The sequence below is a fragment of the Salvelinus fontinalis genome, chromosome 24 (genome assembly GCF_029448725.1).
Source record: "Salvelinus fontinalis isolate EN_2023a chromosome 24, ASM2944872v1, whole genome shotgun sequence".
Taxonomy (NCBI): domain Eukaryota; kingdom Metazoa; phylum Chordata; class Actinopteri; order Salmoniformes; family Salmonidae; genus Salvelinus; species Salvelinus fontinalis.
This window is the reverse complement of record NC_074688.1, coordinates 34,937,975-34,998,922: the sequence shown is the minus strand read 5'-3', so window position 1 is coordinate 34,998,922 and position 60,948 is coordinate 34,937,975. Positions and strand designations below refer to the sequence as shown.

Genomic DNA, 60,948 nt, shown 5'->3' with positions numbered 1-60,948 from the left:
TGATCCTCAACACGGGGCCCCTCAGGGTTGCGTGCTCAGTCCCCTTCTGTGCTCCCTGTTCACTCATGACTGCATGGCCAGGCATGACCCAAATCAAATCAAATATTTTTAGTCACATTCGCCGAATACAACAGGTGTAGACCTTACAGTGAAATGCTTACTTACAGTACTCCAACACCATCATCAAGTTTGCCAACAACAATGAGACAGCCTATAGGGAGGAGATCAGAGACCTGGCCGGGTGGTGCCAGGACAACAACCTTTCCCTCAACATGATAAAGACAAAGGAGATGATTGTGGACTACAAGAAAAGGACCGAGCATGCCCCCATTCTCATCGATGGGGCTTTAGTGGAACAGGTTGAGAGCTTCAAGTTCCTTGGTGTCCACATCAATAAACTATCATGGTCCAAACACACTAAGACAGTCGTGGAGAGGGCACGACAAAGCCTATTCCCCCTCTAGAGACTGAAAAGATTTGGCATGGGTCCTCAGATCCTCAAAAGGTTCTGCAGCTGCACCATCGAGAGCATCCTGACTGGTTGCATCACTGCATAGTATGGCAACTACTCGGCCTCCGACCGCAAGGCACTACAGAGGGTAGTGCGTACGGCCCAGTACATCAAAGGGGCCAAGCTTCCTGCCATCCAGGACCTCTATACCAGGCGGTGTCAGAGAAAGGCACTAAAAATTGTCAAAGACTCCAGCCACCCTAGTCATAGACTGTTCTCTCTGCTACAGCACGGCAAGCGGTACCGGAGTGCCAAGTCTAGGTCCAAAAGGCTTCTTAACAGCTTCTTCCCCCAAGCCTTAAGACTCCTGAACAGCTAATCAAAGGGCTACCCAGACCCCTCTTTTGTGCTGCTGCTACTCTCTGTTTATAATTGATGCATCGTCACTTTAACTCTACCTGCATGTACATATTACCTCCATTACCTCGACTAACCGGTGCCCCCGCACATTGACTCTGTAACGGTACCCCCCTGTATATAGCCTCGCTTGTTATTTTACTGCTGCTGTTTAGTTATTTGTTACTTTTATTTTCTATTTTAAATGTTTTACTTATCTATTTTTTACTTAACACTTTTTTTTTCTTTTTTTCTCCTTATCTTCTTAAAGCATTGTTGGTTAAGGGCTTGTAAGTAAGCATTTCACTCTAAGGTCTACACCTATTTGGCGCATGTGACAGATAAAATTTGATTTGATCATGACCTGGTGCTGTGGTTAGAGTGTTGGGCCAGTAACCGAAAGGTTGCTGGATCGAATTCCCGAGCTGACAAGGTAAAAATCTGTCGCTCTGCCCCTGAGCAAGGCAGTTAACCCACTTAACTGCCCTGGAGTAACCCTGTTATCTCCATCATTCTGCCTAATACTTCCACCAATCTGTCTTGCAGCCTCTGCTTAAGAGACATTATGTGGGATTTTATATCTTTGGGCCTCTCCAGCCTCTTTCTTCACCTGGCATCCACCAAATGCTGCGTTGTGTCCCCTCACACAATTACATTTAACCTTGATATCGTTCCCACATTCACCATAATCATGTTCCCCTCCAAAATATGGCACATATTTTCTTTCCTTTCCACAGAGCCTCATTCTTTGGCATTTAAATCACCTTAATGGGGGTGGGACAAACTCTAACAGTGAAAGCCAGGAAGCTCACCTGTTCTTAGGTACAACCTTCTCAAACAATAATACTGACAGGCTTTCACTTCTCTGCCCCTCTTTCTTACTTAACATCCTTTTGGCTTTCACCACTATAACCCCCTCTACATTTTATATCATATATGGACATAGATAGTGGAACCCCAGAAATGACCCTCAGCCTAGCCGAAGCTCCAGGGACATGACTTTTCATTTTCAGAATCTCCCTTGCTGCACATGGTCAGCACAGAATACAGTCTACCATTACCAATGAACCTGGCTAATGTTACTCCCCCTATCTCTTTCTTAACGACATTGGTTAATCAAATAGGGTCTAAATGAGACCTTGTGGTCACATCAAACATAATTACAATTTTCCATTACTTTTGTTTTCCACTACATTGACCCTCTTCATGGTCTCAACACTAGAAGTGCCACTGCTGTCAGCAACACTTATACCAGGGACATTCTTTTTCACCATAGACCATCCAGATCCATGACTTTCATCCCCACCTGTACCGTCAGAACTATTATTCATGTCGACCACAGTCCAGCACAGCTGTTGCTAAAACTGCCTACCACAATATAGAACGATAGATTCCATTTCACTTCCTTGTTTGAAATCGAACCTTGTGCGTCCAAATTCAAGTAGCTTCTGTTCCCAATCCCCTCAAGCACCGTTGTCTCAACGTATCATTAACACGTGTTTTATTTTACTCTTCCAGACATTCAGCACAAAGACAGATACAGGAAAGGACAATGAGAGACTAACACTGACCACAGGTTCAATTTATTCCAAATGTTTTTCCTTTATTTCTGTTTAGATTGTAGAGCCTTTGACACTTCTGAAAGCACCCATACACAATGTGCTGGGACTGGAGTCAAAGGTTAGGAGGTCAGACATAGCATGAGATTATTTGGCTATTCTCAAATGTAAATAATTTTTTTGGAAGAAAATTCCAGCACAACATTGTATGTAGAGTACCATGCAGCCAGTAGAGAAACATGCAATTTAAATATGCATTGAGGAATACTGGTCTTTAGCGTACTGTTCTCTGTTGGTTTGCACAATGAAATGGCTGATCAGTCGTCTATTGGGATATATGGATGAGCGTTCAGTCAAAAGCACTCGGCTCAACATCACTCTCTGACCATTTCCTTCACTGCAATTAAACATGTCTGTTGAGTGATATATATGCAAGATATTCATATAATCCAATCAACTCCATCCCTCAAATAAATACTGTGCTTCGAAATGGCAGATTTGCTCAGTCAGTGTAAAGTAAACAATCTCCAAATAACATACACAATGCTCTGTGATTGTACTGGAATTTTAACCCCAATGAAATGGGGGGGTAAAATCAGAATGTTGCAACACCACCAGAAAGCGGTGAAGTTAGAATATAATAATAAACCCGAGTGGATGAGTGGGGGTGAGAATGTTGCGATACCCTGAAATCCACACAAACACCCAGATCAGATTCCAGTTGGGAGATGAAGGGTGTGTTCCTCTGCCCAAGCGTTGCTGAAGCCTGCCAGATCTTAAACGCCTGGATAGATATTTTACATATCAGCTAACCCCATCATGTTATAGCAATCTGTCAGCCAATGACAGTTGATGACATAGCACGCAACCATTGGTTGATGTGACCATTGCCTGGCTGCTCAGCACAAATGTCATGTTTCCGTTAGAACTCTTCCCCTCCCGGCCGGCCTCCCCTCCACCCCACTGTCCTGGCACCCAGCACATTTGAACTGAGTTACTTAAATACAGACGGAAAAAGAGGATTAAGAAGAGATCCAGGCTAATACCATGACATTCCTCAGCTGTACTAATTATTATTAATGGTTAACAATGTAAGAGCTGGCCCTGGCTGGAAGTTATGTACAAATAAAAACCATTTAAATTCAGAAGTAAAATGAAACACATAATGTCTGATTTTTACCCCTGTCACCGTTTTAAAAATGTACTTGATTAGAATTAAACAAAAAAAAAAAACTGTTGATTTAAAGTCAAATATATATACACAGCACCAGTCAAAAATTGACACCTACTAATTCAAGGGGTTTTCTTTAGTTTTACTATTTTCTACATTGTAGAATAATAGTGAAGACATCAAAACTATGAAATAACACATGGAATCATGTAGTAACCAAAAGTGTTACACAAATTAATATTTTAGAGATTCTTCAAAGTAGCCACCATTGGCCTTCACAGCTTTGCACTCTCTCAACCAGCTTCATGAGGTAGTCACCTGGAATGCACTTCAATTAACAGGTGTTCCTTTAAAAAAAAAGTTATTTTGTGGAATTTCCTTCTTAATGCATTTTAGCCAATCAGTTCTATTGTGACAAGGTAGGGATGGTATACAGAAGATACAGACCCCTAACCCTATTTGGTAAAAGACTATGTACATATTATGGCAAGAACAGCTCAAATAAGCAGAGAGAAACAGTCCATCATTACTTTTAAAGACATTTAGGTCAGACAATACGGAGAATTTAAAAAAAAATAGAACGTTTCTTCAAGTGCAGTAGCACTTGTAGCTAATGATGAAACTGGCTCTCACGAGGACCACCACAGGAAAGGGAGACCCAGTTACCTCTGCAGCAGAGGATAAGATCATTAGAGTTACCAGACTCAGAAATTGCAGCCCAAATAAATGTGTCAGAGTTCAAGTAACACTGACACATCAACAACTGTTCAGAGGAGATGCGTGAATCAGGCCTTCATGGATGAATTGCTGCAAAGAAACCACTAAAGGTCACCAATAAGAAAGAGACTTGCTTGGGCCAAGAAACACAAGCAATGGACATTAAACCGGTGGAAATCTGTCCTTTGGTCTGAGGAGTACATATTAAAGATGTTTGGTTCCAACCGCCATGTCTTTGTGAGACGCAGAGTAGGTGAACGGATGATCTCCACATGTGTGGTTCCCACCGTGAAGCATGGAGGTTGTGTGATGAGTTGGGGGTGCTTTGCTGGTGACAGTGATTTATTTAGAATTCAAGGCACACTTAATCAGCATGGCTACCACAGCATTCTGCAGCGATACGCCATCCCATCTGGTTCGCGCTTAGTGGGACTATCATTTGTTTTTCAACAGGACAATGACCCAACACACCTCCAGGCTGTGTAAGGGCTATTTGACCAAGGAGAGTGATGGAGTGCTGCATCAGTTGACCTGGCCTCCACAATCACCCAACCTTAACCCAATTGAGATGGGTAGGAAGAGTTGGACCACAGAATGAAGGAAAAGCAGCCAACAAGTGCTCAGCATGTGAGAACTCCTTCAAGACCATTGGAAAAGCAATCCAGGTGAAGCTGGTTGAGAGAATGCCAAGAGTGTGTAAAGCTGTCAAGGCAAAGGGTGGCTACTTTGAAGAATCTAAAATTAAGACTTTTGGTTACTGCATGATTCCATATGTTATTTCATAATTTGTCTTCACTATTATTCTACAATGTAGAAAATAGCACAAATAAAGAAAAACCCTTGAATGAGTAGGTGTCCATTTTTAACTAGTACTGTATAGCCATGTGTCAATGTTTCAACAAAATCTACAAAGCAAAAAAACACTAATGGCATATGTACACATTCACCCTTTCCCAGAACAAAAAAAGAAACCCAATTCAGGCATGTACCGAAATAATATCTAGCATTTTATCCATACCATCTGCTTTGTGCTGTTTCACAACACCAATAGCTGCATGGTTCGGTGAGGCCATTTGAGAGCCCATTTTAAAATGCATCACTGTTGGGCACGATGAAGGCATAGATAAAGAGTTGTAGCTGGTATGTGCTTTTTGCCGTCTGTGGCAATAAGTAGACAGGGCAAGACTGGAGATGTAATCTCTCAGCCAGCGTTTAGCCCCAAGCACAGCCATGGAGCTGTCACATTTGAACAAGGCATGCAACCAACACCCCAATGTTCACTCTGCTAGTACCTTGCCATCTCAAGTTTTATGCTGATATTATAGCATTATGTGTGTGTGCGTCAGACGTCTGCATAGCGCTCAGATGTAGTAGATTTCATTGTTACTATTTGCTTGAATGACCTTTGTTGTGTTGTTGATGTTACTCTTCCACATGTCTTAATGTGCAGCATCTATTATGTTCAGCTCTTCTTTTTAAAGGAGAAAAATAAAATCAGAAGAAAAATCTAATGTCCGTTGTGTTGAACAGCAGAATGAGCTGGAGAATTCCTGATGACTTGATGTGGGTGCATTTTTTTTTGTTTCGTTTCCTCAAATGGTGGAAAAACTAGAACAGCAGCAGCTGCTGACATGTCTGTTATCCAGATGTTGTCTGGACACCTTAAGCCCCTCCCTCAGGCCTCCTGGGGGGCTGGCCTCTTCAGATCTTTGATCTGTTTGACCAGATACGTCTTTTCATCGTTGAACTGTTCGTCCTCCGTCCTGTCGTTCTGGAACTTGGAGAGGAACTCGATGAGTTTGGTCTGGTTCTTCAGAAGAATGTCCAAGATGGGCTGTGTCTTGTTGGGGTTGGCCACAAACACCTACAGGAGAAGGACAAATGATTCTTACAATCCAACTCAACTCAGTCAATTGCACCGCCTACTATAGCCTTGTGCTAGTCTGTTTTTTATTTATTTTACCTTGAAGACGTGGAAGGCCTCAAACTGGATGTTGCGGCTTTTGTCCCGAAGAAGGTTCATCATTAGCTTGAGGTTCTCTGGCTTGCTGATGTATTTCGTCATGATGGTGAAATTGTGTCGATCGAGAAGAAGCTCTCCCAGCAACTAAATTGTTTCAGAGTGACAAAAAACATTAAGTATTAATTGCAATTACAGTCTGGGGTAGGTGAAAAAGTAATTATTTATTTAATGCCATGTTTGAACCATAAGATTCCACTAAAACTATATAAAATAGATTTAATCATTATAGTTGGGTTTACACAAGGCAAAGTGAAGATACTGCTATGCATTGGCAAAAATAGGCGAGGACGTTACCAGGGCGATGAAATCTAAAACCTACTCCATCCACAGGGTGGTGCTACATCGGTCAGCTTGCTGCTATTTCAGTAACCAAACACCATGTAAGAGACCACCTCTATATTTAGCCATTAAAAACATATGCATAGAAATAATACATGAGAGGTGCTTACAACAGGAACAGAACCCACGTTCTTACCTTGAGGGACTGCCTTTTAGTCACGTAGTTCTCTGAGTGGAGTAACTTCTCATATTCACTGAAGAACTGGAGGGGAGAAAGACAATAATCGGAGTGAATGTCAAGCCGCTATTTCAGAGTGCATCTGCTTGTTTGAAAACTCAGTGACAAGCCAACTAGTGATCTTCCAGCACTGATAGACAGGGAGCTGCCTTGTATTCAGAACAGCCACATTGTGTCAAATGCCTGGCTTATATGTTAGGAGAAAAACAGTTCCTGAGTACTGTGCTGCCACTTGCAAGTTAATTTCCATATTCCCTGGTATACTTTCATGGATCTCAGAGATGTCTCTGAAATAGTCAGACTGGGGTTTAGCACAAATAAACTCAGCTTGTCCTGGCGTGACCTCAGACTGTCTTAAAAAGCTCTGTTAACCGTGACAGGTTGCTATTCAGCGAAAGGAACATTTGAAGAAACGCGTCATGGAGATGTGTTCTTACCGGGTTACATTTCAATACAATGTGGAGGACTTACCCTGTCGTAATGCTGCTCCAGGAACTCTGCACTCAGAATCTTGTGTCTCGTTAGCAAGTCCTGGAAGAACAACACAGGTATTTTAACCAATGAGCTCAAAAATACAGGCCCTCTATTTAAGTCCCAAGAAACTCACAGTCCTAGAGGGTCTGAGATACAGTTCTAAGAAAAAAAAAATATATTTTTCTTCTTCAAAAACTCACTTTAAAAGTGGCGAATGCGTCTGAAGCGATGTCGAACGTGGACATCTCCACGTATCTGAAGAAGTCGTAGAACTGCTCGGCCCCCAGGGTGATCTTGGCCAGTGGCTCGTGCCTGATACACTCCCTCAGCATGATGCCACAGTTCAGAGCGATCTCTGGAGACTCGTACCTGCCAGGAGGACATTGGAATAGGAAGGAGGTATCCAGTCAATACGATGCAAATAGGGTTTCGGCGACTTCAACCTGTTGTATCGTGATTACCTACCCATAAAACATTGTGATATGATGATATCACCCTCCCCTATTGGCCAAACCCATACACACATTTATTTATATATTTTTTTACTCTATATATATTTTTTAAAAACTGCTAAAAACGACAGTTGGGCTACAACATGAAATGGAATGCAACTGGATGATTTATGATGACAGATAATGTTGAAAGCCTGGTTAGAGGCCAAGAGCAGGCACATCTTTTATACAACTCCTTTCTGGTGGAGGAGCTTTAGCATGGAGCAGGTGTGTGTGTGTGTGTGTGTGTGTGTGTGTGTGTGTGTGTGTGGCGCGCTGTGATGGAGCAGTGACTGATGAAGAACTGTAGTGAGTGGTTTTAGGACTACATCATGAGCTGGATAGCAGTCTACAGTCTTCACAACTGAATAATAATTGCCTCAAAGTAATATAAAAATGCATAATATTTTTTGTCCTAACATAAAGCTGTGATTGACAATACCCAATGCCTAGTCTTAGGCTATAGAGACTTTCATTCATTTTTGAAAGCCACAACTTTAGTACAACACCATCGTAGGCTAGAATATTTGGGAAATAAGCGAACGTTCATAACTAACTTGTCGTAAAGCTTTTATAATATACCTCCTACTAGCCTAAGAATAGGTTATTGGCCATTTGGTTTTCAACCTCGCTTGGAAGGATTTTCATGGTCCGCATTGATCATTTATTTCTTAATAAGCTTAAACTTGATTAAAACTGGTCATTAGGTGTTCTATAGGCTATTGATATGGTTTATTCTCCCTCATTATTAGTCCTCTGGCTACGTTGTTTAGGCGATAAAAATAACAGATTGAACTCCTTTACATTGATTGATTATGAGAAAGCCATGCACAACACAATGAAGCATAGCCTTCAGTCATATTCATATAGCCTATCGAATGGAGAGAAAGAAGGAAATACAAGCCAAGTTTTAAAATAGCTAAACACAAAATGGTTAAGGAGTGTCCGGTATTTAAAAAAATAATGATCTATGTCTGGCCTTACATTCCTCTCTTGCTTTCCGTACCACACATTTATTGAAATAGGTTATAGCAAACAGGAATAGGACAATTACTCAGAATGTCACTTGTGTGCTGCTCTGCGAGAGTTTGTTCTTTACGGCAGGTACCAGTCAAGTTCAAATAGGCTAAACCATTGTTTGTCACATCACGATGCTATGGTAATAATCGGGCCAACCCTAGACAAAAGACTGCACACTACAATCCATGACACTGTAAATGACAGGACATTGAAATAGGACATGGATCCCCTACTGGAAGCCCGCAGGGGATTTTATTTGGCCCCCCAGGTTTCTTATGGGGGGGGGGCATAAAACACTACAAACACTGGAAATCAGCTCCAAGAAATTATTTCCACGCATAATACAGAAACACGTGATCGTATACAAATGTACACAAAGGTTTGAAATGTTTATGTTTCAGTCAAACATATCTATTTGCAGTCTTCAAAGTATTTGTAATTATGTTCCGACCATCCGCTCCAGAACAAAATTATCCCTGATATAGGACACTGTCAATGTTTTCAGGTATTACTATCAATATCTGCTGTTTGTCCATTTCTGCAATATTTATCTTTCCATTTCGATTGATTTAATCCTTCTGTAAAGTGTATTGAGACAATGTGGTAATTCCCTTCAAATAAAACTTAACTTGATTGACTTAAAAGGTATCCACTTTTTACCTAACATAAAAGCACCACACCCCAACATTGTAAATAACAGGTTATAGTGTAGGTTTAGGCGCCACAGACCTCACCCTTTGAGCAGCATGAAGAGGATGTTCTGCTGAGTGCAGAGGTACTCCACTGTGGGCGTCCGCGTCCCGATCTGACGTCTCAGAATGTTGTTGAAGATCTGAGCCACATCCTTCTTACCCTGATGGTGAACAGAAATGACAGAATGTTGGAAAGGTGTGAAAAATCACAAGGGGTCAGATTTCAAACAGATATGGTTTCCAGCAGTAGTTACTAAACAAAGTTCTCGTATTTTGAACTTCTAGTGAAGTTTTTCTGAATGCAATGTTCTTATACATGTTATGGTGACAAAACATATTCACCTATTAGCACCATTAGTGAATCGTCACATTTCAAAATAGTATCATTGAGTGGTTTTGCACCTATTATCAAATTCAGCCTCCCCATAGCAGGAATAGCCAAGACAGATGTCTCTTCTGATGGGTGAGAATGACACAGACCAACTGAATGATGGAGGTTGAGCTTGTCAAAGAGGAGTCACACCACACTGACTCAGGCTGATAAGGTGACTCAGTGAAACACACACATAAGCAAAGAAAAAAAAAGTGAAAGCCTGTCCATGTGCCAGTAAAAGAGAACAGTCAGTCTTTTCTTTTTCTGTACATTGACATAAAATGTCTCTCCGTCCCAAAGATACCCACAAATCTAGTCAGCATCTCAAAAGAAATCTCTCATATCCCTGCATCTGTCTCAAAGACAGACAAGCAGAAAGAAACAGTGTCTGACCTCAAAGTCGATGAGCTGCAGGTCAGCTACGAGGGTGCTGAGCAGGCCGCTGTTGTAGAGCTCCTGGGCCAGCTGGGCCACCGCCTCTGTCTGGGGCTCCTTCTCATTGGTGCCATACAGAATCTCCTTCATCGCCACCAAGCTCTTAGACACCTCCTCTGTGGCCTGGACACACAAAAAAGACAGAGACAGGAGAAATTAGCTCTCTACATTACATTAGCTAGCTCTCCATCAGTCACCATAGTGTTTTCTATGATCTAGCAAACACCCACCATCCTACGTTGTCCTGAAATGATCCCATCATACACTATTTTCAGTCTAGAGATGGCTTGTTATGAAAGGAAGGAAAGGAAACTAAACCCTAAACAGGTTTTTGAGACCGACGTCTCTAGTCGTTCTCACGCCAACCCTAATCTAGGGCACCTAACTCTAATAATTGGCTGGTTGATAAACTGAATCAGGTTAGTTACAGCTGGAGTTGGCGCGGAAACATACAGGAGGGTATGTCTCCAGGAACAGGGTTTTAGAGCCCTGCTTTACACTGTAGTCAGTTCAAACTCAGAGGGACAGGTTTGAAATTCCCCACCCCATGGCTTCCATAGAATCTCTGAAGTCACTAGTCATGTTAGAGTAGTGGGAGAGAGGTTTACCTAGGAGGCACTCGTCTGTACCAGTGTGTGTGTGTGTGTGTGTGTGTATTGGTTGTTTACCTTCTCAGCCTTCTTGTCAGAGATGTCATGTTTCTCCAACACCGTCATGCTGTCCTTCAGGTTCTTGACGATGTCTGCCGGCGACTTGTGGGACTTGCCAAAGGGGAACGGCATGGTGGTGAGTTACCGTGGTCGACCAAGCAGCGAGTGCACAGTCCTACCTATCCACAGGGGAGAAAGAAACGATATCAACAACTGAAGGGGATAATGAAGGCAAGGGATCCGCAGAGAAAGACTAAACCAAACTGTGTGACAGAAGTTGTTCAAACTGCATCGGTACTGAGCTCTCTGAGTCAGTGAGGAGGAGCCAATCAGTACAAAGGTACTAATCAGACCTCTCCCATGAACCAACCCAGGGCCAGGAGTTTAACTGGGGACTATAATACTGGGCAGAGTACAACACACAAGGCAGGCAGCACTTATTACATGACTCACTATTCATCATACCGATACCAAGATACAACATAGCCTACTGATTCACAATTCATAAGTCATACTGACACTAAGATTCATAATGCTAAGAAACAACAGGTTGTAGAGGGGCAGGCTAAACAGATTGATCTGAAGACAGAAACAGCTGAAAGCAAAATGATTCTCATCTTCATACTGATTTGATATCAAGCATTGAAATCATTACTTTAATTGTGTGTGAGGTTGTTGAAAGGGCAGGCTAACTGCAGGAATTCTGTTTACTTTGTAACTATGGATTTTATTGATTGGTTTACTGACCAGTTGCATCATAAGGGGAGGTGACGTTGCTTGAGACATGACTGATTGTAATCATTGACCAGAGGTAGAATGTCCTCTGCCCTACCCTACTCCAAAGGGGCCTCTACATGACCCCTCATGTTGTTACCGGTACTTCTCAAGCCTCTCCCCAATAGTGTAGTTAACTCACAAACACACCACTGTTCAGCCACATATCCTTTCTCTCAACTCACACCCTTACCCAAACAAACTAATGTGCTTATAACCATATCTAGTCAGGGCGTAGAGCAGTGAGAGCCAGGGGAATGCATGAGCCCCTCAGTGGGACGTGTCAGAACTTCTCTCACTGAGCATTTATCTAGGACAGGGATGGGAAACTTGCATCCCTGGGATGAATTTCCCCCCAAAAAAAATATAATAAATAAATAGGGAACTCAGGGTCTCATCTTACTGTTCTGAGTTAGAATAGTAGAATACACAGGGTGCAATTTCTACATTTGGTTGTGCATCAGCAGTTTCTCTTGCTGTGTCAGTCATTGATAGTCAGTCAATTTTTAGATTGACAAGTTAGTTTAGTGGCCAGCTATCTAAACTTGTTATCATGCTCAAATTACCGGCTTGGGGGCCCCATTTGATTTTGTTAGTTAGTCTCACTCATGTATGCCGTTAATGATATCTTTCTATCCACCCTATGTCAAAATGTTTAGAATTGCCGGAAATTGGATGTAAAACCGCCAATTTTCCTCTCAGACCCATGGCAAAATGTAGTAGAATTGCATGAAATTAGTTCTAAAATCACTAAATCTTCTCTCCACCCAGTGGCAAAATGTGTAGAATTGCACAGGGGGAGCAGACCCCCGAGCAACTGCGGCCCCTCATGGTTAGTTCCGTTTTTTTATGGCCTCCACCCCCATCAATTTCCACATTCCATGACCTACCCATTCACTTTTTATAATACAGGCCGTAGCTGGATCTACCTACTGATATTAGGTAACTGGGACATGGGTGGGGTTATATATGCTGTATCACAGCTGTTCAAGGTGTCAATGACATCCCTGGTGTTAAATTTGGCTTCCTTGGTCTGGCAGAAGATCAGATAAGGAAGGGTTGAACTCACACCATGAAGGGATGGGTGTGCTGTTTGTATGGAAAGGGTGCAGAAAGGTGACCAAATTAAAATGTCCCCCATTTATAAAACAGACATGACAATACAGGTAGTCCAAAGACAGCTGAGGAAGTCTCAACTCTGTTCTCATATCGAGGCAGAGTTGAGTATTGATGACTGGTCGTGTGATTTTCTAGCAACAACATCGAGTCACCATCAGTCAATACTTGTAAAAATTGTCATTCTTAAAAACGCCTACCTGTACCTAAGTTGGTATCTAACTGCGGTCCTTCCGCAGGGTACTAAAATTCATACTTTTAATAAAAACTTGAATACAACCAACTTTCGTCAATTGTGTTGCTTAACTGGAGAAGCAGTGCCCTTGAAATACTACCTAAACTGAGATCAAATTGGCATAAGCACATTTGCACTGAGCAACACAAATTAGGAAAGTAGGTAGTTGTATTCTATAAAAGTATTGATTGATGGGCACTTAATATTGTTGCTAGCAAATCATGTGACCCGTTATCAATGCTCAACTCTGCCTCGATATAAGAGAGTGGGGTTGAGTTGTCCTCAGCTATCAAAAGACAGCAAGGATTCCAATAGCAATGTAATGTGTACAGTCAAGACCAGTGAAGTTACTCCCAGAATGCAGCGGTGAAAAAAGTACCTAATTGTCATACCTGAGTATTTGGCTTTAAAGATACTTAAGTATGAAAAGTAAATGTAATTGCTAAAATATACTTAAGTATTAAAAGTAAAAAATAATTTCAAATTCCTTATATTAAGCAAACCAGATGGCACCATTTTCTTGCAAAAAAATTAAATATTTATGGATAGCCAGGGGCACACTCCAACACTCAGGCATAATTTACAAACGAAGCATGTGTGTTTAGTGAGTCTGCCTGATCAGAGGCAGTAGGGATAATCAGGGAAATTCTCTTGATAAGTGTGTGAATTAGACCATTTTCCTGTCCTGCTAAGCATTCAAAATGTAACAAGTACTTTTGGGTGTCAGGGAAAATGTACGGAGTAAAAAGCAGATATATTCTTCAGAATTGTAGTGAAGTAAAAGTTAGCAAACATATAAATAGTAAAGTACAGATACCCCCCAAAACTACTTAAGTACTACTTTCAAGTATTTTTACTCAAGTACTTTACACCACTGCCAAAATGCATGGGACACTAAATGAGACCCAGGGTGATGTACCAGCTCGGTCTGTCGGTCATCTACTTTGGCAACCTGTTTCCAGGTGGGATCATCACCTGACCTGTGAACCCAAAGTCTGGCACAGTCTGGCTCAGACTCTGACCTATGTCTTGGCATGGTATCTACATTTAGAATTAGAACCCAGCACTGGAGCCAAGGATATAACCAACCAGCACTAAAGCAAGACCTAGCCTGGTCACATATGTGATGTGTCACATGTTAACAGATTGAAATTGAAAACACTGACATCTACCCCCGCCCCCAATTTGAACTCTGGCTAATTCGATATTAATCTCAGCACACTTTTCAACTTCACCAGGTGGTCAATCCACCTTTCACTCACAGGCTAAAGTTTGTTAATGTAGGCACCACTTCTCTACTCCAGGGTTTCCACAACCCACCCCAATGGGTACACGTTTTGTTCCACCCCCACTAACACTACACAGCTGATTCAAATAGTCAAAGCTTGGCGAGTTAGCTATTTGAATCAACTGTGTAGTGCTAGGACAAAAAAACAAAACGTGCACCCAGGGGAGGCCCCAAGATCAAGTTTGGGCAACTCTGCTCTACTCCAATGTGACCGCCTTTAGCATGACGTACACCAGCAGATAACACATAAGGCTGTTAAGTATTAACTAACTAGATAGGGAATAACTCATTCACAATTGTAGCTCTGCAGATTGCATGGTGCTTTTCCATTATGATTTTGGTACTAGTACATGCAACTCGTGTGAGACCGGTAGCCTGCTAGACTAGTATTGGTCCCTAATTTAACTAACACGGGCTAGCATTGGAGAGCTAAATTGGAAAATATCGTGTAGCTAACTAGTTAGTTAGCAACTGCATAGGTAGTTAGGTAACTAACTATTCACTACCACAATAAAACATTGCATCAACCGCTCATTGCCATATTAGTTTAGCTATCATCAGCAAGCGCACAGTGAACAGCACAATACAAATGTGTCTGGTGAAGATGTCAGCCAGCGTCTGCGCACAATATTTCGTGATGGCTAGCTAACAAACTACTAGTTCTAAAATGTTTGATAACTCGGTAGTTACCTTGCTAGCCAGTCAATTAGTTGGTTAACGTACTATTTTAGTTTCATTATCAGATGATTTCAATCCGTGTCCATCAATTATCGTGCAACCCCTCCAGCCTGCCTGCCAACCAACGTTAGCTCATATTGTGGTCTATACGGGAGGCCTAAATACACAACAGGCCTTTAAATATGACTAGCTTGCTAACTTAGCTAAGACAACGGCAACGCTTTCTGGGTAGTTAACTAGTTAGCCAACTAACGTTAACTAGACAACCGTGCCAGCTAGCTACTGTACTAACTACTTTTGGCGATCCTGCTAGTTTTTTTGTGTTCAAGGTCTTGCTAACTTATCGTGTGTAGCAGCTAGCTAGATAATATCTAGCTAGCTAACTTCATACTGATAAGTTACTGTAGCCAGGCTAACGTTAGCTAACAAATAACGTTGTATGCTTGAAAGCTTTTGACAGACCTCTGCTAGCTCGCTAACTTCGTTAGCTAGACAGCTATTTGAACTGCCTGGCGTTAGCGAACATTGTCCAATGTAGGCAAACCAGCTAATTGTCATTTAAACGACACATAATATCAAACCTTACAAACTCGATCTTTTCACTCTCCACCGATGTGCTTGAACAGCTAACGGAAATGTAGCTATGTCCCGTTGGATTATAAACTCCTTTGTTTTCCTTATTTGTCGCCTCCCCCTGTTTTAAATGTTTTATAGCTAGCTAGCTAGGTTTCCTAATCCTTTTATGTGTACGAGTGGACTGGTTAGCAATGTGGTTGGGCATCGAGGTCTACCGCCCCTCGCTGGTCGTATAACGCTATAGCATCGGCACATGGGGCTCGCGAGTGTCCACAGGGAGGCACTCGTACACCAGGAAAAGAGTGCATGAATGATTCCACCAATGATGTATATAAATATGTGTATATCACAGGAGGGAGGACGGCTCATAATAATGTCGTGAAAGGCGCTAATGGAATGGCATCAAGCACATGGAAACCACATATTTGATACCATTCTACTCCAGCCATTACCACAAGCCTGTCTACAATTAAGGTGCCACCAACCTCCTGTGGTGTATACAGTACATACATCATTGGAATCCACACACACCTAAAGAGGGCTAAGGTGAATCCACACACCCTAGACAAAAAGTACGTTTGGGGAGCAATTCTGCGTGCATGCTTTTTCTCTTTATTCTTGACTTCCCTGTGAGGCACAACCTTATTAAGGCACTCCGGGAGACCAATGTGTACAGTTCTCCCAGAGTAAAGAGGCTACGCCTTATAAAGTTGTAATTAATGAAACAAGACCACTCTATTCTATTAGCTTTGGAGCCTTCCCAAAACCAAGACCGGCTAATCTGAGCAAAACAAACATCAGGATGGGATTTTATGTTTATTGAAAAATAGGATGAAAGAAAATGTAAATCCCTGACGTGTATGTCTGTGGCGCACATCTGTGTATGTGTGTGTGTGTGTTTTGGGATCTCTGGCTGGGGTGTGATGAAGATTTCAGTTCAGCATTTCTGAAGGCAGTCTCCACAGCAGAGCATCTTCCTCAGACATCTGATAAACCTGTGAGGGAGACAGTAACCACTGACATGAATGGAACAATATGGACACTACTGCAACACTTCAAAACTGTGAGTCACACAGTCCTTTACTATCTCCTTTTATGTGTCCATCTGTCTGTTAGCTTTTCCCTCTCTCCACTATTCATGTTCTCCTGTCTACTTTAAACTCACCTCTTCTTGATGGTCTTGTGACATTTCTTGCCCTCCTCTGTCTCATTCTCCTGTTCATTCTTCTCTTTCACTTCTTCCTTCTCTTGCTTTACTTGGAAGCTTTCCTCATCAGGCAGTATGCGAATCTCCTCTACCTCATCATAATCAATCTCATCAGGCAGGATGATAATCTCCTCTACCTCATCATAATCAATCTCATCAGGCAGAATGATAATCTCCTCTACCTCATCATAATCAATCTCATCAGGTAGGATGATAATCTCCTCTACCTCATAATCAATCTCATCAGGCAGGATGATAATCTCCTCTACCTCATCATAATCAATCTCATCAGGCAGAATGATAATCTCCTCTACCTCATAATCAATCTCATCAGGCAGTATGCGAATCTCCTCTACCTCATCATAATCAATCTCATCAGGCAGAATGATAATCTCCTCTACCTCATAATCAATCTCATCAGGCAGGATGATAATCTCCTCTACCTCATAATCAATCTCATCAGGCAGGATGACAATATCCTCTACCTCATCATAATCAATCTCATCAGGCAGTATGACAATCTCCTCTGCCTCCTCAAAATCAATCTCATCAGGCAGTATGACAATCTCCTCTACCTCATCATAATCCACCTCATTGGTTTCTCCTGTATGATCTCCATTAGTGTCCAGAGTGAGAAACATAATACATTTCAACATCTATCCAGCGCAGCTATAATCTGACAGATCTACACTAGCTTTCCTCTATGTGACACCATGTGTGTGGATCTGACTGACAGAGAGAGAGGGAGCCTGGTTCTTATCAGTCTTCTTACCAGTACAGGGGTTCCAGCCCTGTCAGAGTTGCCTGTCTGTCCTCCCTCAGTCTGGGTGGAGATGGGTGGTCTATGGCCATGCCAGGGTCGGCAGTGGAACCTTCAGTGGAGGCAGGCGGCGGGGAAGAGGGAGGGGTGGAGCGGCGGTAGTTTGGAGGTTAGAAGGAGGGATGCGAATGGGGAGGAAGAGGGGAGAGTGGTCTGGAGGGTAGCGTTCAGTGGAGAAGTGGTCAGTGGTCATAGAGACAGAGGTCAAGGAGGTCATAGTCACTGGAGCAGGTGACCTGTAGTTCTGACTCTTGATGGGAAGATTAGCGGTACAAGATTAGTTAACATGATTAATCACAAGATCACAGTGACAAGATACAGACCACTGGGCACAGACATCAATTCAACATCTATTCCACGTTGGTTTAACGTCATTTCATTGAAATTACATGGAAACAATGTTGATTCAACCCGTATTTGCCCAGTAGGAATATGTGTATCATAACCTTACAAGTCTCACATACTGGGAGAATATTGTAGCTGCAGTAATAAATCAGTAATTCATATATAGTATGTCTGTTCTGTATAAATACTGTATGAATCCAGTAAACAATCTACCACTGATTCAAGAGTAGTGAAGTCATTCTGCATGAGAGAGGAGACAGAGGTGCAGGGCTATGGCTAAACCTACCAGCTCTCACAGTCTCACATCAGAATTACGTTCATCCATTTTTCTCAAACTTCAAATTTCTAACTTGTTCCAAACGTCAAATTTCTAAGTGTTTAAGGTTAAGTTTAGGCATTAAGTCTGAATTTTGAAGGTTAGATATTAACTCAGAATGGTTGAGGTAAGGGTTAAGGTTTGGGATAGCCTTAAAACAAAATATCAAAATCAGCTTTCTATCGCTGGATTTGAACTTGCAACCTTTGGAATCAGATGCTTACACCTATCTGCCATGCCGTCCACAATGCTGTAGCAAAATCGAAACCTACTTGACAGTAACAGTGCTCACTGTTGCCCCCTAGTGGCTGGTTTTCACCATCTCCTGATGTCCTTAGACATGGATGACGTCAAATACTGACTTGTACAATGGGTGACCCGGCTGGGCTAAACATAACATGCACAATGCATTTATATAAAAACCCAATCCAAAATACCAGGGCAATACTGATGGCTATTATAGTGCACAATGTGAGTTGTAAAGAAACCTGAATGCTATTTCTTCACTCCCTGTTTCCACCATTTTACCAGCTGACTTACAGCATGCTGTGGTGTTCTTACCTCAACTTCCCCAGCGGCTATTTCCTGTACTCTGTACAGCATGGGTTCGATGCCCTCCTCCAGCTCTCTCCAGTCGTTTCTGAAAGAGCCCACGACTAACTCCTGCTGGAGCTTCCAAGCATCCAATATCATCTGGTCTTGCTTGATCTGCTTTCTGACCATGTGACACATGTCAATGTCTTGGACGTTCTCAAAACCCTCAAACACATTATTGGACTTTTTCCATGAACTCTGCAACGGTTTTCCTTGTCAATTTTCACTGACTTTGCACTTTGACCTATTTTACTCTCTTTCTCCTCTGCCACCTTCACTAGTTGGCTGGCTCCCATTCATTAGCTTCTTTACTTTCGGGTGTCTTGATCTTTTTCTGTCTATGCTTCCTGCAACTTCTAGCCCTAGCCTCATCAATCTCTCACTCTTCCCAAACCTCCTAACCATCCTTTCAAAATCGATCCTCTCCTCCAGCTTAGCTTCCTCTTCACTCTTGTTCAGCACCAGAACGCTGTCCAGGGTCTGGACTAGGTTTTTGATGACCTTCTCATGGTAGTAAGCCTTCTCATGGTAGTAAGCCTCCTCCTTTAAGTATCTCATGGTCCTCTCTCTGGCTTTAACCAACAGGGCCTTCTCTTTCTCATTCTCCTCACACAGGGGGACTGTCTGCATCATTTACACATTCACACACACACAAACACAACCTGTGTTTACCTTTGTCTCCTTCTACGACAGGGGTTGGCAACAGGCTGTTTAGTTTTTTGGTAAAAAAAAAGAAGACTAAAATCATCAGGAATTCAGCTAAAAATGAGTTTAATTCAGGGAATTTGTTCCCAAGTATTCCCACTAATAAAATAAGAGACATATGTGATCGTGTCTCAATGTAATAAATGTATGAAATTACTGTTATTTTCAAATACAATCTCTTTTGGGGTTTAGTTGTAGTCAGCTGTCAAGGCAAAGGGTTGCTACTTTGAAGAATTGCTTTTATGGTTACTACATGATTCCATATGTGTTATTTCATAGTTTTGATGTCTTCACTATTATTATACAATGTAGAAAATAGTAAAAATAAAGAAAAACTCTGGAATGAGTAGGTGTGTCCAAACTTTTGACTGGTACTGTATAAAAACAACATAAAGTACATTTAGAATGTACATTTAGAATCAAGGGAGGTAAAATACCAGTAGTGAGCTTGGTGCTAAATACATTTTAGAATGGGACTAGGACTATGAAAATACTGTCTGTAGAAGTGAGTTTTGCAGTCAGTTTTAAAAGTTCAGAGTGATGGAGCGGCTCTCAGATGGGCAGGGAGAGCATTCCATAGGCGAGGGGCAAGGCAGCAAGCAGAAGGCTCGGTCCCACTTAGTTCGTAGACATGTCTTGTGGACTTGAAGCAGTAGGGAGTGCCTAGAGCAGAGAGTGCGAGGTGGCCCGCTGATTGAGATGGTCACTGATGTATATGGGGTTTAATCCATCAAAGTCTTTAAATGCAAGCATGAGGATTCTGAAGTCGATCATGTAGTTAACCTGTAATTTTAGGCCTGTATGCGACGATATATTGCTCTTATTTACAATATAGGGATGACAGGGCCTGCAGTGCCCTTCCTCACTAGCGTCTGTCTGCGTCACTGGAGGGGGAAAGAAGGCCTAATAAATTCATTAGGCCCCAAATTGCATTCACAACAGATAGAAGACATTTGGTAATGAAAAAAATAAACAGCCTACTTAAATATTATGAGATGTTAAACTTGATATTTCTCTACAAACCCTTTGTTCAAATTTGCAACAAATAATACATTCACGTGCCTCGCTTTAAAATTTACCCTCTCTCCTGCCATCACAAATCAAGAAAGTAACCTAGAATTTAGTGTTCTGGAACTCTTGTAATGTTCTACTTGTTATTATGACACTCTTAAATATTTGTTATATTATGCACAGGTGCAGTGTCATCACATGGTTGAGTTTGGACCAATATAGACCCCTCAACACAGAGTGAAAACATTGTAGCAACATGCAACAAGGTATCACAGCTGACTCTGAAAGGCTAATGGACAAATGACGTAAGCCTAAATTCAAGTTTACTGGGTCTGCCCTAGATATTACAACATTAATTCATGTGTAGGCTATTTAGAAGCGTGTATTTATGGAATCAATAAAAAATATACCACATACAATAGGTACAGGAATTAAATATCTTTGGGGGTTCAATGCAGAAAATAGCACAATGAATAACTGATGTTATGCAGTCAGGGCGAGCCTTGGGTTGTGCGCTAAAGTGTCAAGAGATTTCAAGCACCGATTGAAAATGACTAGGCCCTTAAAACATATGGGACCAACAAGAAAATGTCTGTAAAGTAGCTAGCCTACATTTGTTACAACTTTAGGCATATATGCCAAGGTTAGGCTAGCCTATCAATTAAGACCAATTATTAGACTAAATTATAACTGGTTTAGCCCATTATTATTCCGTTAAAACAAGGGCTGTCTGTAAAACTAATATTTTGCAAAAGAGTCTAAAGTTTCAACATATACTTTAGGCTACTGAAGCAGGTTTAGGCCTACACACTGACTGCACCAAATCTTCCCGATTGTGCTGGGAATATTGCAACAATTAGGCTAATTTACTTGAAGGTTTTAGTGCAAATGCGATACTCCCCACACAACATTATGTTCATTGTTGGGCCTATGGAAAACAAGTGTAATCGCCAATTATTGCACATTGGTTAAATAAAATGTGCCTGGATCATGTTGGGGAAAACAAGATCCCAAAACCCCTGCCATCATTCCATCACCCTTCTTAAAAAGTTGAAGGACTACAGGCAGCAACACTGTAAAGGGGTTGTGGTGAATTTGACAGTAACTACAAGCAACAACACTGTAAAGGGGTCGCAGTGAATTTGACAGTAACTACAAGCAGCAACACTGTAAAGGGGTTGTGGTGAATTTGACAGTAACTACAAGCAACAACACTGTAAAGGGGTTGTGGTGAATTTGACAGTAACTACAAGCAACAACACTGTAAAGGGGTCGCAGTGAATTTGACAGTAACTACAAGCAGCAACACTGTAAAGGGGTCGCAGTGAATTTAACAGTAACTACAAGCAACAACACTGTAAAGGGGTTGTGGTGAATTTAACAGAAACTACAAGCAGCAACACTGTAAAGGGGTTGTGGTGAATTTAACAGTAACTACAAGCAACAACACTGTAAAGGGGTTGTGGTGAATTTAACAGTAACTACAAGCGACAACACTGTAAAGGGGTTGTGGTGAATTTGACAGTAACTACAAGCAACAACACTGTAAAGGGGTTGTGGTGAATTTAACAGTAACTACAAGCAACAACACTGTAAAGGGGTCGCAGTGAATTTGACAGTAACTACAAGCAACAACACTGTAAAGGGGTTGTGGTGAATTTGACAGTAACTACAAGCAACAACACTGTAAAGGGGTTGTGGTGAATTTGACAGTAACTACAAGCAACAACACTGTAAAGGGGTTGTGGTGAATTTGACAGTAACTACAAGCAACAACACTGTAAAGGGGTTGTGGTGAATTTAACAGTAACTACAAGCGACAACACTGTAAAGGGGTCGCAGTGAATTTGACAGTAACTACAAGCAACAACACTGTAAAAGGGTTGTGGTGAATTTAACAGTAACTACAAGCAACAACACTGTAAAGGGGTCGCAGTGAATTTAACAGTAACTACAAGCAGCAACACTCTAAAGGGGTTGTGGTGAATTTGACAGTAACTACAAGCAGCAACACTGTAAAGGGGTTGTGGTGAATTTGACAGTAACTACAAGCAGCAACACTGTAAAGGGGTTGTGGTGAATTTAACAGTAACTACAAGCAATAACACCGTAAAGGGGTCACAGTGAATTTGACAGTAACTACAAGCAACAACACTGTAAAGGGGTTGTGGTGAATTTAACAGTAACTACAAGCAACAACACTGTAAAGGGGTTGTGGTGAATTTGACAGTAACTACAAGCAACAACACTGTAAAGGGGTTGTGGTGAATTTAACAGTAACTACAAGCAACAACACTGTAAAGGGGTCGCAGTGAATTTAACAGTAACTACAAGCAACAACACTGTAAAGGGGTTGTGGTGAATTTAACAGTAACTACAAGCGACAACACTGTAAAGGGGTCGCAGTGAATTTGACAGTAACTACAAGCAGCAACACTGTAAAGGGGTTGTGGTGAATTTGACAGTAACTACAAGCAGCAACACTGTAAAGGGGTTGTGGTGAATTTAACAGTAACTACAAGCAATAACACCGTAAAGGGGTCACAGTGAATTTGACAGTAACTACAAGCAACAACACTGTAAAGGGGTCGCAGTGAATTTAACAGTAACTACAAGCAACAACACTGTAAAGGGGTCGCAGTGAATTTGACAGTAACTACAAGCAACAACACTGTAAAGGGGTCGCAGTGAATTTGACAGTAACTACAAGCAACAACACTGTAAAGGGGTCGCAGTGAATTTGACAGTAACTACAAGCAACAACACTGTAAAGGGGTCGCAGTGAATTTAACAGTAACTACAAGCAACAACACTCTAAAGGGGTTGTGGTGAATTTGACAGTAACTACAAGCAACAACACTGTAAAGGGGTTGTGGTGAATTTGACAGTAACTACAAGCAACAACACTGTAAAGGGGTCGCAGTGAATTTGACAGTAACTACAAGCAACAACACTGTAAAGGGGTCGCAGTGAATTTGACAGTAACTACAAGCAACAACACTGTAAAGGGGTCGCAGTGAATTTGACAGTAACTACAAGCAACAACACTGTAAAGGGGTCGCAGTGAATTTAACAGTAACTACAAGCAACAACACTCTAAAGGGGTTGTGGTGAATTTGACAGTAACTACAAGCAACAACACTGTAAAGGGGTTGTGGTGAATTTGACAGTAACTACAAGCAACAACACTGTAAAGGGGTCGCAGTGAATTTGACAGTAACTACAAGCAACAACACTGTAAAGGGGTCGCAGTGAATTTAACAGTAACTACAAGCAACAACACTGTAAAGGGGTTGTGGTGAATTTGACAGTAACTACAAGCAGCAACACTGTAAAGGGGTCGCAGTGAATTTGACAGTAACTACAAGCAACAACACTGTAAAGGGGTTGTGGTGAATTTAACAGTAACTACAAGCAACAACACTGTAAAGGGGTCGCAGTGAATTTGACAGTAACTACAAGCAACAACACTGTAAAAGGGTTGTGGTGAATTTGACAGTAACTACAAGCAACAACACTGTAAAGGGGTCGCAGTGAATTTAACAGTAACTACAAGCAACAACACTGTAAAGGGGTTGTGGTGAATTTAACAGTAACTACAAGCAACAACACTGTATAGGGGTCGCAGTGAATTTGACAGTAACTACAAGCAGCAACACTGTAAAAGGGTTGTGGTGAATTTAACAGTAACTACAAGCAACAACACTGTAAAAGGGTTGTGGTGAATTTAACAGTAACTACAAGCAACAACACTGTAAAAGGGTTGTGGTGAATTTGACAGTAACTACAAGCAGCAACACTGTAAAGGGGTCGCAGTGAATTTGACAGTAACTACAAGCAACAACACTGTAAAGGGGTCGCAGTGAATTTAACAGTAACTACAAGCAACAACACTGTAAAGGGGTCGCAGTGAATTTGACAGTAACTACAAGCAACAACACTGTAAAGGGGTCGCAGTGAATTTGACAGTAACTACAAGCAACAACACTGTAAAGGGGTCGCAGTGAATTTGACAGTAACTACAAGCAACAACACTGTAAAGGGGTCGCAGTGAATTTGACAGTAACTACAAGCAACAACACTGTAAAGGGGTCGCAGTGAATTTAACAGTAACTACAAGCAACAACACTGTAAAGGGGTTGTGGTGAATTTAACAGTAACTACAAGCAACAACACTGTATAGGGGTCGCAGTGAATTTGACAGTAACTACAAGCAGCAACACTGTAAAAGGGTTGTGGTGAATTTAACAGTAACTACAAGCAACAACACTGTAAAAGGGTTGTGGTGAATTTAACAGTAACTACAAGCAACAACACTGTAAAAGGGTTGTGGTGAATTTGACAGTAACTACAAGCAGCAACACTGTAAAGGGGTCGCAGTGAATTTGACAGTAACTACAAGCAACAACACTGTAAAGGGGTTGTGGTGAATTTAACAGTAACTACAAGCAACAACACTGTAAAGGGGTCGCAGTGAATTTGACAGTAACTACAAGCAACAACACTGTAAAGGGGTCGCAGTGAATTTAACAGTAACTACAAGCAACAACACTGTAAAGGGGTCGCAGTGAATTTGACAGTAACTACAAGCAACAACACTGTAAAGGGGTCGCAGTGAATTTGACAGTAACTACAAGCAACAACACTGTAAAGGGGTCGCAGTGAATTTGACAGTAACTACAAGCAACAACACTGTAAAGGGGTCGCAGTGAATTTGACAGTAACTACAAGCAACAACACTGTAAAGGGGTCGCAGTGAATTTAACAGTAACTACAAGCAACAACACTCTAAAGGGGTTGTGGTGAATTTGACAGTAACTACAAGCAACAACACTGTAAAGGGGTTGTGGTGAATTTGACAGTAACTACAAGCAACAACACTGTAAAGGGGTCGCAGTGAATTTGACAGTAACTACAAGCAACAACACTGTAAAGGGGTCGCAGTGAATTTAACAGTAACTACAAGCAACAACACTGTAAAGGGGTTGTGGTGAATTTGACAGTAACTACAAGCAGCAACACTGTAAAGGGGTCGCAGTGAATTTGACAGTAACTACAAGCAACAACACTGTAAAGGGGTTGTGGTGAATTTAACAGTAACTACAAGCAACAACACTGTAAAGGGGTCGCAGTGAATTTGACAGTAACTACAAGCAACAACACTGTAAAAGGGTTGTGGTGAATTTGACAGTAACTACAAGCAACAACACTGTAAAGGGGTCGCAGTGAATTTAACAGTAACTACAAGCAACAACACTGTAAAGGGGTTGTGGTGAATTTAACAGTAACTACAAGCAACAACACTGTATAGGGGTCGCAGTGAATTTGACAGTAACTACAAGCAGCAACACTGTAAAAGGGTTGTGGTGAATTTAACAGTAACTACAAGCAACAACACTGTAAAAGGGTTGTGGTGAATTTAACAGTAACTACAAGCAACAACACTGTAAAAGGGTTGTGGTGAATTTGACAGTAACTACAAGCAGCAACACTGTAAAGGGGTCGCAGTGAATTTGACAGTAACTACAAGCAACAACACTGTAAAGGGGTTGTGGTGAATTTAACAGTAACTACAAGCAACAACACTGTAAAGGGGTCGCAGTGAATTTGACAGTAACTACAAGCAACAACACTGTAAAGGGGTCGCAGTGAATTTAACAGTAACTACAAGCAACAACACTGTAAAGGGGTCGCAGTGAATTTGACAGTAACTACAAGCAACAACACTGTAAAGGGGTCGCAGTGAATTTGACAGTAACTACAGGCAGCAAAGAGGAAAGTAGCTTAAGTTACTGTATTTCATATTGCAGTACACCTGCTGAAATCTAAATGCAGTATCAAAGCAAGTACTGTGTAATGACACACAGTACAATACCGTAGAATTGACTGTATTATACTTGTTTAAAAAAGTACATGCTACCGCTATCTTAATGAATGAATTAATGAATTAATGGCTGGCTGGATGGATGAATGAAATTCATGGAGGGATTTTGGGTTTCTAAGTCACAGCATTTTACTGTAATTACATGGAATTGGTCCAAGCAGGTCATCCGCTAGATAATGTGTTTACACATTACAGCATATATATGAATATTTGGTGTTTCACTTCCATGAGGCCTTAACAAAGGCTTCCAAACTGGCAGCAACTACAGGTCAAAACAGACCAAAAAAACATGGCAAAATGCTCAATCATCAAAGGTTTAAGGCTTGCTGCTACTCCAATCTGTCCCCTATACATGTTTAAATGATGGGGCACTACTACCATATACCGGTGAAATTGGTAGGACTAAAGCACTCTCACAAACAGGTGCAAAAAAAGATAGCCTTTTACAAGGCACCCTCAAAGTATGTTAATGAGCCAACATACCATGCACCCACTGGAGGGCCAAAAGTTGTTAGCACTCCAAAAATAATGTGGGATGGAATTACAGTATGCAGTAAAACGTTTCACAGTATTCTACTGTTGATTATACCCAAAATTACCTAGAAGTGTAATAACAGCACAATAATGCATCACTAATGTTTAAAAAACATGTCTCACATCATGAAGAGGTATATTTACTTTTCGAAGGATATATTGTTTTTGTTTCAATTAATAGATATGCAGGTTTTCGAGAAAATAGTGACAAATAAATATGGAAAATAGATAATTTAATTGGAAGGATGGGTGGAGGGAGGGATGGAGAACAATTTGGCCAGTATTAAAGGCTACTACAATACGTAAAAAAATAGCAAAATGTCGCTGATGTAGCAGACAGTGTACCTCTACAGTATATGCATTCCCAATTCGCATTTCACAAAATCTGATGTTACAAGTGTGAAGCGCCTCAGATACAGTATATGCGTCTAGATCCGGAATAAGTCACCTAAAAAAGCGGATGTAGACCACCAGCACACTGGCCCAACAGGAATGATTGTGCTCCTCATAATTTAGCAGCCAAGACGAGTGGGCCACTGGGCCGCTTAGGGTGTGTGAGCCTGGGAGCTATTGTGGCATTGTCATTCCCACGCTAATTCTGATCATGGGGACGCGTGACCAGATGGTAAGGAGAGAGGGTGTGAAAGGGCGCAAGTACCTCTTCACAAGTTGGCCTTTTAATTCGGTCTCTCCGATAGTTTCTCCCCCTTGCTGCCTCAACGATTTTGCCGGATTCATTGATTTTTGGCCGTTCTGTGCCACGAACCATAACAAGATGGAACTTTCTAGAAGTTCCCATTATAGAGCCCCCGCAAAAATGTCACAACTCGAAATTGACACTCCAACATTGAATAGACTAATGTAGGTTAGGATAGGCTATTGGATCAATTAGGTAGGCCTATATAAAAATTTGACCCACTAAAATCTAATTGCCTTGTTAGGCTATATAGTCCTGTGCATGTAGCAAGTTTTTCTTTTGGTAAGACGTTGCTGCTCTCTGGAAGAGAACGCATGCTCCGCGACTGTGGGGTCTTTATGTGTGTCCCTCTGAAGGACGTTTCCTAGTGATAAGCGACAGGCGGCTGACTGTGGGTCGCGTGGCCAGATGTCCCATTGCGCTTTGTACGGTTATAGGCCTCCCCAAAAGTGGCCCAAGTTTTCTGGAGTTTCAAAAGAAACCCCACCACTCACTGTATTCATCAGCCACAGCCTCTTCAGAAGGCCACCCATTGTGGGCATATAGATTGGATTTGTGGTTTAGAAAATGGACTCAAATCGGTACACTCATTCAAAGCTTCGCTGATGCATACTTGTCCGCCTGTCGCCTGTCATTACCAGCTACCTACTGAAGGTTAGTTCATCATTAAGGCTCTGAGGATCACACTCCTTTTAGCCTACAGTAATCCTTCCAATCAATAACAACAATATCATCCAAAGTCTATGCAAAAATGAGTTAACCTGTTTGGACATCTCTTGTATTGTTAATAGGCTACTATTCAGGGTTTGGGTCAATTCGAATTGATGGCAGTCATTCAGACCATTGGAAGTAAACTGAAATTTCAATTCAATTATTGAAAATGTCCTATTTATTTTCAATGGCATCTCAATAAACTGAAAAGCAGAAGCTATTAATTTTCCAAAGTTTTTAAATTGTATTATAAATTCTAATTACGTATTGAATTGACTGCCTTCAATTCGAATTGACCACATTAGGCTACACTGTTTCATGTTTGCAAATTCAACAAGTGTTATATTAATACCTGTTGCATTCACAAATAGGCCCATATGTTAGTCTCATGCATAACAATGTGATATCAAAATGTATTGCATGAATAACCAATAAAAGTGGTCAAGGACCACACATAGGCTATTGCTCATACTGACGCTTTATTGTGATGATCACACACCTGCCCGAAAACCAGGGGTCAGGGCGCACCTGCCTTAACTTCCCATTAGTCACCTCCTGCTCCGGGACTCACTGAGAGAGAGCCTTCTCCCGGGCTGGACCGTCCACTTCTCCCTCCACAGGGTTATTACTCTCTTCATGGTGATTAGGTTCGGCTGAATACCGCCCATTGTTCGGCGGAGTTTCCCACGTTCCAGCATTCGTCTGACAGTCGCGTGGCTCAAGTCAAACACAGAGCCCCCGCCATGAATCCCTTACGCCAAGGGCCAGCGCGCGGGTGTGACATCTGTCTGCGTGGTCACTCTGACATCTGCTCTCCCTGACTCAATGAGTTAGAAAAAGTTGACAATATATGTTTAGGGTACAGTTTGAAAACGCTTCCTCTATCTGGCTTAGGCTAACAAAAGTTGTACATAAAAAAAAGAAGTCTTGATTAATAATAAGCCATGATCAATATCCGAAAGGATATTGAAGTCATTTGTCCTTGTCGATATTAGACAACCCAAAGAGCATCGGAATTCATGTGGAAATAGGCCTATTTACCCCCACCCATATCCCCCAAAACCATAGGTGAAGGGATTTCATTTTTATTTCAACGAAATTCAGAACATAAAACACTTGTAATCGATGTATTGAATTTGAATCAATGAATTAGAATGAAACCTGACCACCTGTTGATAATTCGTTGAGTAGCCTAGACCTACTGAATTACTAAACCAGTGCAGAGTTGAAAATAGTTTGAAATAAGCTTCTTTAACTTTGAGTGTATTTGCCAATAGGTTTTCCAGTCATGAACATACAGTATATATCCCTTGCCATTGCGCGAACATAATTTAGGCTATATCTCAGGAGAAACATAGGCTACATTCAATTTAAAATATGAACACTTTTCGTTATACTGTAGGCTTGTAGCTTAAATTCTCAGAGCAATTAGTTTAGTCCTACTCTTCACTCAGGATTTAATCACTAGTTTCTCAGCATCAACACTTCCCTGAGCACTTGTTAGTATCGACAACGATACAGACTGATAACAATGACCACAGGGCCACTAGGCGTTGTGTGTATTTTTTTCTGTGTGAAACTTCAGGGGATAGGTTTCGCCTTTTCTCGGGTAGGCCTAATGCTTTCCCAGCTCATTGGCATGAATGGCCGAGGGGGTCCCTGGTGTAACCACGGTAATTACACACTCTTGTTCGGCCCTGGGAATGACAATCCTGAGGGGACCCGTGTGCTTTGCTTCGAGAGAGAGAGAGAGATAGAGGAGGGAGCAGAGGGGGGAGCGGAGGGGGGGGGGGGGGGGGGGGTCGATGGAGGGTGCATGGTTTCAGGCTGGACATCTGTCGCTTGTGTTTTTTTTGCAGGGCTGGTACCTCGGCTATTGAAAAGAAGCAGTGACCTGTCATCCCTGACTGATGGGAGCGACACCGTGTGTGGGAAAATACCTCAGCCAAAGAGATCGAGCATTCACATGCTAATTCTTCCCTATAAATAAGAGGGGTGCGCCGCGCGGAGGGCCTTACAGACAGATCCTTGACTCAGCCGGGAGAGGAGAGCTATACTCTATATACAACTATACCGAGCGTAAAGGAGAGATGACAACCAGCGCCATGGCGCACAACGTGGGGAGACACTCGAGTGCCAAGGAGGAGAGAAAGGTATTGCCTTTGTCCCCGTCGATAGATAAACTTAAACATCAACATGTGTCTTTCTTCGGAGATGCTCACGCTTAGTGATTATCTGGTCCAGTGTGTGTCTGTATCTGGTCGCCATTAACCCATCGCTTTCCATCTCTAGTTGCGCAAGCCGCTCATTGAGAGGAAAAGACGGGAGAGGATTAATAACTGCTTGGATCAACTGAAAGAAACCGTGGTCGGGGCGTTCAGTCTTGACGTGAGTAGGCCTATATACACACTGTATTTTACTTGTTAGAAATGCTCAATTAAATGGAGTGTGAAAGACGCAATGTAAGTTATTTATTGACACTAACTTTAAATTTTCCCCAACAGCAATCGAAACTTGAAAAGGCGGACATTCTAGAGATGACAGTGAAACACCTGCAGAATGTTCAGACACATAGATTCAGTGGTAAGTGTCCAATAAAGTGACCTGACGGAAGAAACATACAAGTGAGTTTTCAAAGTTGTGCCTGCATGCAATACTCTATGAAAGCAGTTGGGGGCCTAGTCGGCACGTTAGAAAGTAGTTACGGAGACTGGTGGGAGTATTTTCATCAGTGATTGAATAACAGTCCTATGTTGCCTAATAAGAATAATACTTTTTGAGTATTAGTACTCATAGTTGTATGATTTAATTGTGGTTTTCTCCATATTTTCTCTTGGTTTCAACATAAAACAATTGATTAGTCAATGTTTCTTAATCCTGGTCATGGGGACCCAAAGGGTTTTAGTTTTTCCCCAGCACTACACACATGATTCCACTAATCAACTCATCATTTAAACATTTGATTAGTGGAATCATGCGTGTAGTGTTAAGGCAAAAACAAAAATGTGCTCCCCTTTCAGGATTAAGAAAGGCATTATGCATTATACAAATGTATTTTGGTGAACAGGCCAGTGTGGGTGCAATACATCCTGCCACCAACAGATTGTGCTATGACCCATGTTTGACCCAGTGTCTCCTCCCCTCCACAGCAGACCCCACCTTAGGCCTGGAAGCACAGCAGAAGTACAGCACAGGCTACATCCAGTGCATGCACGAGGTCCACAACATGCTGCTCAGCTGCGAGTGGATGGACAAAACATTGGGCTCCCGCCTGCTCAACCACCTGCTAAAATCCCTGCCCCGCTCCAGTGAAGAGCACCCCTCTCAGGCCAACCCCAACCTCAGGCCTGATGCCCACCCACCCAGCCAGGGGCCTGGAGCCCCCACTACACCCCTCAGAGGGGACCCCAGGTCTGGGAGGCAGGGCCAGATGGAGGGGCCACTGTGCCATGTGGTGGGGCTCCAGGACAAGCCCCTGCTCCTGCCCGGGAGCCCCCACCTGGGCATGCTGGAGATGTGGAGGCCCTGGTAAACTAAACCAGCCCTCTGGGTGTGTGCTGGATCCCTATGTTAGACCCTCCTCTGTTATGTATCTTATAGATATGCTACTCAGAAGACATTGTTTTGGATTGTGGGGCGGTTGCGTTTCTGATCTAGGTGTGGTATATAAACAGACCTTTCAGTACTTCCTCTCCGAAGTCTACTTTCCGTAGCCTGCATTGTAGAAGGCTCTTATTAATCTTTTTCTTGTATTTATTGTATTAACATCTTTATTTATTAAATAATAAGATAAAACATTTAGCTTCTTAGCTCTAGTCACAAATAGCTTTTGTACTGCTCCCTTCTTTGTATATTATTAACCAATATTAATAAAAATGTGTATGGAATTTCTGTAGATGTTATCAATTTTATTTGTACACCTATGCTCGCGCACACACACAAAAACACAGACACTTTCTCTCTCTCTTAAATAGAAATATGTTTTGATCCTATCAACATGATGAGATAAACCCATGTTAAAAGAAATGAATGATGCTGAGGCCTACAGCCACTACAGTATTATTGTGCATTTATAAACTATTAAAAACGGTTACAAACGTTCATTTTATTTCATATTGTACTCTTGCTTGCAATCTGAACGAATATAAGCAAATGGTTTCAGTAATATTAAAGAAATTACCTAGTCCAGTAGGACAGAACTGCCAAAATAAAGGAAACACTTGAGTAAATGAGGGATACAAAGTATATTGAAAGCAGATGCTTCCACACAGGTGTGGTTCCTGAGTTAATTACGCAATTAACATCCCATCATGCTTAGGGTCATGTATAAAAATGTCCAGTTGCCTATTATTTTAGCTACCATGGCTAGAAGAGATCTCACCTATTATTTTAGCTACCATGGCTAGAAGAGATCTCAGTGACTTTGAAGAAGGGGTCTCAAAGGAGCATAGCAGGTTTAACGTGTGTGTGTCAGTCACCAGAGCTCAACCCAATTTATGGGAGATTCTAGAGCAGCACCCGAGACAGTGTTTTCCACCACCATCAACAAAATTACGAAATGTATCGTTGAATAATGGTGTTGCATGCCTCGAATAGAGTTCCAAACACTTGTATAATCTATGTCAAGGCACATTGAATCTGTTCTGGCGGATCGTGTTGGCCCAACGCCATAATAAGACACTATGTTGGTGTTTCCTTTATTTTGGCAGTTACCTGTATGTGGTGAGGAAATTAGGTCGGTGGTTTCTAGCCTGTGTTTACACCTGCAGCCCAATTTTGAACTTTTTTTTCCAATAATTGCTCTTCTGAACAATCACGTCAGATCTTTTTCAGAAGTGATCTGATTGGTCAGAAGACCAATTAGTGAAAAATATCAGAATTGTGCGGTGGTTAGATGACAGGGGATATGACGTTGGTTGATCGCTGGCAATATTTGTGTACTCCCTACTGGACTTGAAGTAGAAGGAAACACGTTTATAATTATTTTCAAGTACAGTATAGGCAAACCATTATTTGTTTACAATTAAAAACATGTTTTTATAAATGTAATTTTTATTTAACTAGGCAAGTCAGTTAAGAACAAATTCTTATTTACAATGACGGAATACCCCGCCAAACCCGGACGATGCTGTGCCAATTGTGCACCGCCCTATTGGACTCCCAATCACGGCCGGATGTGATGCAGCCTGGATTCGAACCAGGTACTGCAGTAACGCCTCTTGCACTGAGATACAGTGCCTTAGACCGCTGCGCCACTCATTCAATTGTGAATTAAAAAAATCCTGACAAATGAACCTTATCCACAGGCATTTTTTTTAATTATTATTGAATTCGAAAATTGAAAACGTTGCTGTAATAAATGGTCCCTCTCCTCCTGACTATAAACCCATAATAATTGGCCACAGAGCTAATGAAGCCGCCGGGTGGTGGCAGAGAAGGGAGGGAAGCGAGAAGATGGAGAGGGGCGCCCGGTCCCTCTGCGGGTTCTCGAACAAAAGCGGACCGAGACAGCTGCTCTCTCCCCAGTCCAGACCATTAAGAGGAGATCTGGAGCGGAGCGTGGGGTGGCGAGGTGCCAAACCCCTCCACTTCAAAGCCTTTGGACACGGCGTTCATTTAGGTTGTAGATATTTTACTGATGCCTAATTGCTGTAGCGAAAATCTTGTGCATAAAACTCACTCGTAATGGTATCATGTTGTTTACCTGGAGAATTTAGTGACATGACACATTTTGGTGCTGGTTTAGATAGACACAAATGCGCTATTGTGTATTGGTAATTTGCATGACAATGCGCTGTATACATACACAATACATGCAACGAGCCCAGAAGGTTGAACATTTCTATCAGACGTAAACAAATAGACAATTGTGCATAAAAGAATAGTGCACACACCCACAACGAAATTGGGCTAATGGATATAAGTCCATTTCTAGACATAACATAGGCTGTTTTTACATAGGCAGCCCAATTCTGATCGTTTTACACTCGTACGTCTTTTGGCCAACCAGATCAGCTCTTTTGCCAATAATGGTGCAAAAGATCAGAATTGGGCTGACTCTGTAAACTCAACCATAATAACCCAATGTTCTTGAACATAAGCCTGTAGTGATTTTGTTAACTGTAAGGGATGAGCAAATACAAACATGCATGAACTCTAAAGATTAACATTTAAAACTAGGGTCTACATAGTCTTTTTTTGGGGTACTTATTTCTTCTGTGCGTTTTAAGGGAAGGGGGCATCTGAGAGTGCAGTTGCACCCAAACCAGAAGTCACCAAAGAAGTGAGAGAACAAATGAGGGGCAGGCTAACACCTGTCGCTTTCTTTGGGGAAGGGCCTTTAATTCCCAGTCTGATTCAGTTTAGGCCAAGGGGCCTCCGCCAGCAGCTGCCAACTGAAGGCATCGCGTTACATCGGAGAACCCGCACTGGGGAAATCTTCTGAGCCTTGCACAGGGACATACGAAAAATGGTACTGGGTAGGGCAAGAAAATAAAGAGAAAAAAATGACCGAGTCTTGAGATAATCAGCAGATTGTCAGGATTTGTATTGAAAAACATATTACAAATTCTCCACGTCCAAAGCTATGTGCCACTAAAATGTCATTATTATTATTTTTTGACACATCTGCATAATATCTCTCTGTGTTATGCCATAAATAGTCCTATTGGACTACCTGGTGAAATACATTGGACACATTGGCACTTTGATGACCCACTGAATGGGTATATAATTTGTGATAGCAGCCTACACCCCATCCTATTTCCTTTCACAGAATGTAGCCTATACTGTGCAGTTATGGAGGACACAAACAGATGACAAGATGGAAGATGTCAAAAGCTGTCTAATAAACATGTTATAAGTTACATACGTTGTTATTACCATGCAATGAACTTGTAGGCTACTTTTTTTTCTCCAAAATTGTCATTATTTCTTAAACACTAGCCTAAGTGAATAGCCTACGGTTGATCAACAACAACAAAAAACACTGTCGCCGGATACGCAACCCAAAAGCTAACTTGTTACCACTACTGATTCTCACCGCGCAGAAAGGGCTGGAGGAAGACAAAGGAGAGGGCTCTGATTGGCTCTCGCGGTGTGTGCTCTGTTGTCCCCTGGCTAGTGCAGACAAACCACACATTCATATGCAAATGAGTCCTTATAAATACCTACAACAGCTCTATAGTGCCAGCAGTACGTCTCGCGAAGATTGTACAATAATCACAGGGCGTCTCGCCTGTCGTGTATACATTTTATCTGACCGGTTCCGTTTGCCAGCTGGTCTCTTTCACGAATCGGGAAAATAGCAGTGGAATACAAACTGGGATCTCAGACTGACTGCACGGCTCGGGCTCAAAACCAACATGGCCCCCTCGGCTCTGCACATCAAGAACGGATTTGGCATGGATGAGGAAGACTACTACGGGATTAATAAAGGGGATAGAAAGGTAAGGGGCATCTGTCGCTGTTGTGTCGCGGATCCCTTTCTATAGAGTAGCCTACCCTAGTAATGCAGTTATTACATTGGTACAACGTACTAACTGGCCTATATGTCATTGTTACAGGCGAGAAAACCTTTGGTGGAGAAGAAGAGGCGTGCTCGTATCAATGAGAGTTTGCAGGAGCTCCGGACCTTGCTCGCTGACACCGACGTGAGTTTGGCGCACCTACCCCGCTATAGACTCACCTGGCGCGGCTGCGCTAATTGGCTTGAGCGTAGCTTCTGCAATAATACCCGTCATACAATAGAAGCGAATTAAATCTAATATTTTTCACTTCGTCTTCCCTCGGTTTCAGTCAAAGGTGGAGAATGCAGAGGTCCTGGAGATGACGGTGAAAAAAGTGGAGCACATTCTCAAGGATCGTCCCCAAGGTAAGCAGTGAGCAATGGTACAGACTATTGACCCTTTCCTCCACTCATATCAGGTGCGGCTTAACATATAACGCCCACTGTGGGAGTGCAATTGAATTTAAGTAGGCCTAATTGAATTTCTTCCTCAGAGACTGACATCATGAACCGGGAGGCCAGCGAGAGGTTTGCAGCAGGCTACATCCAGTGTATGCATGAGGTCCATATGTTTGTGTCCAACTGTCCCGGGATAGACGCGACGGTGGCGGCCGAGCTACTGAACCACCTGCTGGAGTGTATGCCCTTGAACGAGGACCACTTCCAGGACATGGTTATGGATATAATATCGGACACTTCCAGCAACAACGGCAGCACTTGGCCAGCCGGCGAGGCAGTGAACGTGGCCCTAGCCTCACCCGGATGCAGAAGTATAGCCAGCGGCTCTTCCTCGGCCCTCTCCCCCGCCGCCTCCAACACCTCCAGTGAGGACCTGTGCTCTGACCAGTACGAGACAGACAGCGAGCACAACCAGCGCGCTACCGACGGACTGGAGAACCAAGAAGCCCAGAACATGCCCACTATCACCTACTCCAAATCCATGTGGAGGCCCTGGTAGTGGCCCGTACTGGTCAACTGTCTGCCTTTGGGATTTAATAGAATAGTTTGGAGTCTACCTGGCCCCAGACTGTGACATCGTCTGTTACCTGGAAAGCGCATGTCGCCGGAAATTCACTTCCTGCTATTGCGCAATTGAGAACTGCTCATATTTGTTTTTGTAAATATCTCATTATGTATAGAGGATTTGCATAATAAAAAGCTCTTTTGGAGACCGAAATACTTCGGCAATGCCTCAAATAGGCTATAAATCTTTTTTTCCAGTGAAGAAAAAAGGCCCTTGGGCGTGTAACCTATAGTTTATTCGCCATTTAACCTTCAAGAGAAACGCTTATATTTCCCCCCAACCACTTGACGCTTTAACAATGTGTAGAATGTTTTGTCCTAAGAAAATGTCAATGTGATTAATAAAATAATTTAATGAAAATTACTTATCTTCTTGTATAAATTGTGCTTGTTTTTGTTTACACCATCTTACAGAACGACTCAAAGTAAACCAGTTAAAAGGCATTTCAGGCTAGAATGACTTGACGTCTGTTTGCATAACATTTTAAACGATTGGCAGAGTACCTAATATCACATGGCAATTGAATCGCCCAATTGACAAACATTAAAGCAATTAAGAGGAACTGCAGCCTGAAACATAAACTAACAACACTTACTCTTGCTAGTCAGGTTATTATCCAATTGCTAAAAACGAATTGAAACAAAATGATAAGCCTATGAAAAGAGGCCGGTGCCACACTCCCATAATCAAAATCCCGTGTTTGAGGCATTTTATTCATTCATTATTTTTGAAGCACATGGAAACAGCCCATAAATAATGCAAAGTCAATCTTGAAAGATACATTTGTGATAGGCCTGTAATTTATAACATGTAATAAAACATGATCGAGCGATTCCATTATCATCATATTTCAGTCGAATAAATGATAAGGCCTGTGTCGCGTCCAGTTCAGCCACGTTCAATTTTTAAAATATCTCCCCCACAGGCGTCCTCTCCTAGAGTACAAAGGCGCGCTTCGCGTCCTGTGCGCACATGAAAGGTTCCGCTAGTGCAGTGGATAGCAACGCCAATACCTGGTTAAAGTCGCACCTCTGATGTCCCTGCCACACCAAGTGGCACTGGTAACACGTCAGGTACATTGGTTGCCATATTCTACAGAGCAACGTTAGATCCTGTCCACGGTCGGTTGTATAAACCGGCACCACCACTACAGTTCCTTGACATAATTTTAAAAGGCACATTGCTGTACAATTCTAATCACCATAAATCCAAAACTTGACTTGAAATAACGTGTGCCCAAAGTAGCCTAGAAAGTGCTGCGCGCTTCCATTTCCAATGCCTCCTATTGAATATTAACGCTAAACCATAATAATTGCGCGCCCCTTTCAAAAGCCATTAGCCTACTTTGCCCTTTGACTATGAAACCGCAATTTGGTTACCTGCATATAGACTACCGATACGAAAATGACAGGCCTGCCTATAGGCTAGATAGACTAGGCTATCATGCATAGCTCACCGTGGAAGATGAACACAAATTCAACATCCTTTGCTCATCGATTTGCTTAGACAGACATGTTTCAATCACAAGTACAATAAACCGACTGTGCACTAATGAGTGCCACCAATAAACATTTAACATTACATTTAAGTCATTTAGCAGACTCTCTTATCCAGAGCGACTTACAAATTGGTGCATTCACCTTATGACATCCAGTGGAACAGCCACTTTACAATAGTGCATCTAAATCTTTTAAGGGGGGGGGGGGGGTCAGAGGGATTACTTTATCCATAAAGAAGATAAAAGCACTGGAAAAACCATTGATGGGTGGCTGGGTGATTTTGCAACAACGGGCACTTTTGTCATTTCTTACATAAAAGAAAAACGTTCACTGAAAATTACATTCATTACGGATGTTAATTTCTTGTCAAATCCACATTAATAGATTTACAGACTGTTGTCAGCTTTTGATGAAGGAATGGCTGACAAGTCGGATTAGCGTTGAGCAGCCGCAGGGGGTTTGAAGCTGTTCACACCTGTGCCACGAATTTGATGAGGTGTGAACAGCGGGCATGGAAGCAGAGGAGGATACACTGATCAAAGCTTTGGATCGGCAGGCTACCACTTGACAGAATGGCGACAAAGTCGGGGAGTTGAAAGATACTGACACAGACACAGTAGCCTATATCTTTGGTTCGTCTTTGCACCTGTCAAAGGACATTTTTAAAGAAATGTGGGCCGAAAGAATGACAAAACAAATACTTAGGCTATAACAAAACTATTATATAGATAGTTTATTATAAGACCAAATCATAGACTTTTGAAATGATGACATCTGTATCATGAGCCATTTTCCCCATTAGTTTCCCAAAGCTCGTTGTTGCTTGGTAAACCCATAGTCCCAAATGTGCATAAAGCAGTCTATTGCATCAAAACAGGGACCCCGGGCCTGTTTCCCATCATTATCCTAATGGCGCACCATCACCATTCATCTAAAATGACATATGACATGTCGACGACATTACACAATTCGTTTTAGCAATCCGTGAATGACAAGGGCAAAATAACAATTGCACAACATCCAAACGCATTAGCTGAGGATTCGTGACGGTGAATTTGAATTCCGGGGTTAAAGGTTAGTGGCCGGTGTCAGTTGGCATGAGGATTTGAAACGTGAATGAGAGCATATGGCTTTGATACGGATCCCCTGGGACTCCCATTCCATCCTTGGATGCGTCTCTCCTATCAACTGTCTGACTCTGAAGAACAGTCATTGATCTAACAACAGAACACCTCAGCCTAGCCCTTCATCCGCTCTGACAGTTTGTTGTGCGCTTTCCCTGATCTGTTTGATGCTTTCACACGCACAACACTCATAAACAGATCATCCTACCATTGACTACACTGATTTGAGTCAAAGAAGCCGATCTGTCGATATTCGAAATTACCATCTGAGTTTTGGCCTTCTTCATCATGTTCTAGCCTTAAAATGTTATTATAGCCCACATTCAAGTAAAATATAGGGTGAAAACCCCATGGAGCACCATCACAACAAAACAAACCCTTACATGTCCAGATTAATTAACACTGGGGGGAAAGGGCCTACAAAATAGCAATGAACTGTGCTAAAATATCAGCTTCTCAAAGTAGCAGTGAGACAAATATACACTTTGTTTGTGTGTGAGAGGTGTGTGTGAAGCCAGATGTTTGACGTACCTTGACGTTGATGGCCTTGGGCAAAACCCCCATCCTCACCCAGGGCTGTTCCTTCACTAGCTCCCTCCGCTGGACAGAGGAGAAATGTGGCTGGCTCTTCTGCATCAGTCTCAGTCTTTGCTGGTCCTCCCTCAACACTTTCTGGAAGTCCCTGTTCACACAGAGAGATAGCTCTGTTAGAAATGATTAACAACTGTGCTTCTCATCTACTTAGCTACTCTTCATAGTGTTACCAGCATGGGTTTTTGAATTAGCTAATAGCCAATTACATTATTTTTTTAATTTTCTAATCATTTAGCAGAGACCCTTATCCAGAGCGACCTACAGGAGCAATTAGGGTTAAGTGCCTTGCTCAAGGGCACATCGACAGAGTATTGTCGGCTCATGGATTTTCAGGAAACTCTAAAGATAACATGCACTAGTCTAGGTCAGTAGAAATAATTGTCTGTATAGTTTGGAGTTATTCTGTTAGTATGGCTTGATAAGAACTGATGGCCGGGGCTTTGGCCGAAGGGGAAGGCTTCGGTGGGGTAGGAATACTGGGGGACAAACTGAGCCTGCACTGGGAAGGAGGGCTAGCACGGGAAGGCCTGTTGGGTTGTGTAGGCCATCTGTCCTGGGAAAGGTGGGTGGGTTGGGGCTGGCAGGCGGGCTGCTCAGGAAAGAAGGTGCTGCGGCTATTTGACCAATCTGTCCTATCTGTCCCATTTTACTAAGCTGTCCTATTTGTCCCATTTGTCCCATCTGAGGGAATAGGTAGTTGGGCACAAGGGGGGTGACGATGGGGGCATTGTATGGCGTAGCAGTGGGTGGAGCCTGGCTGCTCTGGCCCTCCCCAAAGCCAGTGGAGACAGTGGGGTCAGGGCGAGTGATCTGGGCAGGGGCGGTAGGGGCAGCAGGGTAGCCTAGACAGGGGTAGCCTGGCACCATGGCAGGGTAGGGTCCAGAGAAGGCCTGGGACTGGGAGGCTTCAAATGGGGACCAGGGCATCCGTTTCAGGCCCTACAGGGTATGGCGGGGTTTACAGTGGAGTCAGGACATTTCGGGGCTTCTTGGATTTCTTATTTCGACTGCCCTTCTTGGCTGCAGCGGGGGAGCTCTGGTGCTCTGTTTAGCAACGTTCCCGCTACCTGCGGCTTCTGAGGAGAGAAGACACACAACACAGTCAGTCTTGAAGAATATCTATGAGATGGATCTTATCGTCTAGCTCAAATGTTCCCAAAGCCAAATTTCCACAATGCTGTGTGTATGTAACTATGCATTTTGCTTACCCTGGGTGTTGGTCAGACCTCTCGGTCTGTGGAGGTACGTGGAGCAGTCTTTCTGGAAGGTTCTGGCGTTGCAAAGTTCCTTACAGCGGGCAAGAAAGGCTTGCTCCTCCTTGTGTGTGCGCTGACAACACCTGCTTGGTCAGCCTCAGCCTCTTATAGGCCTCCTTCTCCTGGGTGGGCGGGGATACCACACTGACTGGCAGTGGTGGAGGGGCGGGACTCAGCAATCTCTGGAGAGGTCAATCACAGGAAACAGCCAATTAGAATGAAACCTAACACAGTGTGTGTGTGTATGCTCACTAGATTCTGCCTGGCGTTTCTTGTCTCCTACATGGACAATGGTGCTGCTATAGCTACAATGACTGGTGATTGACACCACGCTCTCAGCCTTGCTGGGCAGAGCCAGGGGCCCCCCCACCACCGGGGCGGCGCCAGAGGAAAGCTTCTTAGGGGCCTTCATAGACAGGCCTAGATCTGAAGGACAAGAGGGTGAAGAAGACACTGCTATTAGTTATGCTCACACATCAAGCTTTAGAGTGATTGTTTCTATGGGACGTTTAGCAGTGTGATGGAGATATTGTATATACCCTGTGAGACCTGCAGACACTGTCCAGACAGGTGATCTGCTGGTAGGAGTAGACATTCTCGTCGCTATAGGTGACCTCCTTCACACTGGTAGCAGCAGTAGCAGTAATGTCCTTGACCAGCAGAGGGGGCACCGCTGAGTCCTTCAGAAACATCACAGGACTCTTCAGCTGCTAAGCTCCAGCTGGAGACACACATCTGTTAGCAAACACACACTCTCACAGACATGGGCATATACACACGCACGCATTTACAAGCTCAAAACCGTCAATATTTTCCAACACACACACACACACCACTGACTGTCTGTGACAGAGCAAGTGATCAAGCAGAGAAAATTATGAGACATTGATTTAGAATACTGAAGACAGCCAGGGAAGAAATGCAGAGAGTGGCATCAACTCACCAGCTTGGATTTGCCTGGTTCCTCAACTATAATCCTGTTCTCAAGGGCGTTCCCGTTGGTCTCGCTAGGCCACCCCATACTCAGCAGCTGCTCGTGGAAACCATTGCTGCCATGGCTACCGTAACCACTGGAGCCCATGTTGTGGACCGGTTGTAGGAGAAAAAGTGTTGTTATAGAAACACACAGAGGATAGTGCCATGTGAGAAAGAATGCGAATTGTAAAGTGTGTGTGTGTATCTGTGTGTGTCTGTGTGTGTCTGTGTGTGTCTGTGTGCTGACCTGCAGCAGCAGTCTGTGGATCCCCTCAGTTATCTCCTGGATGTCAGAGTCCATTAACTTCCCATCTGTGACGATAGGAACTGCAAACACGTCTTCATTTACCGGACCCCTGAAACATCATAGACAAAATGTCAAATTACATTTCATAGACACTGATGCATAACTGACACTCCAGTGATGTCTCACTGGCCTGATATATTTTTCATGTGTCACTACCAATAATTTGTGTGTGTGTGTGACTCATATGCAGACTTTGTGCCTGCCGATGTCAAAGGAGACCGTGCGGCTCCAGGGGTTGAGGAAGCTGGACCAGCTGGCATCTATGATGACATACTCGCCATTCCGCGCACAGAACCGGTTTGAGTGGTCAAAAAGCTGTTCCACGTACTGCAGAACTGTTAGACAGACAGACAGACAGACAGTGTATAGGAGTGTGTAATTGGATGCTTTCTACCCCTGTATGCTTTTGGCTACATAACAGGGTTGGGTCAATTTCTTTTCAACTCTCATTTAAATTCCAAGAGAACTGGCCTCCCGAGTGGCGCAGCAGTCTAAGGCACTGAGAGAAACTCCACAAATACAGGTGTGCCAAGCTTGTATTCTCATACCCAAGAAGACTCAAGGCTGCTTAAGGCATTCAACAAAGTACTGAGAAGGACTCCAGAGTGGCACAGCGGTCTAACGCATTGCATCGTAGTGCTAGAGGCGTCACTACAGATGTGGGTTTGATCCCGGGCTGTGTCGCAGCCGGACGCGACCGGGAGACACATGAGGCTGTACGCCATTGGCCCAGCGTTGTCCGGGTTAGGGGAGGGTTTGGCAGGCTGGGATGTTCTTGTCCCATCGCGCTCTAGCGACTTTTGTTGCAGGCTGGGCACATGCACGCTGACACGGTCGCCAGGTGTACTGAGTTTCCTCTGACACATTTGAGCCTCTGGCTTCCGGTGTTAAGTGAGTAGTGTGTCAAGAAGCAGTACAGCTTGGCATGGTCTTGTTTCAGAGGACGCATGGCTCTCAACCTTCACCTCTCCCGAGTCTGTAAGGGAGTTGCAGCGATGGGACAAGACTGTAACTTCCAATTGGAGATCACAAAATTGGGGATGAAAAGGGATAAAAAGTACCAACAAAAATACCCCCATTCACACATTAAGTGTAAACTTGGATAAAAAATATATATGGAATGGATAAAAAAAAAAAAAAATATATATATATACTCTCATCAATCTACACACAATACCGCATAATGACAAGTCCAAAATACGTTTCCAGAATGTTTGCTAATTTATAAAAAATCAAATAAAAAACTGATATATCACATTCACATAAGTATTCAGACCTTTTACTCAGTACTTTGTTGAAGCACCTTTGGCAGTGATTACAGCCTCGAGTCTTCTTGGGTATGACGCTACAAGCTTGGCACACCTGTATTTGGGGAGTTTCTCTTATTCTTCTCTGCAGATCTTGTCAAGCTCTGTCAGGTTGGATGGGGAGCATTGCTGCACAGCTATTTTCAGGTCTCTCCAGAGATGTTCAATCGGGTTCAAGTCCGGGCTCTGGCTGGGCCACTCAAGGACATTCAGAGACTTGTCCCAAAGCGACTCCTGCATTGTCTTGGCTATGTGCTTAGGGTTGTTGTCCTGTTGGAAGGTGAACCATCGCCCCAGTCTGAGGTCCTTAGCGCTCGAGGAGGAGGTTTTCATTAAGGATCTCTCTGTACTTTGCTCCGTTCATCTTTGCCTCGATCCTGACTAGTCTCCCAGTCCCTGCCGCTGAAAAACATCCCCACATTACCACCATGCTTCACCGTAGGGATGGTGCCCGGTTTCCTCCAGACGTGACATTTGGCATTCAGGCTAAAGAGTTCCATCTTGGTTTCATCAGACCAGAGAATCTTGTTTTTCATCATCTGAAAGTCTTTAGGTGCCTTTTGGCAAATTCCAAGCGGGCTGTCATGTCCCTTTTACTGAGGAGTGGCTTCCGTCTGGCCATTTTACCATAAAGACATGATTGGTGGAGTGCTGCGAAGATGGTTGTCCCTCTGGAAGGTTATCCCATCTCCACAGAGGAACTCTAGAGCTCTATCAGAGTGACCATCGGGTTCTTGGTCACCTCCCTGACCAAGGCCCTTCTCCCCCGATTGCTCAGTTTGGCCAAGCGGCCAGCTCTAGGAAGAGTCTTGGTGGTTCCAAACTTCTTCCATTTAAGAATGATGGAGGCCACTGTGTTCTTTGGAACCTTCAATGCTGCAGAAATGCTTTGGTCCCCTTCCCCAGATCTGTGCCTCAACACAATCCTGTCTTGGAGGTCTACAGACAATTCCTTCGATCTCATGGTTTCGTTTTTGCTCTGACATGCACTGTCAACTGTTGGACCTTATATAGACAGGTGTGTGCCCTTCCAAATCATGTCAAATACATTTTATTTACCACATTTGGACTCCAATCAAGTTGTAGAAACATCTCAAGGATGATCAAACAGGAAACAGGATGCACTGGAGCTCAATTTCCAGTCTAATAGCAAAGGGTCTGAATACTTATGGAAATATGGTATTTCTGTTTTTTATTTTTGTGAAAAGTGCAGAAACCTGTTTTCGCTTGTCATTATGGGGTATTGTGTGTATCCATTTTAGAAGGCTGTAACATATCAACATTTGGAAAAAGTCAAGGGTTCTGAATACTTTCCAAAGGCACTGTATATATACACACACCAATGCTACCTCCCCCTGTACAAGACTAAATTGCTTCTTTACACCATACAGATCGCCTCAGTCCCTGACCAGTAGGTGGGGATAAAATAACAAAACTGACTCCCTCATCCCCCTTCACATCCGTCCTCTCTCCCTACCACTCTATTCCCCCCCTTCTCACTCCTCTGAGTCAGACTGTTAGAACTATGATCGATAGTTTCCTGCTCTATCTCCCATCTCGACCTCACAGTAGAAGAAGGATTTCACCTGCATGCACTCTGTGGGAGACGATTCCGTGAGAGAGAGAGAGAGCGAGAGAGAGGATGAATATATATCCAAGCAGCCAGATGAATCCAGTTGAGTCTATTTCCAACAGCCTACCTGCTGCTCATCAATATCCACAGGATATGAGTGTAGATGTGCTTCCTCATGCATATGCATGAGTCCATGCCTCAGGACTACGTGGCCTGATGACTCCTTGCTGTCCACCTGGCAGTGCTGCTGCTCCAATTTCAACTGTTCTGCCTGCGGCTATGGAACCCTGACCTGTTCACCGGACGTGCTACCTATCCCAGACCTGCTGTTTTCAACTCTCTAGAGACAGCAGGAGTGGTAGAGATACTCTGAATCATCGGCTATGAAAAGCCAACTGACATTTACTCTTGAGGTGCTGACCTGTTGCACCCTCGGCAACCACTGTGATCATTATTATTTGACCCTGCTGGTCATCTATGAACATTTGAACATCTTGGCCATGTTCTATTATAATCTCCACCCGGCACAGCCAGAAGAGGACTGGCCACCCCTCATAGCCTGGTTTCTCTCTAGGTTTCTTCCTAGGTTCTGGCCTTTCTAGGGAGTTTGTCCTAGCCACCGTGCTTCTACACCTGCATTGCTTGCTGTTCGGGGTTTTAGGCTGGGTTTCTGTACAGCACTTTGTGACATCAGCTGATGTAAGAAGGGCTTTATAAATACATTTGATTTGATTTACTGTACAGCTTGTATCGTTGAGTGCGTAGAAGGGAAGAGATACGTCTGCATGAGTAGAAGGGTCATAGGTACCTGTTCCAGTGCACATACTCCAGGAGGGCAGGCGGTAGGGTGTGGTGAAGCTGTAGAACACACTGACATCCTGAGGGGTCAGGAACTCTACAAACTTAGCATTGTACACCATCTTCCCTGTGATGAGAGAGATAGCCACAGCAAAAATATCCTATTGGACAAAACAAAAACCTATTAAAGGAGAATCCATCAGAAAGGTATTAAAGTGGCCCTGATCAGGAAAACCAGAGCTGTCATCAGGAGAGAGTCAGTCAGAAAGGTATTAAAATGGCCCTGATCAGGAAAACCAGAGCTGTCATCAGGAGAGAGTGAGTCAGAAAGGTATTTAAATGGCCCTGATCAGGAAAACCAGAGCTGTCATCAGGAGAGAGTGAGTCAGAAAGGTATTAAAATGGCCCTGATCAGGAAAACCAGAGCTGTCATCAGGAGAGAGTGAGTCAGAAAGGTATTTAAATGGCCCTGATCAGGAAAACCAGAGCTGTCATCAGGAGAGAGTGAGTCAGAAAGGTATTAAAATGGCCCTGATCAGGAAAACCAGAGCTGTCATCAAGAGAGAGTCAGTCAGAACGGTATTTAAATGGCCCTGATCAGGAAAACAAATTTTTAAAATTGGACCTTTATTTAACTAGGCAAGTCAGTTAAGAACAAATTCTTATTTACAATGATGGCCTACAGGGGAACAGTGGGTTAACTGCCTTGTTCAGAGGCAGAATGACAGATTTTTATCTTGCCAGCTCGCAGATTCAAGCCTGCAACCTTTCAGTAACTGGCCCAACACTCTAACCACTAGGCTACCTGCCACCTCAATACACACACAGTCGAAGCCTCAGTCCACCCTTGAAGGCCAGGCTATTGAAGTGCCTTGGTCTTTCCAGTGTAGGAAAAGATGACGTATTGTAAACTTATTCAATTTTTTTTTTTTTTTTTACCATTCCCTGCCCTTTCCAACCAGACTAAGTCTCATACCAGTTCGATCCAGTTCAACCATTTCTAAAAGAGAGGTCCTAAAGGTGAGCCAACAGCTATCCTGTTACATACATCTCTGTCGGCGAACTTTCGGCGCCGACAGAGATGGCCGCCTCGCTTCGCGTTCCTAGGGAACTATGCAGTATTTTTTTTTTTTTATGTGTTATTTCTTACATTGTTACCCCAGGTAATCTGAAATTTATTACATACAGTCGGGAGGAACTATTGGATATAAGCACAACGTCAACTCACCAATATTACGACCAGGAATACGACTTTCCCGAAGCGGATCCTCTGTTTTGCCCATCACCCAGGACAATGGACCGGATCCCAGCCGGCGACCCAAAACAACGATGCCGTAGAAGGGGCAGACGGAGCGGCCTTCTGGTCAGGCTCCGTAGACGGGCACATCGCGCACCACTCCCGAGCATACTACTTGCCAATGTCCAGTCTCTTGACAACAAGGTAGACAAAATCCGAGCAAGGGTTGCATTCAAGAGAGACATCAGAGACTGTAACGTTCTTTGTTACACGGAAACATGGCTCACTCAAGAGACTCTAACGGAGTCGGTGCAGCCAGCTGGTTTCTTCACGCATCGCCCGACAGAAACAAACATCTTTCTGGTAAGAAGAAGGGCGGGGATGTATGCCTTATGATCAACGAGACGTGGTGTGATCATAACAACATACAGGACCTCAAGTCCTTCTGTTCACCTGACTTAGAATTCCTCACAATCAAAAGACGACCGCATTATCTACCTGGAGAATTCTCTTCGATCATAATCACAGTCGTGTATATTCCCCCCAAGCAGACACATCGGCGGCCCTGAAATTTTTTTATTTGAATCTATGTAAATTGGAAACCACATATCCTGAGGCTGCATTGTAACGGCATTCCTCCTCCTCTTCATCTTCGGAAGAGGAGGAGTATTGAGGGAACCAAGGCGCAGCGTAGAGAACAGACATATTTTATTTAACAAAAACACGAACTTGAATAAACTAACAAAAATAACAAACGGTGTAGACAGACCTAGACGACGTACTTACATAAAACAAGAAAAACGCACGAATAGGAACATAGGCTACACAAACCGAACAAACCGTAAACAGTCCCGCGTGGTGTACAAACACAGACACGGAAGACAATCACCCACAACGAACACTGTGACAACGCCTACCTAAATATGACTCTTAATTAGAGGAACGCCAAACACCTGCCTTTAATTAAGAGCCATACCAGGCAATCCAAAACCAACACAGAAACAGAAAACATAGAATGCCCACCCAAACTCACGTCCTGACCAACTAACACATATAACAAACTAACAGAAATAGGTCAGGAACGTGACATAACCCCCCCCATAAGGTGCGAACTCTGGGCGCACCAGCACAAAATCTAGGGGAGGGTCTGGGTGGGCATCTGACCACGGTGGTGGCTCAGGCTCCGGGCGAGGTCCCCACCCCACCATAATCCATCCTAGCCTCCATCTCCCCCTAAGAATGTCCACCCTCCTTTTACCCCCACAACATCCATCTTAGTAACATCAATGATAGGGACAGCACCGGGACAGAGAGATAGATCAAGACAGAGGGATAGATCAGAATATAGAGGTAGATCAAGATAGAGAGGGAGATCATGATAGAGGGGCAACTCCGGACTGAAAGGCAGCTCCGGACAGAGAGACAGCTCTGGACTGAGGGGCAGTTCTGGGTATATAGCCGTTTCTGGCTGAAGGGCAGCTCCTGGCAGGCTGACGGCTCTCGACGCTCTTGGCTGGCTGACGGCTCTCGACGCTCATGGCTGGCTGACGGCTCTCGACGCTCATGGCTTGCTGACGGCTCTGGCCGCTCATGGCAGGCTGACGGCTCTGGCCGCTCATGGCTCGCTGGCGGCTCTGGCAGATCCTGTCTGGTTGGCGGCTCTGGCAGATCCTGTCTGGTTGGCGGCTCTGGCAGATCCTGTCTGGTTGGCGGCTCTGGCAGATCCTGTCTGGTTGGCGGCTCTGGCAGATCCTGTCTGGTTGGCGGCTCTGGCAGATCCTGTCTGACGGACGGCTCTAGCGGCTCCTGTCTGGCGGGCGGCTCTAGCGGCTCCTGTCTGGCGGACGGCTCTGTAGGCTCATGGCAGACGGGCGGCTTTTGCAGGCTCATGGCAGACGGGCGGCTTCGCAGGCTCATTGCAGACGGGCGGCTCAGACGGCGCTGGGGAGACGGATGGCTCAGATGGCGCTGGTGAGACGGATGGCTCAGATGGCGCTGGGGAGACGGATGGCTCAGATGGCGCTGGGGAGACGGATGGCTCTGGCCGGATAAGGCGCACTGTAGACCTGGTACGTGGTGCCGGAACTGGAGGCACCGGGCTAAGGACACGCACCTTCATACTAGTGCGGGGAGCAGGGACAGGGCACACTGGACTCTCAAAGCCCACTCTATACCTGGTGCGTGGTACCGGCACTGGTGGCACCGGGCTGAGGACAAGCACATCAGGATTAGTAGGGGGAGAAGAAACAGTGTGTACAGGGCTCTGGAGACGCACAGGAGGCTTAGTGCGTGGTGCCGGAACTGGAGGCACCGAACTGGATACACGCACTACAGGGAGAGTGCGTGGAGGAGGAACTGGGCTCAGGAGACGCACTGGTAGCCTAGTGCGTAGTGTAGGCACTGTAGGTACTAGGCTGGGGCGGGGAGGTGGCGCCGGAAATACCGGACCGTGGAGGCGTACTGGCTCTCTTGAGCATTGAGCCTGCCCAACCTTACCTGGTTGAATGCTCCCGGTTGCCCGACCAGTGCGGGGAGGTGGAATAACCCGCACCGGCCTATGTAGGCGAACCGGGGAAACCATGCGTAAGGCAGGTGCCATGTATGCCGGCCCGAGGAGACGCACTGGAGACCAGACGCGTTGAGCCGGCCTCATGACACCTGGCTCAATACCCAATCTAGCCCTACCAGTACGGGGAGGTGGAATAACCCGCACTGGGCTATGCACTCGTACAGGAGACACCGTGCGCTCTACTGCGTAACACGGCGCCAACCCGTACTCCCGCTCTCCACGGTAAGCCTGGGAAGTGGGCGCAGGTCTCCTACCTGCCCTTGGCCCACTACCTCTTAGCCCCCCCCCAAGAAATTTTTGGGTGTTACTCACGGGCTTTTTGGGCTTCCGTGCAAGACGCGTTCCCTCATAACTCCGGTTCCTCTCTCTCTTTTCCTCCACTCTCTGAGCTGCCTCCAGCTGTTCCCATGGACGGTGATTCACTTTAGCCCATGGTCCTTCTCCGTTAAATATTTGCTCCCAACTCCATAAGTCCTGTATACTTCCCCGTTGCTCCAAATTACGCTGCTTGGTTCTGGATTCTTGGTGGGTGATTCTGTAACGGCATTCCTCCTCCTCTTCATCTTCGGAAGAGGAGGAGTATTGAGGGAACCAAGGCGCAGCGTAGAGAACAGACATATTTTATTTAACAAAAACACGAACTTGAATAAACTAACAAAAATAACAAACGGTGTAGACGGGACCTAGACGACGTACTTACATAAAACAAGAAAAACGCACGAATAGGAACATAGGCTACACAAACCGAACAAACCGTAAACAGTCCCGCGTGGTGTACAAACACAGACACGGAAGACAATCACCCACAACGAACACTGTGACAACGCCTACCTAAATATGACTCTTAATTAGAGGAACGCCAAACACCTGCCTCTAATTAAGAGCCATACCAGGCAACCCAAAACCAACACAGAAACAGAAAACATAGAATGCCCACCCAAACTCACGTCCTGACCAACTAACACATATAACAAACTAACAGAAATAGGTCAGGAACGTGACATGCATTTATTGTAGCTGGGGGTTTTAACAAGGCTAATCTGAAAACAAGGCTCCATAAATTCTATCAGCATATCGATTGCGCACCCAGGGCTGGCAAAACCCTAGATCATTGTTATTCTAACTTCTGCGATTCATATAAGGCCCTCCCCGCCTTCCTTTCGGAAAAGCTGACCACGATTACATTTTGTTGCTCCCAGTCTATAGACAGAAACTAAAACAGGAAGCTCCCGCGCTCAGGTCTGTTCAACGCTGGTCCGACCAATCGGATTCCACGCTTTAAGATTGCTTCGATCACGTCGACTGGGATATGTTCCCCACTGCATCGAACAACAACATTGATGAATATGCTGATTTCGGTGAGCGGGTTTATTAGCAAGTGCATCGGCGATTTCGTACCCACAGCGTCTATTAAAACATTCCCAAACCAGAAACCGTGGATTGATGGCAGCATTCACGCAAAACTGAAAGCGCAAACCACTGCTTTTAATCAGGGCAAGGTGACCGGAAACATGACCGAATACAAACAGCGTAGCTATTCCCTCCGCAAGGCAATCAAACAAGCTAAGCGTCAGTATAGAGACAAAGTAGAGTCGCAATTCAACGGCTCAGACACGAGAGGTATGTGGCAGGGTCTACAGTCAATCACAGACTGTAAAAGGAAAACCAGCCCTGTCGCAGATCAGGATGTTTTGCTCCCAGACAGACTAAACAACTTCTTTGCTCGCTTTGAGGACAATACAGTGCCACTGACACGGCACGCTACCAAAACCTGCGGGCTCTCCTTCACTGCAGCAGACGTGAGTAAAACATTTAAACGTGTCAACCCTCACAAGGCTGCAGGCCCAGATGGCATCCCCAGCCGCGTCCTCAGAGCATGCGCAGACCAGCTGACTGGCGTGTTTACGGACATATTCAATCAATCCTTATCCCAGTCTGCTGTTCCCACATGCTTCAAGAGGGACACCATTGTTCCTGTTCCCAAGAAAGCTAAGGTAACTGAGCTAAATGACTACCGCCCCGTAGCACTCACTTCCGTCATCATGAAGTGCTTTGAGAGACTAGTCAAGGACCATGTCACCTCCACCCTACCTGACACCCTAAACCCACTCCAATTTGCTTACCGCCCCAATAGGTCCACAGATGACACAATCGCAATCAGACTGCCCACTGCCCTAACCCATCTGGACAAGAAGAATGTCTATGTGAGAATGCTGTTCATCGACTACAGCTCAGCATTTAACACTATAGTACCCTCTAAACTCGTCATCAAGCTCGAGACCCTGGGTCTCGACCCCGCCCTGTGCAACTGGGTCCAGGACTTCCTGACGGGCCACCGCCAGGTGGTGAGGGTAGGTAACATCTCCACCCCGCTGATCCTCAACACTGGGGCCACACAAGGGTGCATTCTCAGCCCTCTCCTGTACTCCCTGTTCACCCATGACTGCGTGGCCATGCACGCCTCCAACTCAATCATCAAGTTTGCAGACAACACTACAGTGGTAGGCTTGATTACCAACAATGACGAGATGGCCTACAGGGAGGAGGTGAGGGCCCTCAGAGTGTGGTGTCAGGAAAATAACCTCACACTCAACGTCAACAAAACAAAGGAGATGATCGTGGACTTCAGGAAACAGCAGATGGACTACCCCCCTATCCACATCGACGGGAGAGTAATGGAGAGGGTAGAACGTTTTTAGTTCCTCGGCGTACACATCACGGACAAACTGAAAAGGTCCACCCACACAGACAGCGTGGTGAAGAAGGCGCAGCAGCGTGTAGTACAGGTGCATCAACCAGTACAGGTGCATCAAAGCAGGGACCGAGAGACTGAAAAACAGCTTATATCTCAAGGCCATCAGACTGTTCAACAGCCATCACTAACATTGAGTGGCTGCTGCCAACATACTGACTCAACTCCAGCCACTTTAATAATGGGAAAATGTATGTAATGAATGTATCACTAGCCACTTTAAACAATGCCACTTCATATAATGTTTACATACCCTACATTACTCATCTCATATGTACATACTGTACTCTATACCATCTACTGCATCTTGCCATCTTGATGTAATAAATGTATCACTAGTCACTTTAAACAATGCCACTTTCATATGTTTACATACCCTACATGACTCATCTCATATGTATATACTGTACTCTATACCATCTACTGCATCTTGCCTATGTCGTTCTATACCATCACTCATTCATATATTTTTTATGTACATATTCTTATTCATTCCTTTACACTTGTGTGTATAAGGTAGTTGTTCTGAAATTGTTATGTTAGATTACTCATTGGATATTACTGCATTGTCGGAACTAGAAGCACAAGCATTTCGCTACACTCGCATTATCTGCTAACCATGTGTATGTGACAAATAACATTTTATTTGATTTACACACTAACACACACACACACATATTTCCGAGACTTCATTTGAATGTGAAATATGACATAGCTAGCTGCATGTCAGAATGGTCTGACATTCAGTCAATTTACCCGAACCTTACATTACATACATTAACCAGCTAGACATGAGCATACATAGATGCCGGTATAACAATAGACCTTTGAAACATTACAAAACATAAAAACATAAAACACCTTCCAAAACACAATAACACAATCTGCTAGCTTGTACCACCACCACAGAAAACATTGAGCTAGGCTGAAACACCTGAGAAGTGGTCTGTGGTCACCACCTGCAGAATCACTCCTTTTTTGGGGGTGTCTTGCTAATTGCCTATAATTTCCACCTTTTGTCTATTCCATTTGCACAACAGCATGTGAAATAGTATTGTCAATCAGTGTTGCTTCCTAAGTGGACAGTTTGATTTCACAGAAGTGTGATTGACTTGGAGTTACATTGTGTTGTTTAAGTGTTCCCTTTATTTTTTTGAGCAGTGTATTTATAATCATGCAATCACAAGTGAAATATACCAAAACAAAGTTTAGCTTGTTGTTAATCCACCTATTGTGTCAGATTTTGAAAATATGCTTTGCAGCGAAAGCAATCCAAGCTTTTGTGAGTGTATCAATCAATGCTAGAGCAGTTAGCCTTATATTAGCTTGGTTAGCTTGGTCATGAAAGTCAGAAAAGCAATAAAATTAATCGCTTACCTTTGATAACCTTCAGATGTTTGCACTCACGAGACTCCCAGTTACACAACAAATGTTCTTTTTGTTCGATAAATATTACTTTTATAACAAAAAAAACGCCATTTGGGTTGCGCGTTATGTTCAGAAAACCAAAGCCTCGTTCGACGAAAATTCCAAAAATTATCCGTAATGGTCGTAGAAACATGTCAAATGTTTTTTATAATCAATCCTCTGGTTGTTTTTAACAAATATAATTGATAATATTTCAACCGGACAGTAACCTATTCAATAAGAGAGAAAAAGAAAATGGAGAGCTACCCTCTCGCGTGCAGGAACTAAATCAGAGGACACCTGACTAGTTTTAAAAAATCTCGCTCATTTTTCAAAATAAAGGCCTGAAACTATGTCTAAAGCCTGGGCACAGCCTGAGGAAGCCATTGGAAAAGGAATCTGGTTGATACCCCTTTAAATGGAAGAAAGACGGGCCAGGAAACACAGATAAAAAAAAATAAAAAATCACTTCCGGGTTAGATTTTCTCAGGTTTTCGCCTGCAGAATCAGTTCTGTTATACTCACAGACAATATTTTGACAGTTTTGGAAACTGGAGTGTTTTCTATCCTAATCTGTAAATTATATGCATATTCTACGATCTGGACCTGAGAAATAGTCCATTTACCTTGGGAACGTTATTTTAAAAAATTAAACAAATCTGACCCCTAGCGTCAAGAGCAGACTGTGATTGTCTATTGTTGTGACCTAGATGAAGCTCAAATAAAATCTTATGACCAATTTATGCAGAAATCCTGGTATTTCCAAAGGGTGCACCTACTTTTTCTTGCCACTGTATATACCCAACAAAAATATAAACGCAACATGCAACAATTTCAAAGATTGTACTGAGTTACAGTTCATAAGGAAATCAGTGAAATAAACTAATTAGGCCCTAAGCTATGGATTTCACGACTGGGAATACAGATATGTATAAGTTGGTCATAAATACCTTTAAAAACTTCTTAAGGCTAGGGGGCAGTATTTTGACATCCGGATGAAAAGCGTGCCCAAAGTAAACTGCCTGTTACTCAGGCCCAGAAGCTAGGATATGCATATCATTGGTAGATTTGGATAGAAAACACTCTAAAGTTTCTAAAACTGTTAAAATAATGTCTGTGTGTCATGTTCCTGACCGGTTTTCTGTTATTTTGTATGTGTTTGACGGTCAGGGCGTGAGTTTGGGTGGGTAGTCTATGTTATGTGTTTCTATGTTGGTAATAGGGTGACCTGATATGGCTCTCAATTAGAGGCAGGTGGTTTTCATTTCCTCTGATTGAGAGCCATATTAAGGTAGGTGTTTTCACACTGTTTGTTTGTGGGTGGTTGTCTCCTGTGTCTGTGTCTATGTACGTTGCGCCACACGGGACTGTTTTCGGTTTGTTTGTTCGTTTGTTCAGTTTATGTAGTCTGTTCCTGTTTCATGCGTTCTTCGTTATATGTAAGTTCTTATGTTCAGGTGCGTCTACGTCGTTTGTTGTTTTGTAGTTATTTAAAGTGTTTTCGTGTTTTTTCGTCTTTACTTTAATAAATCATGTCATATCACGAAGCTGCATTTTGGTCGAATCCCTGCTCCTCCTCTTCGGATGAAGAGGAAGAGGAAAGCCGTTACAATGTGAGTATAACAGAACTGATTTGGCAGGCAAAACCCCGAGGACAAACCATCCAGGGGGAAAAAAACCTTGAGGTCATAGGATTTCCCAATGATTTTCTATGGGAAGCCCTATTTATGAGGAACCTGGTTGGCTTCCACTAGATGTTAACAGTCTTTATAAATTGTTCAATGTTTTTCTTTTGAGAAATGAAGAAGTAGGGCTATTCATTGTAAGTGTCCCTCCAGGTGGACTCTACTGTTTTGGTGCGCGTGAACTGGAACGCGCGTCAAGTTGTTTTTATCCGGTATTAGAAACAGTTTAATACCGTATGAATTTTTATTGATCATTTACATTTTAGGATACCTGAGGTTGGATTAGGAATGTTGTTTGAAATGTTTGGACCAAGTTTAGAGGTAATTGATTAGATACTTTGTAGTCATTTTGGGCGAGTTGGAACCGGTGTATATGTAACAGATGTATAGGGTACTCTCCATGCGTTGTGTTTTCTAATAATAAATCACTTCGGCCAGTGGTCCCAGTTGAGCATCATTTATTTATGCTGTTGTTAAATGGGAAACAGCACGTTAGTTGTGCAGGGCTTAACAGTGTTGATGGCTGTCGATGACAAAATCCCTTGCATCACATTTTCATACTGGGCAGCAAAATACAAAAATACAATACAAAATATAACATGTGTAAATACCTGTTGTTAAATGGGAAACAGCACGTTAGTTGTGCAGGGCTTAACAGTGTTGATGGCTGTCGATGACAAAATCTGTAGCATGAAGACAACTGTGTTAGCCGTGGCTTATGTGACCATGACATCGGTGTATGCTAGCTAACACAATTATTTACAGCAATCATATGCCAAAGCACATCCCAGAAAGCCCCTCAATCCCTAACAGGTACCATATACCCACACATGTATAAAATCAGTAACGTACAGCAAACTTGTACACATTGTAAAATAGAAAATAGAAAACAGTATTCAGAACGTGACCTACCCCTTGCATCACATTTTCATACTGGGAAGACCTGACGTTCGCGATCTCCCCCTATCTGCAAGTGGGGCCAATCACAACACCCCTTATTGTTATCAGAGTTGAACTAACCAATAAGAATGCTTGAACATCAAATACACATTTCTTTAGAGGCAAGTGGAAACATAACCAACCCTGTTACATATATCTGAATCAAACGCGCCAAATAAATTGACATTTTGGGGATATAAAGAAGGAGGTTATCGAACAAAATGGCCATTCATTGTGTCAATGAGACACTTGGGATTTCAAAAAGAAGATCTTCAAAGGTAAGGCATTTATTATATGGCTATTTCTGACTTTTGTGTCGCACCTGCCTGGTTGAAAAATTATTTTCATGTGTTTGTATGCGGGGCGCTGTCCTCAGATAACCGCGTGGTCTGCTTTCGCTGTAAAGCCTTTTTGAAATCTGACACAGCGGCTGGATTAACAAGAAGTTAAGCTTTATTTTGATGTATATATACACACATATATTGTCGTGAATGTTGAATATATATATTCCTGTAGTTTGAATTTGGCGCGCTGCCATTTCACTGGATGTTGTGAAATCGATCCCGCTAAAGGGATTGGCACCGTGAAGGGATCCATAAGAGGTTATTAAAAAGGAATGCATGGATCAGAAAACCAGTCAGTATCTTGTGTGACCACATTTGCCTTATGCAGGGTGACGCATCTCCTTCACATAGAGTTGATCAGGCTGTTGATTGTGGAATGTTCTCCCACTCCTCTCCAATGGCTTTCTGAAGTTGCTGGATATTGACGGGAACTGAAACACGCTGTTGTACATGTCAATCCAGAGCATTCCAAGCAGCTCAATGGGTGACATGTCTGGTGAGTATGCAGGCCATGGAAGAACTGGAACATTTATCTCCCAGGAATTGTGTACAGATCCTTGCTGAAACATGAGGGGATGGCGGCGGATAAAAGGCACGACAATGGGCCTCAGGATCTCATCATGGTATCTCCGTGCATTCAAATTGCCATTGTGCAATTGTTTTCATTGTCCGTAGTTTATGCCTGCCCATACCATAACCCCACCATGACGCACTGTTCACAATGTTGACCTCAGCACCGCTTGCCCACGTGAACTACTTGTTGTACGTATCAAATCAAACTATTTGTCACATGCGCCAAATACAACAAGTGTAGACCTTACCGTGATATGCTTCCTTACAAGCCCTTTACCAACAGTGCAGTTCAAGAAGAGTTAAGAAAATATTTACCAAATAAATGGAAGTAAAAAATAATAAAAAGTCTCACAATAAAATAACGAGGCTTTATACAGGGGGTACTGGTACCGAGTCAGTGTTCGGGGGTACAGGTTAGTTGAGGTAATTTATACATGTAGTGTGGCATACAGCAGGTCAGCCACCAGGGGGAGACTCGTCGAGGGCTGGTGACAGACGGAGTATACATCATGAGGCGATGGCTCCATCTGTTGGACATGGGGGGGCTCGACAGGGGGGTTGTCAATGTAAATAGTCCGGTGGCCATTTGATTCATTGTTCATCAGTCTTATTGCTTCGGGGTAGGAGCTGTTAAGGAGCCTTTTAGTCCTAGACTTGGAGCTCCAGTACCGCTTGCCATGCGATAGCAGAGAAAACAGTCTGACTTGGGTGACTGGATGTACTGACATGTACAATTGAAGTGGGAAGTTTAAATGTATTTGGCTAAGGTGTATGTAAACTGTTTTTCACAATTCCTGACATTTAATCCGAGTAAAAATAACCTGTTTTAGGTCAGTTAGGATCACCACTTTATTTTAAGAATGTGAAATGTTAGAATAATAGAGAATTCTTTATTTCAGCTTTTATTTCTTTCATCACATTCCTAGTGGGTCAGAAGTTTACATACACTCAATTAGTATTTGGGAGCATTGCCTTTAAATTGTTTAACTTGGGTCAAACATTTCAGGTAGCCTTCCACAAGCTTCCCACAATAAGTTGGGTGAATTTTGGCCCATTCCTACTGACAGAGCTGGTGTAACTGAGTCAGCTTTGTAGGCCTCCTTGCTCGCACACGCTTTTCAGTTCTGCCCACAAATGTTCTGTAGGCTTGAGGTCAGGGCTTTGTGATGGCCTCTCCAATACCTTGACTTTGTTGTCTTTAAGCCATTTTGCCACCATTTTGGTAGTATGCTAGGGGTCATTGGCCATTTGGAAGAACCATTTGCGACCAAGCTTCAACTTCCTGACTGATGTCATGATGTTGCTTCAATATAGCCACATAATTTTCCTCCCTCATGATGCACTCTCTTTTGTGAAATGCACCAGTCCCTCCTGCAGCAAGGCACCCCCACAACATGATGCTGCCACTCCCATGCATCACAGTTGTGATGGTGTTCTTCAGCTTGCAAGCCTCCCCCTTTTTCCTCCAAATATAACAGTGGTCATTATGGCCAAACAGTTCTATTTTTGTTTCATCAGACCAGAGGACATTCCTCCAAAAAGTATGATGTTTGTCCCATGTGCAGTTGCAAACTGTAGTCTGGCTTTTTTATGGCGGTTTTAAAGCAGTAGCTTCTGCCTTGCTGAGTGGCCTTTCAGGTTATGTCAATATAGGACTCGTTTTACTGTGGATATAGATACTTTTGTACCGGTTTCCTCCAGCATCTTCACAGGGTCCTTTGCTGTTCTGGGATTGATTTGCACTTTTCGCACCAAAGTACGTTCATCTCTAGGAGACAGAATGCGTCTCCTTCCTGAGTGGTGTGACGGCTGCGTGGTCCCATGGTGTTTATACTTGCGTACTATTGTTTGTATAAATGAACGTGGTACCTTCAGGCGCTTGGAAATTGCTCCCAAGGATGAACCAGACTTGTGGAGGTCTACACTTTTTTACCTGAGGTCTTGGCTGATTTCTTTTGATTTTCCCATGATGTCAAGCAAAGAGGCACTAAGTTTGAAGGTAGGCCTTGAAATACATCCACAGGTACACCTCCAATTGACTCAAATGATGTCAATTAGCCTATCAGAAGTTTCTAAAAATGACATTATTTTCTGGAATTTTCTAAGCTGTTTAAAGGCACAGTCAACTTAGTGTATGTACACTTCTGACCCACTGGAATTGTGATACAGTGAATTATAAGTGAAGTAATCTGTCTGTAAACAATTGTTGGAAAAATTACTTGTGTCATGCACAAAGTAGATGTCCTAACCGACTTGCCAAAACTATAGTTTGTTAACAAGAAATTTGTGGAGTGGTTGAAAAACTAGTTTTAATGACTCCAACCTAAGTGTATGTAAACTTCCGACTTCAACTGTATATGTAACTGATAGATACACACACACACTACATGTTTAAAAAAATATGTCAATTGTAAAGTATTTTCTCTGCAATGTATTTTTCGTTATGTGTCGGACCCCAGTAAGACTAGTTGACGACATTGGCGTCGGCTAATGGGGATTCTAATTAGTCAAAACAAATCACATCACAAAACCATACACATGGTCTGTGGTTGTGAAGCCGGTTGGACGTACTGACAAATTCTCTAAAACGATGTTGAGGTGGCTTATGGTAGAGAAATTAACATTTAATTCTCTGGCAACAGCACCGATGGACATTCCTGCAGTCAGCATGCCAACTGCACGCTCCCTGAAAACTTGAAACATCTGTGGCATTGTGTTGTGACAAAAAAAGGCACATAGTGGCCTTTTATTGCCCCGAGCACAAAGTGCACCTGTGTTATGATCGTGCTTTTTAATCAGCTTCTTGATATACCACACCTGTCAGGTGGATGGATTACTTTGTCAAAGGAGAAATGCTCATTAACAGGGACGTAAACAAATTTGTGTACGTAACATTTCTGGTAACTTTTATTTCAGCTCATGAAACCATCACTTTACATTTTGTGGTTATATTTTGTTCAGTGTGGTTGCACAATCGATCCAATTCTGCATAACTGCAGGCTTCCGAGGTATCCTTGA

The 60,948-nt window shown here is 43.3% G+C and overlaps 4 protein-coding genes across 6 annotated transcripts; 2 read left to right on the top strand and 2 right to left on the bottom strand.

Annotated features, from left to right (window-relative positions):
- Nucleotides 1-2,424: 2,424 nt before the first annotated feature.
- Nucleotides 2,425-15,828, bottom strand: LOC129822353 (calcium-binding protein 39). 2 transcript variants are annotated; one of them, XM_055880573.1, is made up of 9 exons: nt 15,647-15,828; nt 10,988-11,148; nt 10,278-10,442; nt 9,554-9,672; nt 7,509-7,677; nt 7,306-7,365; nt 6,793-6,858; nt 6,258-6,401; nt 2,425-6,158 (listed from the first exon to the last, which is right to left on the bottom strand). In XM_055880573.1, exons 2-9 carry the CDS (start codon nt 11,099-11,101, stop codon nt 5,970-5,972), a joined length of 1,026 nt encoding a protein of 341 aa, XP_055736548.1. In that variant the 5' UTR covers nt 11,102-11,148; nt 15,647-15,828; the 3' UTR covers nt 2,425-5,969. The 2 variants fall into 2 exon arrangements, with proteins under 2 accessions (XP_055736548.1, XP_055736547.1); XM_055880572.1 differs by having other exon boundaries at nt 15,642-15,827.
- A 61-nt stretch (nt 15,829-15,889) lies between these two features.
- On the top strand, nt 15,890-32,355 carry LOC129822354 (transcription factor HES-1-like). Of its 2 annotated transcripts, none has more exons than XM_055880575.1 (5): nt 15,890-16,699; nt 30,320-30,613; nt 30,753-30,848; nt 30,965-31,043; nt 31,613-32,355. In XM_055880575.1, exons 2-5 carry the CDS (start codon nt 30,551-30,553, stop codon nt 31,990-31,992), a joined length of 618 nt encoding a protein of 205 aa, XP_055736550.1. In that variant the 5' UTR covers nt 15,890-16,699; nt 30,320-30,550; the 3' UTR covers nt 31,993-32,355. The 2 variants fall into 2 exon arrangements, with proteins under 2 accessions (XP_055736550.1, XP_055736549.1); XM_055880574.1 differs by having other exon boundaries at nt 31,610-32,355.
- Nucleotides 32,356-35,616: 3,261 nt separating this feature from the next.
- Nucleotides 35,617-37,354, top strand: LOC129822351 (transcription cofactor HES-6-like). The gene is made up of 4 exons (XM_055880571.1): nt 35,617-35,908; nt 36,026-36,112; nt 36,258-36,333; nt 36,462-37,354. The coding sequence occupies exons 1-4, from the start codon at nt 35,825-35,827 to the stop codon at nt 36,923-36,925; spliced, it is 711 nt and encodes a 236-aa protein (XP_055736546.1). The 5' UTR covers nt 35,617-35,824; the 3' UTR covers nt 36,926-37,354.
- Nucleotides 37,355-40,613: 3,259 nt separating this feature from the next.
- LOC129822536 (period circadian protein homolog 2-like) lies at nt 40,614-46,546 on the bottom strand. The gene is given in 11 exon segments (XM_055880841.1): nt 40,614-41,147; nt 41,265-41,284; nt 41,417-41,529; nt 41,531-41,646; nt 41,694-41,870; nt 42,004-42,174; nt 42,408-42,568; nt 42,698-42,795; nt 42,931-43,081; nt 45,621-45,670; nt 46,440-46,546. Coding segments are annotated over 11 exon segments (1,698 nt in total).
- Nucleotides 46,547-60,948: the final 14,402 nt, after the last annotated feature.

Coding starts and splice junctions, on each gene's coding strand:
- LOC129822353 (XM_055880573.1), bottom strand. CDS start 11,101: ATGCCGTTCCCCTTTGGCAAGTCCCACAAGTCGCCGGCAGACATCGTC. Junction 10,443..10,987: donor CTGACAAGAAGGCTGAGAAG/GTAAACAACCAA, acceptor TTGTGTGTCCAG/GCCACAGAGGAGGTGTCTAA. Junction 6,159..6,257: donor AGGCCTTCCACGTCTTCAAG/GTAAAATAAATA, acceptor CTTCTCCTGTAG/GTGTTTGTGGCCAACCCCAA.
- LOC129822354 (XM_055880574.1), top strand. CDS start 30,551: ATGACAACCAGCGCCATGGCGCACAACGTGGGGAGACACTCGAGTGCC. Junction 30,614..30,752: donor GTGCCAAGGAGGAGAGAAAG/GTATTGCCTTTG, acceptor TTCCATCTCTAG/TTGCGCAAGCCGCTCATTGA. Junction 30,849..30,964: donor TCGGGGCGTTCAGTCTTGAC/GTGAGTAGGCCT, acceptor TTTCCCCAACAG/CAATCGAAACTTGAAAAGGC.
- LOC129822351 (XM_055880571.1), top strand. CDS start 35,825: ATGGCCCCCTCGGCTCTGCACATCAAGAACGGATTTGGCATGGATGAG. Junction 36,113..36,257: donor CCTTGCTCGCTGACACCGAC/GTGAGTTTGGCG, acceptor CCTCGGTTTCAG/TCAAAGGTGGAGAATGCAGA. Junction 36,334..36,461: donor TCTCAAGGATCGTCCCCAAG/GTAAGCAGTGAG, acceptor TTTCTTCCTCAG/AGACTGACATCATGAACCGG.